The sequence below is a fragment of the Podarcis tiliguerta genome, assembly GCF_965153285.1.
Source record: "Podarcis tiliguerta genome assembly, chromosome: 6".
Lineage (NCBI taxonomy): Eukaryota > Metazoa > Chordata > Lepidosauria > Squamata > Lacertidae > Podarcis > Podarcis tiliguerta.
In genome coordinates, this window is record NC_139539.1 from 24353952 (window position 1) to 24426040 (window position 72089).

Consider the following 72089-nt stretch of genomic DNA (forward strand, 5'->3'; position numbering starts at 1 on the left):
GGCTGAAAGCGCATTGCTTGTACAAACTAGAAACTATTAGATTAGACCAGCAGAGACAGCCGGAGGCACTCTTTTTAAAAAATGAGTGGGATTCAAAGTGGGATTGGAAAGCAAATATTATTTCACTGGAAGTCTATTAGAGGTAGTTCCCTGGATAACAAATAAGTGCTTTGTTAGCTTTGCTGGGAGAAATGGACTGGCCAGATTGGCACCAGCTGGGTTTAATGGTAAACTGCTTGATGGAACATGATCATGCCTCTGATTGGTGGGACTCTTTAGAGGCAAGGTTGCTTCTCCTCCCCTCCGCCCTTTCCTTCGGTTTACTTATCTAGAGTGCATGTCAGAACTTAGCAGCTGAGGATGAGTCAGTTTGTTTTAGAACTCCTCACTGTAAACACACAGGCTCTGAAAACATGAGGCAAATCCAGCCAATTGGAAAACAAACATTATCTGTAGTGGGGGAGAGCTGAAAGGTTGTCCATATACAAGACTGTCTCAATATGTGATGGGGTGAGGAGAGAAAGGGAAAAGAAATGTGATCTGTGTGTTCTAAAAGTCAGAAGGAACAAATCATGTTGTCCTCTCAGGTAACTGCATGTGGGAGATGGCCCCAAGTGATGAGGCTGCCAGGTTGAATGAGACCCTGCCCCCCATCCAGTTATGGGTGTTTAACCTGCTTCAGTGCCATAAAATGCCAAGCCAATTGGATTATTGATACCCCATAAGTTCTGGTCCTTCTCTCCAACAGTGGAACCAATTGCCAGTTGAGACCCTTGGACAAGATGCTCTGGAGAACATCCAGTCCATAAGAATATTTTACTTCTCATTTACAGCTGCACTTCAGGTGACCCTGGGTCCAAAGCAGAGCCAGCCCTATCATCGGGAAGAGTGAAGCAGCTGTCTCAGGCAGCAGATGCTGGCGAGGCAGATAGCAGCAGCAGCAGCCATGCCTCTGAAGGAGAGCAGTGTGTACTATACAATCTGCTCGGCATCCCCAATATGAACCTGCTTCCCTTGGGGTGGGTAGCAGGATGGATGCTGTCCCATCACCAGCACTGAAGTGAGATTCATCTACTGATGTAGTCTAGCTTCTGACCCTGCAACAAACGAGCCTGCAAAAATGTGTTGTCGTGTGTGGATTTTTGGCCTTGTGTTACTTTTGAGGGAACACTAATCAGACCTTTGGCATCATAGCACCACAGGTTGCAAGGGTTATAAAGATTCCAGTTGATTTCTTCTCCCCTTAGGGTCACACGCCCACCATACATTTAAAGAACATTTAAAGTACAGTCCCCCCCCCCCCCGGTATCCTAGGCACTCAAGTTTGTTAAGAGTTCTGGGAACTGTAGTTCTGTGAGTGATAAACTACAGTTCCCATGATTCTCTTTGGGAATTAATAATAATAATAATAATAATAATAATAATAATTTGTACACCGCCCATCTGGCAGGGTTTCCCCAGCCACTCTGGGTGGCTTCCAACAAAGATTAAAAATACATTAAAATGTCAGACATTAAAAACTTCCCTAAACAGGGCTGCCTTCAGATGTTTTCTAAATGTCAGGTGTCTTCTAAAGCCATATGCTATAAATGAATGGAGTCAATGCAAACCATTTATGTTCAAGAGTTGGTGATAAATGCTTAATTCAAGCAGATCCCAGTAAAGGTTTAAGGATGGATGGCTGAGGGGACTCAAAATTTCGTTCCCTTCATCCTTAGCCCTTTGTCCTTTCCCCTAACTGCATGCTGACATCTCGAGCTGTGAAGGTACTAAACAAGCACTGATAGAATTCTGCTGCAAGAAGTGATATTCACCATCAACTCTCACTCAACCCTGAGAGGTGACTGCATTAAGTGATCCTGCTGGGCCAAATTCCATTGTGTAAACTTTCAGGCTGCAGCATTCGGATCACTCTTTGTAAAGCACCTCGGGGTACATTTCCTCTCAATGAAACATTCTTTGTGAATGGAAAGAATGATTATTACAATCCATTATTAATAAGGACTTGTCTGCCCGCTCAACGTTCGGTGCTTGGGACTTACCATTAGGCAAACCTGGTGAAATTGATCAGAGAGAGCAGCACTTAGCTAGATGGACGCAGCTCAGCTAGTTCCCTACAGTCTTCAAAACAGTGGCAAGCAAGCTATGAAACCTTCGCCACCTAAAGGCAGGGTTTCCTCTGACAATCGGTGCTGCAAAACAAACTCTTGCAGGTACTATTGATCCTTCCTCTTTTATCTGTACCCACTTAGCAACTTCTCCTAACTAAATGTAGCATTCCTGAAATAGCGGCTTTATTAAGAGACATAATTATATTGTAAACCACCCCGTGAATCTTAGAGGAGAGGTGGTATAGAAATTTAATAAATTTAATAAAGATTGCGCTCCTTTGGGCATTTGGTTTTCACGCTATTTGGGACTTTAGAGAGGTACGAAGCAGCACCTTGTAGTGATTGGGAAGCAAATGCTTTGTAGCGTGTTCAGAAGTGGTGCTATACTTTTGATGTCCTTGTTAATATTCTGGCAGCCGCATTCTGCACCAGCTGAAGCTTTTGAGTTGTCTCCAAGGGCAGCCCCATATACTTAACATTACAGTAACGATGAGTTGTGTGAAGAAGCCTTGAGCTGGAGCATTTCTCTCTTCCTAGAAAATAAGGACTCCCTTGACAGCATTCTGAGAATACGATGCATTTTCTGGAAACTTTTAAAGCGTACATTTTACGGCAATACTCCTATATCACCACTGTAGTTATGTGCCGCAGAAGGTCAGAATGTGAATGGCATGAGGCTGATTCCAATGTCTGAACATTTGTGGTGTGAAAAGGGGCTCTGGCGAGGGAGAAGGCTCCCCAAACCTCCCCCCTCCCCCAATGCTTACCTGTTCTCACTCTGAATTGGCATTTCTTTTGCCCTTAGTGACATCATAACATAGTCAAATACCATGGGCAATGTAATAATTTCAATATTTCCAGGAAGAGAATATTGATTTGCATGTGCTGTATGTGTGTGAGAGAGAGCTGGAATGGTGCCAATACTTGATCAGAGCTCTAAAGAGGCATTTTCTGTAGAATCTAGAAGCTCCGCCACCTGAGAGGATTGCTGCAGTGCTGCTATCCAAATGGGACTGGGGATAGGCTATCAAAGGTGGCTTTGGGGTAGGGTGCTGTGGAGAGATAGATTTCAGGGGAGAGCATGAGTTCCTAAATGTGCTGGGATATATGAACATTTTTTAACCCTTCCCTTCAAAGAGATGATTCCCCCACCCCCAATTTGTACCTTTGCTGGATCTCTATACTAGCGCTTTGTTGCTGTCTTTCTTGGAACAGTCTTTGATGGTTTCTGATGTTATAGGAAGCACCACCAAATAGATGCATCTGAAAGGCAGGGCCTTCTGTTACTTAGCTTACCACTTAAAAACTGGCCCCACACTAAACAGCTAATACAAAATGCTCTCATATCATTCTGAGGCTACAGGTGATGGGGACATTGGGCTGGGGTTCATGCATGTTGTCCTTCCAGTGAGCACTCAGGGCTAATTTCCTTAAGAATGGATGCGTTTGATCTTCTTGCAGTCCATGGGACTCTCAAGAGTCTCCTCCAGCACCATAATTCAAAAGTATCAATTCTTCGGTGATCAGCCTTCTTTATGGTTCTGCTCTCACTTCCATACATCACTACTGGGAAAACCATAGCTTTAAGTATATGGACCTTTGTCGGTCTACACATATAGAGCAGAAAAAAAGTATCTTGAATGGATCCCTATGCAAAAGAACAAAACAGAATGCCTCCCTGTCACTTAGAAGTTAGCACAGTACTTCTCTCCCTGTGATTACTACATGCAGGAAACTTCTTTGCTGATTCCCAGCCTCCCCTCAGCTGGAGCTGTATCCCTCTCATTCCACTGCAAGGCCAGCCCCAGTTCACAGACTTGGATAAAGAGAGAATAGGGCCCACCAAGGATAAACCAGGGCAGGGCCAGTTTAGCGAGAAATCCACTCTGTGAGTTAGCAGCAGCAAATACATTTCCCATCCTATGATGAAACTGACTGTGTGCTTCTCACACATTTCCAAGTTGATTGTGAAACTGAGAGGGTCTCAGGGATCCACCTGGCGTCGAGCTTGCCCCAGGAGGAGGAAGAGCCAGCGGAGCCTCCCAACTCGTCTCTCCTGCAAAGCGCCACAGCTCCACCTCTGCCGTCTGCAGGAAAACCCCAAATTTTGAGCCGTCCTGCTGCTTCCCACTCACACACTTCATCTCTAGCAGCGCCTCTCTTCAGTAATGATGGGTTTAGCTTTTCTCGGGTTTGGAAAGAGGCAGCAATTCAGCCGTTCCCTTTGATCTTCCCCTGTTCCCTTCCCTCCTCCTGCAGGGCCACATTTCCCTAAGGGGGGAAGAGACGAGGGAGGAGGCATGTCACCCGCTCTCCCTCGCCATGAGCCCCAACTGCGTCTTTTTATCTGCAGGGGAGGTTTCACTCCATTTAGGAGGATTAAGGCTTCTCAGGTCTGACTTGAAGCCTTTGCCTGCAATTTAAAAATAATAATAATAAAACACTTCAGGAGCTCAGCCCCCCTGGCTGAACGCACGCTAACAGGCTCCTTAAACTGAACAGTGTGTCAAAGGGAACCTGAATGGCAAGTGGAATCAGCCTCTCTCTTTCATTAGGTGCCAGCAGGCTTTCGTTCCTAATAAATGCCAGACAAACTTTGCCAAGCTCAGTATAATTTCTCGACAGTCTGTTTCCTTATTTACCATTAGCATCACAGGGCTGGCTGCACACAAGAATCATAACAACTGACGGAACAAGCCCACCGGGAAAGCAGGCCAGTTTGTAATTGGTCCATGCCATGGCCAGGTTGGCATACCTGTCTCCTCAAGCACACCTGCCCTATGTTCAAAAGGGCAGGGGCAGGAATGTTGGCAACAGGTCCGCAGTGGCTGGGTGTGGAAGGCTTAGAGCACTTGGGAGCAGGGAGGCTCAGCTGCAAATCTTCACACATGTTTCAGGTTGCACTCAGAGCTCTATGCACACAGTCCATGGAGTGTTGGGAACTGCTACAGGGCTTTTTTTTCAGTGGGAACTCACAGGAACACAGTTCCAGCAACTCTCAGGTGGGTACCATTGCCATTCTAAGAGAATGAGGGAGGTGTTCATGGTGAGTTCCGGCACCTCTTTTTCTAGAAAAATAGCACAGGGAACCAGTTCCACCTTTTCCAAGGTTCAAGTTTTAAGACTGAGGGGTGTCATTATTTTTTTTACAAGGTTTGCCAGATTGCAGCCATGAGAATTACATCTGAATTTATTGATTGATTGATTTCTTACTTGCCCATCGCCATTAAGTCCCAAGGTGGGTTACAACAGAACTTGCAATTTTAACAACAAATAAAATCATTTCTCTTGTGAAACACAAATGGAACAGAAGAGTGGGTTGTCTCCGATGGGGAGACAACCCACTCTTCTACCCAGAGTAGACCCATGGCTATTAATGGACCTAAAGTACAGCTCGTCCAAACATTTGCTTGCCCTGTGCCTCAAAAGCATGGGTCTGAGTGGTTTCCTGCTTGTCCCACTCTTTCTAGGTAAGGGTCCAAGCAGTTCCACAGCTTTCCCTTGGAAAATCCATTTTTTAGCAATAAATCAGAGTAAATGTCAGTCTAGAGAAACCCCAACTGACATTTGCTCCCATTCAGTGGTAAAGATCAGGTTTCCCTGGGGGAAAGTGTTGGGGCAAAAGCAAGACTGGATGAGTCCATAGTTGTGTTTATTAATTTCAGTGGGTTGACCCCTGGGAAGAATAAATAGCATTGGGTCCACTTCAATATGAATTTATCATAAGAAGTGGGTTCCACACAACAGAATGCCATAATTGTCAAAGCCAGGGTAAAGAACCACACTGGAGCAGTCCATGTGGCCCAGCACTTTGTTTCCCAAAGTAACACACCCAAGATGACTCTTTTGCCCCCACTCCCCAAGGAGAGGTGCTACTTTGAAGTTGATTTCTGTGAATTCTAGGGTAAGCTGGCCTGCTCTGCTCCTCTTTGACTAATGTGCAGATTAGAACATGATTATTCTGTGGATTTTGCACACACCCCAATTTTGTGATACAGCTTCTTCTTTAAAAATGAATCAAAATGTGTTACAAATGTGCATTTTCAACAGAAATGCACTGAATCAATCCTGTGATCATATTCAATATTTAACTTCCTTGCCACATGTTTCTTACTTCCATCTCCAGCTCCCATAGAAGTCTTACATATTGCTATGTATCTGACACTGTTGTCACTTTCTGGGATTTTCAAAGGCTTTCCCACATTATCTCTGCACACCCCACCTGAATACTGATTGACTGGCTGTAAACATGCCACCGTTTTATGAGGTTAGGCTGACCAGACATGTTGACTTTCTGTGCTTCTGCTGTTCTGTGCACACATTATGGCCATCACACATAGCTGTACATCATTCAATGTAGATTCATTTTAAAGTGGCCTCCAAATGATGCACAAATTCTGAACACCAGCTCTATAGGTGCCTTTTGACTGTCTGAATATATATTTCCATCGCTAATCCTTTAGGTTGCCTCCAGACTGTCAGCATTTAGCAGGATAGATTCAATCGCATTGCAGAAATTTGTTTCCACAATTAAAGTGGATTAAAGCACTGTTGCCTTGGTCCAACAAATCCACACACACACACACACACACACAAGCTTTTTACTGTTAGGAAAGTGGTGAGGGAAAGTGTAGGATGAATGAGTGATTGCGTGCCAAGGCCCCATGACCTGCAGTTCCCTAGTGGATAATAAAAACATGGACACAAGTATTTAAGTTTATAGGTTCAAATAGGCCACAACCTCATTGGTTACAGATATGAGCGATTTCGCTTAGACATTGGGTGAAGCCAGGCTATATGTCAACTCCTGCCCATCTGCAGTGAGTTCATCTAAGGGTAAACCACCAAGAGGGGGAGCCCTATGACTCAGATCAAATAGGGGTACTCCAAGGGGTCCCTGTTGGGGTCATGCCATGGCTCTATCCCACGTCTGGGCATCAGATAGAATCCACATCCCGGATCCCTTTAACAGGATACTCTTAATGAGGAGGGGCAGGAGGAGGCTACGACCTCCCCTCCATCCAAACAAAAGCTTACCCAATGCCTAGCCTCACAAAGTTGCGACAATTGCTACAAGGCAGGTGAAAACCAAATGGCTGGTGCCAATTTGCCCAGTGGAAAAAAATCCTACCTGGCCCCAACAATATGGTGGCTGACATTTGTCCATGGCAAAGTCATGCCATAGAAAAACATAAAAAAGAATATGGGTGGGTAGCAAGATCTGGCGAAAGGGCACAAGAGGAGGTCTCCTGGCCACACCCCAGTTTAAGTTTCCCGTGGCCATGCCTCCTGCCACCGCTGATTGGACAGCAGGGCAACCTGCACCAGCAACGTGGCCTGGACAGTGATGAGGGGAGTGTTAATCTCCGCCCCCTGCTGGGTCACTGCAGGGGCCCCAATGCCTGGCCGCAACACCACCCACCCGAAAAGCTGAGCGGACTTAATGGGAAGATACGTCGTGATTAAATGAAGATAGATGGAGAATGAATGCCCATTGTTGCATAACTTCCATGCAAGCCAATCAGAATGAATGTTCAATAAAGACCAGAAATAATCTAACCTCTGCAAAAGCATTGTGCAATGAAACCTGGGTGAAAGCTCAATAAAAGGGTAATCTGGGGGAGCCTTTACAGAAAGTTTAAAGGAAATAGTTTAGATCAGGCTAGAATCTGAGATGCATTGTATTGCATTGGTGGCTTTTTATTGTAGGATTTTTATTTTATTTTGTTGTATGCAATGTGTGTGTGTGTGTGTGTGTGTGTGTACATTTCTTTCATTATTAACAGGTCCTCTCTTTCTTCCAGCCAAGTCTGTTCACATCAGATTCAGGTAGGCTGTAATGTTTTTAATGCAGCTCTGATCTATACAGGCCAAAAGCCAAGCTTGAAGATATATTGCAAGCTTTATTGCCCTGTTACTCCCATTCTCTCAAGTGCTTCACCAGATCGATGGTGAAATTCTGCTAGTTTAGTGGCTGCACTTCTGCATGCCACTTGCTCCCCAGATGCCGCTGAGCAGAACTGTCACAAACAAGTCTTATTGATGCTGCGCCTGCAAAGGGACATGTCACACAGGCTGGACCACCATCCTATAAGCAAATTCAGAGTCATGAGAGCAGAGAGTCATAAAGGGCTGGAAGAGGCTAAAAATGTGTCTTATTTAACTCATTGCCCCAAAGGTAGAGTGTCATGCTTCTCTAAAAACACTATGGTATGACCTTACAGAGAAGGAGCAGTAAAATTCACTGTGTGGCATAGTTTCTCATATATGTCAATCACCAAGGCAGGCAAAGTGTCTGCTGATTGCACAGTGCAAATGTTGAAGGAATGTATTTGGATTAGGTTAACTCTTTCATTTGTTTGCATTTGTTATCCCTGAATAATACTGGGGGCAATCTCACTAGATAATAATGATTCTCCAGCCTCTCTCCAGTCACTAATTTGGTGATGCAATCAAAGAATTCATCCAAGGATGAAGTAAAATCCCTGAATTATTATTTTTTGGGGGGTGGGGGTGGCCTTAATTCATCCCTTTATATGGCGGCACACCACTGCATGGCTGGTTCACTGAATATGTTGATGTGGACGAACAGCATAATGCAGGTGAATTCAGGTATAACAAAATGTGACCTAAAGTATGAATCACAGAAACATATGGTTTGAGCTTCTGAATAGTCCTGCACATGTTCTTTCCTTTTGCTCTGACTTAGACTCCTTTCTTAGCTGTACAACATTCTTATCTCACACCTCCTCACTTCCTTGCTCTCTGTGGCCACAATCAATGTGACGACATGCTGTCAATTTGAACCCAAGTGTCATCTGAATGAATTTTGCAAATACGGTTTGTGAACATTGATGTCACAAATGGAGAATATATTTCCTTGGTGAGTTTCTCTTTCATGCAGTATTTTGGTTTCTTGTCCAGAATGCATCCAATCCTATCCCATCATGGTTGATCCATTGAAAAGCAAATTAGTTTATTCATTTATTATATCACATACATGCAGTGCTATTTTTCTGGAAAAAGAGTTGCTGGAACTCATCATGAACACCTCCTTTGTTCTCTTATAATGGCAACAGCGCCTACCTTAGAGGTGCCAGAATTGAGTTCCAGTGAGTTCCGGCTGGAACAAAGCCCTGGCTGTCAAAAGAATCTCAATATTGTAGTCCAAACCTAGATGCCTACTGAAATCAACAGGTAAGCAGCTGACTGCAATCAGCAGTAGAGATATAAACTGTTCTTTTCATCTCAGCCAGGTTTCTCTGTGGACTTTGATCTTATGGACAAGCAAGCTGAATTTTTCTCTCTCTGCTAACATATAGGACATCTTAGCATGTTAGCTGTATCCAGAGTAGCCATGGGTAGGTGTCATGGGATTGCTTGTTGGAAAGGAAGCAAAGTCTTGGAGGGTATATAAAAAATAAATCACGAGTGTTTCCTGATATGGACAGGCAAATCCTGATATGGGAAAAAGTTGTGCTCCCGTATGCCAGATAATAATAGCTACTTTGATATCCCTGGTGCATATGGATTAAGTAGATCAGATTTTTCCCATGTAGACAAGCCCAGAGGCCAAACAAAAGCGCAGGCATTAGGTCCAACCCCTTGAATATGATTACAACTTTTGATGCAACAATTGTTACTTGATATTCAACACCGTATGCGTTGCTAAGTACTGTCTCTGAAGTTGAGAAATAGAGAAATAGATGACTCCTTGGCATTCATGATGAAGATTAATTAAGTGTCAAAAGTGTTTTTCATAAAGTTAAAATGTATTCTATTAGACCTGTGTTGTAATCATGCAAGGGGCTCTATCACATGCATATTACATAGTTCTGTTGTGGTCAGTTGTGCAACCCTCCATTGCCAGTGTTCAAAGTAGGGTGGGATAAGGGTTCAGAAACAATAACAATCTTAGCACTGCTCCCTACCCTTTTATTATTTTCATGGCCCTTGTTCTCTCACATATAATTTAATCTTTGAGCTCTTCGGGAACAGAAATCCATTTTTATTTATGAATCATTGCTATAACAACCACGATCTCTCTCTAGTCTTAGAACAAGTCAGTCTATAAATAAATGTGGACAAATCATCATTAGAGAAGATTTTACGCCTTCAGATAGCCTGGGTTTCGGAATTCTGGAATGTGGGAATTGGTTATTTCTTGTGCTACGTTATCTGAATTGACTCCCCTTAGCTTGCAATAGCAATGATCAATGGCACGTCATTAGTAATTTGCCATTTTGTTAGCAGATGTTCAGTTCAGCTGGAGACGGCAGTTAGGTTGGCAAAGATGTGCAGGGAATGAAGGGGGATCTATTGCTGACTGCAAAGCCTGAAAGGGCTCCAGAGTCTTCCGATAAATGACTTCTTGAGGATTTTTATTGAAGTATCTAGTACTCCTAGGAGTACGTTCTTTTCTCAGGCCATATGCTGTGAGCTAAGACATCCCATCCAGAGCATCATTTGGCTAAGCGGAGTGAATGAGCTGTGATTCATATACAGAGACAATGGAAATGGCTGTGAATGTGGAGATGGACAAGAGCTGAAGCAGCTCAGTTTGACTGCTGCTGTCAATTTGCAAGACACTGGCGTGATGGTGTGCATATTGGGTTATTGGCAGGACTGGGGCAAGACGCAGAGGGCTTGGTGTTTGTGTTGGCCTGCTTGAATATCTTAACAAGCAATCACAAAACACAAAGACCATTTCAGATGCAGCATCCTTCAGGAGACAAACATGGTCCCTAGTCACAGCAGCTGCCAATCACTGTGCCAGCACAAATGACAGACATAGAAAGAAGGAAAGTCCTCCCTCCCTCTTCTCTTCTCCTCTTCCCATATGCCACTTTTGCTTTTACTTCTTTCACCACTGGGAAGGTAGATAAAGAGAAGAGAGAGTGTGTTCTGGAGATTGAAGGAGGCAGAGTTAGGCAGGGGGAAGCCCATTGTCAGATGTCATAGAAGTGTTGTCATAGAAGCAAAGCCCATTGTCAGGTGACACAGTGCAGAGCCTTCTTGGTGGTGGCACCCCACTCATGTAATGTCCTCCCTTCAAGCCACTAGATGTGCTTTATATGGTTTAAGGTTGCAATTCAGCTGTTGCAACATTAGGCTTTTATTGTTTTCATGCATATATATAGGCTGTATCCAATGCTAGTCCTACTCAGAATAGACCAACTGAAATTAATGGGCATGACTAACCGAGTCCATTAATTTCAGCGGGTCTATTCTGTGTAAAACTTATTTGACTATAACCCTCTGTGACTTTACTGTATTCATTGCTTTAGCTGTTGTATGCCACCCTGGGATCCTAGCTGATGAAGGGCAGCTAAGAAATTGAAATGCATACAGAAATAAACCACAGAGGGAAATTTGGTGACCATCTAATCCAACCACCATCTGAATGCAGGAAACCCAGAGGTAGAGCATTCCCAACAGATCCCCATCATAGCTGTCAACGTTTCCCGTTTTTTTAAGGGAAACTCCCTTATTCCGAATAGGATTCCTCACAAGAAAAGGGAAAAGTTGACAGCTATGATCCCCATATATATATATATATATATATATATATATATATATATATATATTCCCTTTGTCATACTGCTCTTTCCATCAATAGTTGTTGGCCATCACTACAATGTATGGGAGCAAAATCCGTAGTTTAACTGTGCACTGTGTGAAGAAATACTGAATCTTTCAATTTGCATCTACATTGGATGACTCCAGTTTCCAGAATTCTGAGAGAATATTCCTTCCATCCATTGTAGCATTCATTCAGTGGTGCTGCCTATGAATTCTTTGTTTTATCTTGGACCAGTGCAACTAGGGTGAAAGCAGAGATATAAATGGCATTGCAAGACTGCTTATCATAGGAATCTTGCTTTTTAATTACCCAGTCCCAATGTTTCTTATTCTCAAGTTTCCTAAGGTACTCCGGGGCATAACAGCCTTCAGAAGATGACAGCTTTTGTTTGATTGGTGCAACATATTTCAGCAGCCAAAAATGAAGACTTGGAAGAAGGCAGTTCAAACTCTTCCAAACAGCCACTCTATAAAATAGGTGTGCTTGAGTCAATTACTAACTAACAATAATATCCTCCTGAGTGCCCTCTGCTCTCTCTCTTTTTTTCTTTTTAAGGTGGTTTTGGTAGCATTATAAGATTCTGCTTTCTTGGCAATTCTTGAAGGGATTCCAGTCTTGGTGTTAATCTGCAGCAAGCAGAGAAGAGCTTCAGTGTTAATAAAAAATTGTGACTAGTTGCTCCTGGCTGCAAAACAGCCCTTTGCTGAAGCGCAAAGCCCCTTGAGGATGTGAAAGAGCACATAAAGTCTTTAATTTAATAGACTGTGAGTAAAAGGCGCCAGAGTATAAGAACTTTGTCTTGGGGAGGTTTCTCTCCTAGGCTGGTCACTGGGAATGGGATTTTCTTATCCGGACAAACCTAGAAGTTTGCAGCTTAAGATTTCAGCGTTTCCAAGGACCAGGCCACAAAATCAATTTTGCTTTTAGAGAGGGGAGTGATAGGCAGCAATGTTAGAGGCATAAGCTTATTACTGGCAATTAAATGATAACCATAACCATATCCATACATGCCATACCAATGCAGATCCCCCCATTTTGTTATGTACACAAGGAAGAATGTTAAATTTTGTCAGCCCAACAAAGATCAGAACACATGCTTTGAAAAAATCAAAAAAGTTTTGACTGAGTCTTAATATCATACACCAGTGTGTGTGTTCACATGTTTGCTTTTTTTCTGAGCCTGAAGGGTTCACATTTTCACATTGGCTGGGCCCCGTGGGGATTTAGAAAATTGCTTTCTTTCAATAAATAAATAAGGAAAAAATGGGATAATCTCACTTAATTGCATGGTTACAGATGTTAGAGCTTCAGCAGAGGCTCAAAGTTACAAGCCCCAGAGGTAAGAATGGACCAATCAACTAGCAATTTCTCCAAGCTTAACTTAAGGAGCTGCTAGCGTTGTATTGCCAGATTCACTACAAATAGGGTTCTTCCCAAACTGTTAACATCAGCAGGTGCTACTTCTTCAGACACAGCCTGTTGACTCCCCCCCCCTTACCCAGTTGTAGACCTTGCCCAGGCGCAACATGTGTCCCACATCCAAAGCATCCATAGCCAGTTTTGCAGTGGCAGACAGGGAAAGCCTCTGTAAGCATATAGGTAGCCCCGGTGCCACACTGACAACCACAGTTGTACAGAATCATGGTATATACACATTAGCCTATTCTGTTAGATGAGGATTCGAAGAGCTTCCCAGTTCTTAAGAAAGGAGGGCAGAGGCCTTGAAGTTGCCCATCAACAATTTGCACTTGGAAAGCAGACTGAACAGGCACACAGGTCACTTTGCCACAGCCTTTCCTACTATGGTGAGACGATGATGTATTACGATTATTTGTTGCTTGCTACTAAAATGTCTCAAAAGCAACTTACCATGATAAAAGCATACATAATACAAAAATTTTCCCAGTAGTGATGTATGGAAGTGAGAGCTGGACCATAAACAAGGCTGATCGCCGAAGAATTGATGCTTTTGAATTAAGGTGCTGGAGGAGACTCTCGAGAGTCCCATGGACTGCAAGAAGATCAAACCTATCCAGTCTTAAGGAAATCAGCCCTGAGTGCTCACTGGAAGGACAGATCGTGAAGCTGAGGCTCCAGTACTTTGGCCACCTCATGAGAAGAGAAGACTCCCTGGAAAAGACTCTGATGTTGGGAAAGATGGAGGGCACAAGCAGAAGGGGACGACAGAGGATGAGATAGTTGGATAATGTTCTCAAAACTACAAACATGAGTTTAACCAAACTGTGAGAGGCAGTGGATGACAGGAGTGTCTGGCGTGCTCTGGTCCATGGGGTCGGACATGACTAAATGACTAAACAACAACAATAACAGCAATACAAAAATGCATTTAAAAAGGACACCCACTGCCTAAAAGTGCTCATTTTGCAATAACATAAAAAGGAGAAATGCTTTCCTGCCCTACCAAAGATAAAGGCAGGGTTATAATTGGGCCCTGTGACTCCTGTTAAGACCTTAATATGTGGGTGAACAGGAACATCTTCGTTTGACACCTAAAAGTTGGTAATGGTGACACCGGGGGAATCTCTCAGAGGAGACAATTCCACAGTTGGGAAGCCACCAGTGAGAAGGCCCATGCTCATGTTGTCACTCTCGACACCTCTCTCAGAGGGGGTGCATGATGTATTCTTGTTCTATGCCATTTTTTGTTTCGTTCCATTTCTCGTTCTTCCAATCTGAAATTCAGTTCTTTTCACAATTCCACAACAACCTGTGAATTTTTGAAATTGGGGGGGGGGGGGAATCATCATGAGAATTCATCAGCATTTTTGTGGGAATTACCCCAATAGTCACACTTTGGCATTCAGTTTTGTATGGTTTTCATCATTGTATGCATTTCCACGTACACTTTCCCCAGATATATACACTTTTGTACACATTAGTTGGCCAGAGAACTGCATTGCAAAATTCAGAAAGGTGCAGAGGATACATGTGTTTTGGTTCACATATTGGTTCAAGAATTGCAAATTAGGTAATTTCTCCAAAAAAAAAAAAAAGGAAAAAAATATGCCTCATGACACTTCTAACTGTTAACCCAGCCTGTGGATGGGTAGAGGTCAGTCAAGATCAGATGATATTGTGGTCACTAGAGGAAAAGGATAGACAACTCTCACTTTTAAGGTATTTAATGTCAAAACTTTCATTCTTTTTCACTAAAAAGTGGAGACAATCAATGCTAGTTATTTTTATTTATTCAAAATGTGCTATAAGCCATCTTCCTAGCCAAAAGGATTTGGTAAATTAAGTGTTAAGGAACTGAATTAAATATTTTCCCAGCCGCTTTCCAAAATCACTAAATCAAGCAAGACAGCCACAACTTGGGATAGTGGGAGGGGAGGTTTGAATGAGGGAAGTACACACACACACACACACACACACACACACACACTTTTGCTTGAAAATTCAAGGAAGGGTGTGGGTGGGTGTGTTTAGCGGGGGGGGGGGAGTTAATTTCCAACCTCATTTTGGCTGTAGCTCAAAAGAAAAGAAAAACCATTAGCTCTTTGTCAGATACATGTTTTCATTGGATTTAGTACGAGAGTCATTTCCACCCAAAGCAGAGAGGCTCCTGTTTTTCTTAATGGCTCCAGGGCAGGGAGATGTTCCACAGGTATGGCATCTCCCACTTTGGTGGCTCAGCTGTATCATTTTGCTATTCATGAGAGCCCCAGAACTGCTCAGCTCAGTGGCATGTGTACATTGCATGTATGCATGTGCATGTAAGTAGGTGGCTGAAGTGAGTTGGTATAATCTTACCTGGAGAACATCTGTCTGCCCTGGAGTCATTCACCAACAAGCAAGATCTTTCTTTAAGTCAGAAGGTGGCAATCCTTTGCCTTGTGCCAAGAAATTCATAGCTGAGTGATGCATCTAGTACTTTATACTAGATGCTGTTCTGAATCTTGTTGCATTACTTGAAAAACAACAACACTGTGACAAATAAATTTTACATATGCAGCAGATAGGTCAATGAAGGCAGCAGAAAGATTACATTTGTATCGTCCAACACGGACACTGAGATCCAGCACTGAGGGCTTTCTGATGGTTCCCTCATTGTGAGAAGTGAGGTTACAGGGAACCAGACAAAGGGACTTCTCGGTAGTGGTGCCCGCCCTGTGGAACGCCCTCCCATCAGATGTCAAGGAAATAAGTAGCTATCTTATTTTTAAAAGACTTCTGAAGGCAGCCCTGTTTAGGGAAGCTTTTAATATTTAATGCTGGATTGTTTTTAACACTCTATTGGGAGCCACCCAGAGTGGCTGGGGAAACTCAGCCAGAGAGGCGGGGTATAAATAAATTGTTGTTGTTGTTGTTGCTGTTAAAGATGTTATTTTCATTTACCCAGACTGTTAATTTGGTGAGCAGATGGTGAGCACAGAGTTCAAAGGGGATATCTAGCAGGCTAATGGGGCACTAGTTTGGGGGGAGGGTTTTATCACCTTTTTTGTAGATTGGCACAATGATGTTCAATTTCCAACCAGCTAATTTTACATATGATCTAATACATTTTGCTGTGTGAAGCAAATCACAATCAGGAAGAGGGCCTTCTCTATACCCTGGATGCCCCCCTCCTGCCCCAGAAGTAAGGTATTTATTACCACTGCTACACTTCTGCTGTATGCTTTTACTTCATTGCAGACCCCCTCTCAGCGCCCCCCTTCCCAGACAATAACAATGGTGGGTGGAACAAACTTGACAAGACAGCCTTCTGGGATTGGAAATTGGCCATAACTTTATTGATTACATATGTAGGTTGGATTTGACTCTGGCACTGGGTGTATATCCATTATCAGCCCCCCAATAAAAGGTTTACTACTACTGCATGGGGTGCATCTGGGGGGCGGGGTGAGCATCCCAGGGGGGCACCGCCCACGTGAGCGTGCCAGGGGGTGCAGTGATGTCACCCCCCCCCAGGGATGACATCGGGGCAGACCGCACCCACCACACAACCCTTCCTTCACCAGTGCCGCCCCCCAAGGGTAAGCTGAAACTTGAACAGGGTCATGTCTGGAATATGGACCACTTTGAGACACAGGTCAACTGAGGTGGTCCACCCTTGGCCACTGTTGGAAGCTCTATGGCTTGTCTGCTCCTGCTTGGCTTCTGGACAGAGACTTCCACTTAGACCTCTCTAACGGGATACCCTGGGATCACATCTGCTTGAGGAATAGAGGAGGCTCACAACAGGCCACAGCTGCTGCCCACCCCAGAGCTGGGTAAATAGCCATTTTGGCCACTACTGATTGATTGCCACTGCAAGTTTTAATTGATCATACTTGAATTTTAATATTTATTGTATACTGTAATTCTGCTGTAATACTGTCTATTGCTATTGTATGCCACCTGGAGATTCTTGTGTGATAGGTGGCATACCAACATTTCAATACCTAAATAAATAGGAAAATAAATAAAAGGCAAGCTGGTGCCTCCTTATGCTACAGATGACTCTGGTTTCAACACTGCTCATGGGACAGCATCCTCCACCAAACCTGAGGGCAGCACGCTAATTCAGGGAACATAAGGCAAGCTGTGTGGCATTTGTGACTCTTTCTTCCAACACATTGCTGCTACTATGTGTGGTGACTGCTCAAAACCTACTGAAACAAATGCTTCAATATATATTAAACACACACATGCACATGCCTGATGCCAGTTGGAGCATGTGGCTATATGCACAGAGGGCTCTCCACATGCACTCAGGAACCTTGTTTTCCCACATGGAGAGAGCACGTTGCTTATACATGGCTTCTTTGGCGATCACTCGTAGCCGAGTAAGATTGTCTTCCATCAATACGGTTTTAACAGTGAGTCCATAAGTGACTGTAGAGGCCAATTCTGGATCCACACGTCCTTTCACAGTGGGGACATTGGTTTCTGGGTGGGAGTTGATCACGATTTCAAACATTGCATGAATGGGTGGCTCTTAGAGTCCTGCAGTTTCCCTTAGAGTTTCCACACTCTTTCCATGCATCCATATATTATGGAACACACAGAGAAATTGCCTTTACTCTGCAGTGTTTTCAGATTGGAACCGTGGTGTCTTCAGTTCAAGCTGGCTATAGACTCACTTGGGTTAAATTTGTCTCTGCTTTTTGTTTCTCCAGCATCACTGAGGAACTCCACCCAGATGATAATACATGGATAAAAAGGTTTATTATGCAACCCAGTGCATCTTTAGGTTAATTTACTGTGGTTTGGTTGCTTGTTACGTCTTCCAGTAAAACACCAAGAGCTGAACAATGAAGGTTTTGTGAGCAGAGAAAGAAAGAGAAGGAGACTTCCCCCCCTTTTAATTTTTAAAAATGCTCTAATAAACTAATGGCATAGAGGAACTCCAGGCACATTCCAGTGTCAGATTTGATGTGCGTACTGTTAGAATTTCTATGCAGAAAAAGAGAATCTGGCCTTTTGTGTGACTAAAGTAAGAGATTGGGACGCCATCCCACAAGAACAAGCTGAATAACACATTTGTTATTTCTTCCCTATAGGCCAGGGAGATTATATAAAAGTAGTTTTAGGATTGTTTTAGGAAGCTCTGTCTGTGTGTTTGTGTGTCAATCTCTCTCTGTGTGTGCCGGTTTGAGGGAAAACACATCAAATAGCAGTTTTCACCCCTCACTGAACTATAATTCCTAGCACCTTTAACAAACTACAGTTCCTATATGTGGTTTACATACAACTCTAGGGCACTTCCACATTGTCCCTTTCTTGCAAGTGAGATTCAATTGCATTTTAGCAAATTAAAGCTATGAAATGCAATGAACCCATGTCTCTTCCCCAAAATGGACTTTGCAATAAGAGAAGGATAGGAAAATACATTAGAAAGTGTAAAGAATTAATGGCATTAAGAAAGGAAAGACAGAAATAATGCAATTTGAAAATGCACACTTCTTCCATTTCCCAGTTATATTAAGCAAAAGTTTAACAGTGGAACCTCGGGTTAAGAACTTAATTCATTCTGGAGGTCCGTTCTTTACCTGAAACTGTTCTTAACCTGAGGTACCACTTTAGCTAATGGGGCCTACCGCTGCTGCCATGCCACCGCCACGCGATTTCTGTTCTCATCTTGAAGCAAAGTTCTTAACCCAAGGTACTACTTCTTGGTTAGCAGAGTCTGTAACCTGAAGCGTTTGTAACCCAAGGTACCACTGTATTTGGAATTATTTGACACCCCTTTGCTGCTGAAATAATCAATTTGCATAAATTATATTTTTCGCTCTATAAGACGCACCAGACCACAAGACGCACCTAGTTTTTGGAGGAGGAAAACAAGAAAAAAATATATTCTGAATCTTAGAAGCCAGAACAGCAAGAGGGATCGCTGCGCAGTGAAAGCAGCAATCCCTCTTGCTGTTCTGGCTTCTGGGATAGCTGCGCAGCCTGCGTTCGCTCCATAAGACGCACACACATTTCCCCTTACTTTTTAGGAGGGGAAAAGTGAGTCTTATAGAGCAAAAAATACGGTATATTGATTTTACCTTAGAAATGTTAATTTGTTTATCCATTGTGCAAAACTTGGTCATCACATCTTGAGAGGTGTCCAAATGCTTAGTGAACAAAAAACAAAACAAAAAACAACTCTTTCCAAAATATTTACTAGATGTGCAGCTCCATTAATGGCATTTAAAAGGGGGAAATAAGCATTAATTCATACTGTGAAGAAAATCTATTTGGTTTCATTTCTACCCCAGATGAAAACTTTTTCTCCTTGTGGAGTTTCACTGTTCATTAATCTCCAGTTTTGACAGTGGATGTTATTACTACTGGGTACTACTAATTTGAGATACAAATTAGAAATAATCTGCTTGTGCCTTTAAAAGGACCGTAAGCAGCGCTTTTTGGCACCAGGATCTCTGTAGCTGAGGGAGGGATATGCACAGTTCACTTCGGATGGTTAGCAGGGTGCTGACAGCAACATGTTGGTACAAGACTTCTCTGTTCAGTTTTGTTTTTAATTAAAGCAGCACTGAGGTTTCCCGATCAGTCATAAAGCTCCCCTTCTCTAACAATGCAGCAGCTCATATAAAACCATATTGTATCATACTTGTAAAACTGCTAAAAGTGGTGGGAATTTATTTAAGGTAATAAATTGCTTATTGATGGTGAAATTTAAATTCATCATTGAATGGTGTATTATTATCACCACTATTAACATATTTATGTTTTCATTGCCTTATACCAAAAGAACTCTTATGTCAAGAAGGCAACTTACATCAAGAAGTAATATAATTCAAAAATGTAAGTGAAAAATTAAAACACAATTGACAATAGACATACACCCATTCTAAATGCTGCTGCCAAAAAGCGGGGGTGTGGGGCAGAGATTAATATTGTCATTTAAGATAAAAGCCAGGTTCAAGATGCTTTTATTAATTTGCAAGGCCCAGAACAACATAGGACAGGGGTGACTACCTGAATCCTCCGGGACCACGTGAACCCTTATATCCCAGCTTGATCACTGACTGAGATCATCTGTAGGAGCAGTGCTGGTACTCCCCCAGTTCGGTGAGGCTCATCTGACATTGGCATGAAACCAAGCCTTCAGTGTCATCAGCCTTGACCTCTGGGGTGCTCTCCCAATGGAGGTTCAGCAGACATCTTCTGCTGTAATTGTTAAATGTTTGCTGAACACTTTCTATGCTTCGAGGCTTATGCAGACAATTAAGAATAAGAATTTCTGTAACCAGTTAGCTGGTGGTTTGTGATTTTAATTTGTGTGTGTGTGCTTTAATTTTGTGTGCATGTTGTAAACCACTTTGGGTTTTTTAATTAAAAAAACTGCAATATCTAAGTATTTTTTTAATATGTATTAAAAATGTGCAGAGCAATTGAAAGGCAATGAGAGTGGGAGAATACAAGAGGGGATAACTACCCAATCCCAGGCCCTGCTGTCCTCATGCTGGTCATGATATACAGTTGTGGGTGGGGAAGAGGTAGCCAGCTAGAGAGAAAATAAGTTCACCAGCTACAATGCAGTCATTCTCCACCTCCACTTGCCCCTATACTGGGAGTTATGTTGAGAGAACAAGAAACTTTGCTATCTTCTGCCATCTAGCACACCCTTTTCTACCACTGTCACCATCAAGGCACCAAGGAGGTGGCAGACCCCACTGTGCCCTAAAATTATATTCTTATTCTTAGCACATATTCTTAAAGTATTCCAAATACAGGGTCTATATATTGCTACATAGCACCACACTCTCCAAACGGCGGTGTAAGATTTCAGAGATTCCAGCTGCTTACCCAGGGCTTGTGAGGAGCAGTAGAGACTGTATTGTCATTATGATATACGGTTTATTTACACACACACGCACGCATAACCTGAGCCTACGATGGAGGAGATGGGAGTCTTGCTTCTCCCATAGCCACATTCTTGGATTCAAGCCAGCATGGCTCTCTCTGCTTGCTGCTTTCCTTCTAGGTCACATCACCACCAATTTCAATTCTAAACTCTGGCTTTGTCTTCCAGACTATCTCTATCTTGAGGGATGAGCCCCACCCATTTGTTGTCACAGACAGAGCCCCCCTCCCTTTGTTTTCTTCATGGCCCATCACCCAGGCGATCACCTCAGATGGATGCAACAAGTGTTAAAATATAAGACAGACTAGGTGAGAGAAAGGCAGGGGTAATCTCAGAAATTTTCTGAGAAAAATGTCTTCTGAGAATTTTCAGCTCATATCTACTCTTAAGCAGTGCTCACTTAAGGCAGTCGTGATTTGGCCTACTCAGAAAGAAGTAGGCCACATTGAATTCAATGTGGCTTGCTCTGAGGTAAATGAGATGGGGGTTGCAGATTTAGGAAAACAAGGCTCAATCAGGAATGTGGCATTAGTACTAACTGAGTCGACCATTGAATTCATCGGCTAAAGGTATTGCTCTCATGTACTCCTTTTGTTGCCTTATTGTTCATAACTTGCAACAGTCTTTTTGTTATAATTTTGTTTCTATTGTTATTAGTCAATTTGGGGATACTTGATGGACAGAAACATGGGATATAAATATTTAAAAGCAGGGAATGAATAACAAATGAACTTGCCTTCCTCTGCTAGTCATGTTAGGCCATCTGAAAAAGCCAATGTTGGTTAGCTGATCTTCAAAGCATTGTGGCCATCTATCTTATTTACTCAGGCTTTTCCTGTAAATGTTGCCAAGGGGAATTGAGTTACAGACAGGAGAAGCTTATTTATCTATTCTTTACATCTCTTAAAATGTGTGATATTCTTTAAACATTTGTAACTCCCCTTGGTGCACAGGAGAAAATGGAGTGTGTGAGGAGAACAAATGACAATATAAAGCAAATAATTTTCAGGTCATTCAAACATAGCGGTTTCCTTTTGTACTCTTATCATGCTCTTCTTTGAGTATGTGATTTGTTTGTGATTCGGGAAAGAAAGTGGTCTATTATTTTTCCAGTGGTAATGGTACCATCATTGTTATGGTTTAATTAATTCATTTATGAATAGTTTTGTAAAAGGTGTCTTGGAATGTTTTATAGTATAATAAAGAATATATTAAACAAATTTCACCAGCTGATGTCCCCACCCCCACCCCTCTGCACCCAACCAGTCCATGACATCAGGCTATGATAGTCTAAAAATGGCTGTAGCTGACTTACTGACTGAAGGTCATAAAAGTTACTCCTAGCTACTGAGGTCACCTGGCCTCTAATAATGCAGCTGGACATGTGGTTTGTCACATCACTACAGGCACTTTCCCCCACATCCTCAGGCCACATTAACTCAAACTTGCTATCATGCAAATGTTCTAGTTCTTTAAAAAAAAATTCTTAGGATTTAGCTGTTTCCTATGGGTATATGTGAGAGGAGGGATGTATGGGGTGTTAGGGGAAGGGAAGTACTTCTGGTGTAAAAGGTAAAGGTAAGGGGACCCCTGACAATTATGTCCAGTCATGAATGACTCTGGGGCTATGGCACACATCTCGTTTTAAAGGCTGACATCTCGTTTGCCAGCGTTTGTCCGCTTCCGCAGACAGTTTTTCTGGGTCATGACTAAGCCGCTTCTGGCAAAACCAGGGCAGTGCATGGAAACAGTTTATCTTCCCGCTGGAGTAGTACCTATTTATCTACTTGCACTGTACTTTCGAACTGCTAGGCTGGCAGGAGCTGGGACCAAGCAATGGGAGTTCACCCCGTCACAAGGATTCGAAGCACCGTCCTTCTGATTGGCAGGCCCAAGCAGTACAGTGGTTTAACCCACAGCACCACCTGACTTTGGTCCCTACCCTTCACTCAGCTCTCATCTGCAGCTCCTATGTATCCCTTAGATCATGACCTCTAGTAGCTATTCGGCTTATATGACTACTCATATTTACTGGTAACTTTTGCTTTATTATACAACCAGCTTGCTAGCCTTGGATATTAATTCATTATTATGACAGTGAGATTTGAGCTTAGAGCATTTTAACACATACAATTAGGAAATCTGTATAGTGCATTATCATGCTGAGTGTGAGAGACTGGTAGCACCTGGTGTTGGCCTTGGAATGCCAGCAGGCCTGGCCTAACCAGGAGCAAACTGGGGCAAACTGGAAGTGACTTTGGTGAGGGCAGAGGACTTTGGATGCTATTGCCTTCCTTGCCAGTGAATAAAGAAGTCCTAATCTGGGGTTTAGGATGTGGATTCGACTCCTGTTTCCAAGTATAGCCTTCAAGGGAAGAAATAGAACACTAAAGGAGACAAGGAGGAAGAAATGCCTGGGTCATTTTACCCTACGGTAAGTCAGGAGTAGGAGGTAGTGGTGGGTGATCATGTAAACGGACTTCAGAGTGGAGGAGGGTGTGCATGGTGATTCATACTAAAGATGCATATTGTGTGCTGAGCTCCCAATGTTCCTCCTATGCAAACAAGGTGCTCACCAATCCTCTTGTGGAGTTAAAGATGGGATTGGTGCTGTAATATCCAGCTTGCAATAAGAATATAGGCCAGATATCAATGCTCTGAACCATGCACACCAAATTTCCCTTTTGAATTATAATGCAAAATGCAATTGTTTGCAGTCCATTATTGGATTGTGTTCTACTTTTTGGGACTGAATTAATTAGTTGTGGCCTTATGCAACATGGTGCATGCTTTGATGTGGTACAGTTGCCTTATCCCCAACCCCTTCCTGGGCTATGCTGAGGGAGATGTTTCCTGGCTTCCTGATGGACTAAACAGTATTTATTACACCACATTACCATCCTCACTTAGAACATGTTAATGATTTGCCTCATCCAAATTCTGTTATCTCTCGAAGTTGCCTTTCCTGTGCAGACTTCCTAGTTTTAAGATAAAAGAGCTACTGATTATCAGGACTACAAAAACATGACTAGGCTTTCTCCTCCTGAATGAATTTGGCTTGCACAAATGACCATAGTTCAGTGGGAGAGAGGCAATAGTGAGCTAGATGGACCAACAGACTGACTCAGCGCAAGGCAGGTTCATATGTTTCCATGACTCATTTTCATGTGCTGATTAATTCAGCCCCACTCACCCACTTTTGCTGCAAATACGAAGATTGAGATAGTTGAGGGTTAAGTAGCCATTTTAGTAGCAACAAAAATATTTTGACAGGACATTAAATAGACTTCAGAGAGGGATAATTTATTCCCTTTTAACAGCCTTTGTGGATGAAGACCTTCATTATGCTTTCAGGTTTTGTTCAAAAGAGTCTCCTCTTCCTAGGGTATAAGCGGGCAACAAGAACCAGCAAGCCTGGCCTGACAGTGACGTTAACCACAGCTGGGGAGACATGAACTGCAGCTAAGAGAGTTGCCTTCCAGATGCACGAAAGCACAGAAGTTGTGTCTTTCTGCAGACACCTGACAAGCATGATTATGTCCTCCCCCTACCACCCCACTTTAACCTCCCTCCAGGTGAAACTCTGATTCAGCATCTTAAGCAAAGTCAGAGAGAACCTTGCCCGCCAGTCTGGGAGTCTTGTTGTCTCTTTTTTCTCAAGACTCTACATGCAGAACTTAGACGGCCCCAGAGGGTAGGTTCTTCAGCTAAAGAACAGTGCAGTGGCTCACTTGAGAAAAAGGGAGCCGAAGTTGCTGGAGCTGTTTAGACTTGTAGGGAATCCAAGGAGGGTGTCGGAGTCATTCTTTGCTTTGTCACCCAGACAGGACTCCCCTGTCAAGGTTGCTGAGACAGTTGATTTATATTAATTCCCATCATTGTTATATATCCTTTAAGGAGACTGCAATTTAAGGAAGGCGGAGGGGCAGTTGTTGTCCCCCCCCCCCACATCCTCCTATGTTTCAAGGCAGATGTTTTGGGACTACCTCCAGATGTTTTGGGACTACAACTCCCACCATCCCTCGCTAACAGGACCAGTGGTCAGGGATGATGGGAGGTGTAGTCCCAAAACATCTGGAGGGCTGAGTTTGCCTATGCCTGTTTCAAGGCATATGTGATCATAAGTACTTACATTCTACACTCACTGATCCTACATACCAAGGACCTAGCTAGATGTGACATTAATTATATGATTAGTAATCATGCTGTCTGTTTATAAAATGTAAGTACCCGTAGCGTGTGGAAGCTATGCAGGTAGCAGCAAGCAGAGGAGGGAACTAAAGTACTTGGTAACAGAAATGCATCTGATTGGCTTCAGAGGTCCTGCCTCCATACATCCATGCATCAGATCAGGTGTTCAGGGACAAGAGAGGGCCCTTTGAACAGTGGCACCATGCCTCAGCTCACTCACAGCCCAGGTACCCCAGGCTCCCTCTCTTCCCATCTTTTGATGGATGGTAAAAGTGGGTGGTGCTGTGGGTTAAACCACAGAGCCTAGGGCTTGCCGATCAGAAGGTTGGCGGTTCGAATCCCTGCGACGGGGTGAGCTCCCGTTGCTCGGTCCCTGCTCCTGCCAACCTAGCACTTCGAAAGCACAAAGTGCAAATAGATAAATAGGTACCGCTCCGGCAGGAAAGTAAACGGCGCTTCCGTGCACTGCTCTGGTTCACCAGAAGCGGCTTAGTCATGCTGGCCACATGACCCGGAAGCTGTACACCGGCTCCCTTGGCCAGTAAAGCCAGATGAGTGCTGCAACCCCAGAGTCGCCCGCAACTGGACCTAATGGTCAGGGGTCCCTTTACCCATTACCTTTAAAGGCACTTAAAGAATGGACTAGCTTTCAGTCAGTAAAAAAATGCTTTATTGTGTTGTTGAAGTCTTTGTTAATAATGCAGCCTTTTGAGTTATTGATAGCTCAGCTGGTAGAGCATGATACTCTTAATCTCAGGGTTGTGGGTTTGAGTCCCCCATTGGAGAAAAGGTTCCTGCACTGCAGGGGGTTGGGCTAGATGACCCTCATGGTACCTTCCAACTCTATGATTCCTGTTCTTTTGCCCTATTTTTGTTGCTTTTATATTTCATTTCAATTTTTTTGTATGTCTTAGTGGCAAAAGAGAGAGTTTAATGATAAAATCAAATAAACTAAATTAAACACTGCTTTTGTCCTGGGATGGAACCTCCTGGTTAAAGGACAGCCTTTCCTAGCCTTTCTGCAGGTCAGCTTTGGATCAAGCTGCTAGCAACATGAATCAAACACCTCCTGATAACTGATTGGTTTATTAGAACAGAATCTATGAGCCTGTAATTTTATACTGTACAGCATCATGAGAAAGCACCATGCCTTGCCTTCAAGGTATTTTGATCATTGTAGATGATAAGCAAACATATTTGGGGAGAGCATAAGGAAACAATAGTGAGAAGATGCCGATTCACAGACCTGATGTCTGAAGATTATCAGTTTTATGAGAGTCCTTGAAACAGATGAAAGTAGCTTTTGTCCCCTAGACTGGTGCTAGAGTCCTGTCTAGTCAAGTTGTGTGGGATCAGTTCCAATCTGTTACCTCCGAGGATGTGGACAGGCTGCTTGGATGAGTGAAGCCAACCACCTGTCTCCTGGATCCTTGCCCATCCTGGCTTATAAAAGCTAGCCGGGAAGGACTGGGCGATGGGCTTCGTGGGGTGGTGAAGGCTTCCCTCCGTGAGGGAGCCTTCCCAGACCCGCTGAAAGAGGCGGTTATTAAACCGCTTCTTAAAAAACCATATTTAGATGCGGCCACGATGGCCAATTATCTCCCAGTCTCAAATCTTCCATTCTTGGGCAAGGTGATTGAGCGAGTGGTTGCTGAACAACTCCAGGCACACCTGGAAGAAGCGGACCATTTGGATCCCTTCCAGTCGGGATTCAGGCCTCATCATGGGACTGAAACTGCCTTGGTCGCACTGGTTGATGATCTCCGGTGGGCTAGGGACAAAGGTGAGAGCTGTTTCCTAGTTCTGCTGGATCTCTCAGCGGCGTTTGATACCATCGACCATAACATCCTTCTGGACCGTCTTGAGGGGCTGGGAGCTGGGGGCACTGTCATACAGTGGTTCCGCTCCTTCCTCCTGGGCCGTGTTCAGAAAGTGGTGGTGGGGGATGAGTGTTCAGACCCCTGGGCTCTCACTTGTGGGGTGCCTCAGGGTCCTCTCCCCCATGCTTTTCAACATTTACATGCAGCCACTGGGAGAGATCATCAGGAGGTTTGGGCTGAGTGTTCATCAGTATGCGGATGATACCCAGCTCTACCTCTCTTTTAAATCAGAACCAGTGAAGGCGGTGAAGGTCCTGTGTGAGTGTCTGGAGGCGGTTGGAGGATGGATGGCAGCTAACAGATTGAGGTTGAATCCTGACAAGACAGAAGTACTGTTTTGGGGGGACAGGAGGCGGGCATGTGTGGAGGATTCCCTGGTCCTGAATGGGGTAACTGTGCCCCTGAAGGACCAGGTGCACAGCCTGGGAGTCATTTTGGACTCACAGCTGTCCATGGAGGCACAGGTCAAATCTGTATCCAGGGCAGCTGTTTACCAGCTCCATCTGGTACGTAGGCTGAGACCCTATCTGCCTGCAGACTGTCTCACCAGAGTGGTGCATGCTCTGGTTATCTTCCGCTTGGACTACTGCAATGCACTCTACGTGGGGCTACCTTTGAAGGTGACCCAGAAACTACAACTAATCCAGAATGCGGCAGCTAGACTGGTGACTGGGAGCGGCCGCGAGACCATATAACACCGGTCTTGAAAGACCTATATTGGCTCCCAGTATGTTTCCGAGCACAATTCAAAGTGTTGGTGCTGACCTTTAAAGCCCTAAACGGCCTCAGTCCAGTATATCTGAAGGAGCGTCTCCTCCCCCATTGTTCTGCCCGGACACTGAGGTCCAACTCCGAGGGCCTTCTGGCGGTTCCCTCACTACGAGAGGCCAAGTTACAGGGAACCAGGCAGAGGGCCTTCTCGGTAGTGACGCCCGCCCTGTGGAATGCCCTCCCATCTGATGTCAAAGCGATAAACAACTACCTGACATTCAGAAGACATCTGAAGGCAGCCCTGTTCAGGGAAGTTTTAGTGTATTTTTCATCTTTGTTGGAAGCCGCCCAGAGTGGCTGGGGAAACCCAGCCAGATGGGCAGGGTACAAATAATAAATTATTATTATTATATTATTATTATTATTTTCTTATTGCTTTCCTACAGTTTTGGACCTTACAGGTGATGCAAGGCAGGATTGGTCTGTGCTCAGACAATCATTTTCCTCCATGAATGTCTGGTACCGCCTTCTGGAACCTTTGCAAAGCGATGGCTGTCATAAGCCTCCAGGTCCTTTCACACATGTCCTGCCCTTCTTAAATATCAACATTACACCTGTTGTTCATCCCGAGTTCAACAGATTAATCCAAGAGCCATTAAAGGACTTACGTCCTCATCCAAGTCCATTTCTATGTGCTTCCAGCCATACTTTGCTTTCACTTTTATAAATATATCATCATAATCCAAATACAAAAAAAATACAGCAAATGAAAACACAAATGTACAATCAATAAATGCAATAACCCAGCAAATAAATGCAATACAATAGGAAAACCAGGTGCACCACCAATCAGACAGTATGCATTTATGCTTGTTAAAATTAAATCCTCCTAATGTTCAACCCAAATCTACCCTCCTGTAACTTAAGTCCTCCATAGCATCATTTGTTTTGTGCATATCTGGCTCACATCTTTATAGATTATTTCAGCTTCATTTGGAGTCAGACGCTATACAAAGATCCATAACTGACTGAGGGTTCCATTGGGTTTTCTGTTACTGTCAGTCAGGAGCGTCTCTTCAAACAAACCCTGTCAACCAATTTACATATGTATGCATCTAATATTCAAGCACACACAATCAATATTCCAGACAATGTACTTTCTCACTCCACCCTTATTCCCTCCCTGCCTTCCTTTTGTTGCATGTCTTAATACATCTTGTTTCAGCATGCTCACTTCATGCTTTCACTGTCTGATTCCTTGCTGTGTAGCCTATCCAACTAATTATTTTCAATTTATTGGCTAACTCTCTACAGGGAGATTAATGGGTTAGTCAACTCTGGCAGCCGGTATACAGTGTGAACAGCTGTAGAGCTTCAGCAAAGGTATGTGTGTGAAAGGGAGGATGTTGGGATCACATTTCAGGTGCTACCTTTGCAAAAAACCAAAGGTTTCCTCTCTTCTCTGTGGTTGTGCACAGATTTAGCCTGTAATGTAAAAAGCTTTGCTGTTAGCCCTATAGTGTTATGAGGCCAAATTCAGCATGAGAAGTCTGATAACTATGCAGAAGTAAGGGAAGAGGAGAGCAACACTGGCACATGGGGTGGCACTTGTTTTTTCCTGCTCTCCTACTTCTAAATTATAGCCAGCTATCCTATAAAAGTTCCATACAAGCAACGAGAGTAATAAAATCGACTAGCCCTTATTCTGATAGGATCTATACTAGTTAACGTCACTCCTAAAGCAAACTCTCTCTCTCTCTTTGTGTGTGTGTTTAGGACTGCAGGAATCTCTACTGTATGTGGATGTGCTCATCATTTCATGTAGTAGTAGAAGAAGAGGAGGAGGAGGAGGAGGAGGAGGAGTTTGGATTTGATATCACACTTTATCACTACCTGAAGGAGTCTCAAAGCGGCTAACATTCTCCTTTTCCCTTCCTACCCCACAACAAACACTGTGAGGTGAGTGAGGCTGAGAGACTTCAGAGAAGTGTGACTAGCCCAAGGTCACCCAGCAGCTGCATGTGGAGGAGTGGAGACGTGAACCCAGTTCACCAGATTACGAGTCTACCACTCTTAACCCCCACCCACCCAAAAATTGCACAGCACCAGAGAGAGGGGAGGTGCATTACTCAGAGTGGCTATTATGGAGAAGATCCTCGTGGAAATCATACTGAAATGTTTGCACGACTGTTTCACTGTTGCACTGCTGATCACACATCTGGCAACGCAAGCCTACAATGTGTCTCAAGGGCACTTTCTCCATACATTTTAAAAGAGAACACTTATCTCTGCAAAGCTTATACAAATCCATGGGGCGTCAAACTCTGTCAACATATAATTATATTTCATAGTGGGAAACAAACCCATAATGCTTTTGTTAAAATGTGTCCCTGGAATTTCTCTTTAAAGAAAGAGGTGCAGTTGCATTTGTTAATTGGTTTTGTACAACTGTTAGGGACATAAACCCAGAAAGTCACAACAGTTGCAGTCACCAGCTGTGGCCATCTAATGATGATGATTTAGGACTCAGCTAGACTGGTAAAGAAAAAGTGAATTATATGCTTTGTATGTGCAATATAACATTGTGCCACCAGACAGCGCTGTGGAGTCCCGTTTTTCTCTACCTGTTTTCCCTGTTTAAATTTACAACATGTTTAACTGAAACGTTCTTTGGTGTGTCTATATCCAGCCTCACAAGCAGGGCATCCTGGAGTAATTCCTTCCATCCCAGGGGTATGCAACCTAAGGCCTGGAGGCCGGATGTGGCCCAATCGCCTTCTCAATCCGGCCCACGGACAGTCCGGGAATCAGCGTGTTTTTACATGAGTAGAATGTGTCCTTTTATTTAAAATGCATCTCTGGGTTATTTGTGTGGCCTGTGTGGTGTTTTAATATGAGTAGAATGTGTGCTTTTATTTAAAATGCATCTCTGGGTTATTTGTGGGGCATAGGAATTTGTTCATTCCCCCCCCCCAAAAAAAAAAATTGTCCTGCCCACCACATGGTTTGAGGAATGGTGGACCGGCCCACAGCTGAAAAAGGTTGCTGACCCTTGTTCCATCCTCTGTAAAAAGATAACAAGCAGAGAAGTGAGTAGAAGTTGGAACAAGCTACAGGTGCTGTCTGGTGGTGATTGTAGTTAGCACTCAGCGCTCATTGTCCTTTGTTTAAAATGGTTCGTGGCAATAAAACTGAAACATCCTGTTAGGATGTTAATGGGTAAGCACGGGCTAAGGCAGTGTGGGCAGGAAGGCATGCAAGCATCTGGTTTGAATAGCCAGACTTTATGCAATAGCAGCTGGCTTTGGGCACTTCCCTTTTCCCCTTTTCTTCCTCCACCCCTTCTTCACTTTTGCAAATTGAATGCCCTTGAGCACTTTGCAGACTGCACCCTATTTGAATTTCCAAGGAAGACTCGAACGGAGACTACTGAAAAGGACCGGCTCACTGCGGTTCCAGTAGCCACTATTTCGAGTTGAAATGGCTCTGAATTGCAGAAGACATTGCTGCAGTAAAAGGTCAAATATCTCCTGGAACGTTTGAGAGGCAAGAGATCTGGGGCCCTGCCACGCTTCAAATGTGAAAGCAACATGAGAAAAGACATTCAGCTGAGTGCCTTTGGAGGATGCAAATTCCTGTGTGCCATTTAGCCATACAACCTGCGAGGGAGGAGAAATGGGCAGATGAAGAAATAATATTTTCTCTGAAAATTCCCTGCCTCTAAGCTATTTCCTGATGGCTTCCTAATGAGAAGGGGTGGAGGAGGCTGTGGCACTGGATGCAAGCTTGTGTGTGTTCCTTGGGGTACTCCATTCCGAGAGCCTGGAAGTTAACACCGTGGTTTCTTTTAAAAATGAGATGAGGATCATTTTTAAGTGTTACTTGAACTGGAAGACAGCTCAGGGAGTGAAATAAACACCTGACTGTTAAATGTTAAAGGTTTGCTCAACTAAAAATAAAAGTAGTTCTGGTTTCCTCTGTGAAGCTGTAGAATTACTTGAGGCAGTATGAATTGAGATGGAGGCTTGAAAGTTTAAAGCATTCTTCAAGTGAATCTTGAAGAAGTTCAGCTTGCATCCTATGAGAGTCCACTGAATAGTTAAAAGACACCAGAAGGACTACCAGACCACGGTCACTTGTTCATTATATCCCAGTATTTTATTTATTATTGCATTTCTATCCCACCTTTTTCTCTAAGGAACTCAAGGTGGCAGGATGCCCACTTGCTCCCACTTATATCCCCCAAAGATTGCCCTCCACATGTCCCGCCCTGCGCATGCCAGGTGGCATCATGTGACACATGCGACTGGGCCCCTCAATGTGGGGAGCAAGTTAACACCCCAGCCACCTTGAGTTACCTAGAGAAAAAGGTGGGCTAGAAATGCAATAACAAATAAAATACTGGGATATAATGAACAAGTGGCCATGGTCTGAACAGCAGCAACTAATTTCTCAAGTGACTCATGTTCCATGCAAGAGTTCTTTAGGATGTTCAGAACCTAGCATGGTGCAAAAACTTCTGGTAGCAATCGCAACTCTCTCACCACATTCAATGAAAACTGATAGTGTCCCTGCATGGGTTAAAGTAGAGGCCCTTGGGCCAAGGAGTGAGACTCCTGGAGGAGAAGGGAAGAGGCTGCTGCCAAGTGAGCTAATGCCCAAAGCCACTGTGAATTGAAAGAGGAGTGCTGCAAGCTGCAGCCCAAGCAGGAGCATGCTAAGGCAAAGTATGACTTGGGAGTGGAGGAAATCTGGGGCATGGTTGTGCAAGGACTACAGGGATGTTGGCATTCAGAGCTCTGAGTAGCAAGGACTTGTAGGGAATAGGCTGCAGAATGAGATAACCAGTAAACTGGAAACTCTCAACACTCCCCTTAATAAATGCAACTATTGTACCCGAGCCAAGAGTGTGCGTGTCTTTCTTCCTGTTGAGTGAGCCCAGTCTTAGCACTGAAATAAGTGCACATTTCCTCTCCTGTTTATCTCTGCATCCATTGCCTTCCCTTTCATTTGTTGTCTCCTCTCTACAATTTAAATCAGGGGCAGGGAACCTGTGGTTCTCCAAGTTCCTTCATTCCTGAGCACTTGCTGCAGCTGGGGATGTATGAAAGTGCCTCAATTTGTTCCAACAATCATTTGCAGTTTAAACTGATATTTTCCATTCCACTGCAATGATGCTGCTGTTTTGGCTGCCAACAATATTTTTAAAACAAACATTTAGAGGATGGCTAGATGGTAAAAACAAAGGGAGAGTTTTGTCCAGATGGTTCTCCCACTTTGACAAAGAGGCTTGGCCTTTAACTGGGGAGTACAGATGAAGTCCACAGGTAACAAAAATGACCACTTTCCATGATAAAAAAACATCAGTGAACAATGCATACATCAATGAACTGCTTGTGTCAACTGAATATGTAAATGCAACTATTTATGTATAATGCACACATTAAATAATCAAAAAACACCTTTGTGGTAGAGAACTGAGAGAAAAATCATCTTCAATAGGAGTCTGTGCCAAGATGTGAGCCAAATGGACAGATGAAGAAAACCATCCTGATATTTTCCAAAGATTCCTACAGCATCCTTAGCTGGGACTAAGAGAACTCAAGAGTCTGGTAATTATCTGGAGGGCCATTTCTAATCTCAGTTTTGGCAAACTCCTGCTTATATCTTCTAAAACACCATGCACTTTGATGTGCTACAAAAATAATTAAGGTTTGTAAGAAAATGCAGAGCTATGGCAGTGGCATCATTGAAAAGCCTGAGTCTACAAGCACAAGAATGTTTGTGTGTGAAGGAGGGAGAGAAAGAGAGAAAAAGCCCTTCCTTTTTATTTAAAACTTAATAGACTCTAGGCTGGCAGAGGTCCATAGTATGTCCAGGAGCATGTTATAGCTGCTAGCTATGTCATCTAGGTACTGGGAAACATCAGCCTGTTAATCAATGCTAAGAGCCCAGTTCTGCAATTCACAGCAAGAAAAGAACATGACTATGCTGATATCTGCACCTCCTGTCAGTAGGCTATTAACTCGTGTAACCTTTGCAATGTAGTCTGCAGACTGGAAAAAGGTGGAACTAATGGAAGGCCTAGCCATCTGTCTCTGCTCAGGTCAGTTGCTTGTTCTGATTGCTTAGCATCTTGTGGCAAAGTCCGTGCACACATTTTATCAACTGGAGCACACTCAACAGGCTGAAAATCATGCACCCTTATCAGGATGACATTACTACAGATGAATTAGCACCTTATGGTAAAGCCTTAAAAAAACCTCCCTCTTGCAGATGGGGATAAAAGCTCCGAAGAGAGGCTCTTGCTGCTGATCATCGCTGGTGATAAGCACAACATCAATGAATTTGATAGACTAAGCTAGATTAGAGCAAAACTGTTCTTGTTAGCATTTGAAGCTGACCTGTTGTTAACCAGATAGGGGCTAAGAAAGCCTGGTCCCATTGAGGAAAGTTAAATGAGGGCCACCTGTGCTCAGTGAGATTTCAACCTACTCCTGTCTCTCAAGTACTCCTATTGTCTCTGTTTTCTGTGAAAGCAAATCTTCCCCAGGGAAAGCCAATTCTGTAGGCAATTTTCCAAGACTATTTGGCATAATTGGCGGCAAGCATGAAAGACGGTTATCTGGATAACTCAAACGGAGTTTGGAAAAAGACATGGCTGAACTTGCTTTAGGGATATACTTTGGCTACATCAGTTTTATTGCTCCTTGTATAAATGTCACATGCAATTTGCCTCAAAGCAAGAAAACAAAAACACAAAAGCGGCCGAAATATTGCTCATGTGCATAAGGTAAAGGTAAAGGTACCCTTGCCCGTACGGGCCAGTCTTGCCAGACTCTAGGGTTGTGCGCTCATCTCACTCTAGAGGCCGGGAGCCAGCACTGTCCGCAGACACTTCCGGGTCACGTGGCCAGCGTGACAAGCTGCATCCGGCGAGCCAGCGCAGCACACGGAACACCGTTTACCTTCCCACTGCCAAGCGGTCCCTATTTATCTACTTGCACCCGGGAGTGCTTTCGAACTGCTAGGTTGGCAGGCACTGGGACTGAACGACAGGAGCGCACCCCGTCGCAGGGATTCAAACCGCCGACCATGCGATCGGCAAGTCCTAGGCGCTGAGGTTTTACCCACAGCGCCACCCGCGTGCATATTGGGCCACAAATACAAGCATCAACACAGATTAGGTGACATATCAAGAGAAGGCACATCCCATTCATAAAAAGTTATCTGTGTGACGCCAACATTACAATAGCATGGTCAGAGATGCTCCTGCACCTCTAATAGTTCTACTGAAATTCCCTCTTTTCCACAACTACTAAATATGTGGGAGACTTCTCCTCCTTTGCTTCTGTCCACTCTACATTGCAGACAATTAATGGGGGATGAACGTTTCTAGCTTTATGGTAAAAAAAGAAAGTCTCATGGATGGACAGATTTCTGCTCAACAGGGTTGCCAAATTTTCAACAGTACCTATGAATTTAACAGTTGCTATTAGAGGAGTTGCTCTCACAGCTGAAGCAGGGGAGGAAAGGGTTAAATCCCCCTAATTCCTGCCAATCAGCTGATTCTATTTGCATAAAACCTGCAAATTAAATGCAAATATGCATTTCATGTAACATCTAGTGTGGCCCTTAGTGCTGAAGAGAAACAGAAAAGTTTATAAGTCTAGGGAAGCATACTTTTCTCCCCTCTCATTTGAAAACCGTTGGAGGAATTGCAATACTATGTGAGAGAAATTGGCCAGTCCTGTAAAGTAGTGACTCTTGGATCAATACATTTAATTTAAAGCCTCTTTTTATAGAGCACTTCCTTTTTGATTGTAGCACACTGTGATCAAGATCGTGTAGGTCAATGGAGCAGGAATAGGGAGTCTGGGATTATCCAAATGTTGTTGGACGATGACTTCCCTCCTTCCTAACTGTAGGGCTGATGAGAGCTGGAGTCTATGCATAAGTGGATACAGTGGTACCTTGGTTTAAGTATTTAATTCGTTCTGGAGGTCCGTTCTTAACCTGAAACTGTTCTTAACCTGAAGCACCACTTTAGCTAATGGGGCCTCCTGCTGCCGCTGCACACGATTTCTGTTCTCATCCTGAAGCAAAGTTCTTAACCCGAGGTAATATTTCTGGGTTAGCGGAGTCTGTAACCTGAAGCGTATGTAACCTGAAGCATATGTAACCCGAGGTACCACTGTATGCTGATTTTGATTTCTCAGATTCTCATTTCCCCAAACTTATGTTAACTTCTTCACATTCTTACATCAGTTTGCAATTTTTTTAAAAAAGTTCTTCTGAAAATTCACCAGCATTTTTGTGTGAATTTATCCTAATATAAATTCAACATATGAATTTTTCTTAATATAGACATTTTTGTAAAGCAATTTTCTCAAATATAATATGGTGTTATATGCTGTTTTACAGTACCTAATGTATGCATTTAAATCCACATTTTGCCTTAGTATGTGCATTTTCATACATATTACAAAAATGGAGAACTGGAGAACTACATTGCAAAATTCAGAGGCAGGCAAATTTTGAAGGGTGGCTGTGTTTTGGTTGTCATATTTTTTTGGAAAGTGTGAAGTAGGTAACTTTCCCTGAATCAACTTCTCTCCCATCCCCGTTGGAGTCCAACAACATGGGTGGCTGCATGGTCTCCAAGTCAAAGGTAAAGGGAGCTTGAGTCTTTTTGTAACACAGATGATACAATTTGGCATGCATGGATGAAAGAAGCTGTTCTTGCTGACCTCTCGCATAAAGATGGAGCCATGTCTCCCTTTGCATTTGTCCATTCAGCTAGGTATCCCTAGGCCTAGGACTTCTGACAGCATTTTCAGAGGTTTGAACTATCTACACTCCCAATTAATCCCTTCCCCTTTTCTTTGCTCCGGACCATTTCATTCATTACACAGTAGCCAATCCAGATTGGCTATGGAGTAACAACCAACGGGAAGCTCTAGCCAATCACAGTTCATTAGGTAGCGAACACCTACATGATTGCAGGTTTCTTTCAGGCACATGTCGGATGTACGCTATTTTAGGTGTATGCTTAAAAAGCACATTTGTTGGTTATTTGTTATGAATTTTATTATTTTGTGATTTTATTGAGTTTTAACCATTTTATTCCCCACTACCATATTTTTTAATGTGTTGGTGATTAAAACATGCACCAACTTTATAAATATCTGGGTATTATTATTATTATCTTTAAAAAAGTGGTTTTAGTAGTTTCTGAAAAGAATATAGTGAATGTCCCTGCAGGGCAGGGAATTCCCAAGTGTAGGTGCTGCCACAGTAAAAGACTGAGTTCTTACAAATGCATAACATGTATTATGTGGGACCCATAGCAGTGTCAATTTTGCCTATTTAAATGGTTTTAAATAGCAGTGTCAATTTTGCCTATTTAAATGGTTTAGTGGGTGCATATGGGGTAATTCTCTAAACCGGGGTCAGCAAACTTTTTCAGCAGGGGGCCGGTCCACTGTCCCTCAGACCTTGTGGGGGGCCGGACTGTTTTTTTGGTGGGGGGATGAATGAATTCCTATGCCCCACAAATAACCCAGAGATGCATTTTAAATAAAAGGGCACATTCTACTCATGTAAAAACACGCTGATTCCTAGACCGTCCGCAGGTCGGATTGAGAAGGTGGTTAGGCCGGATCCGGCCTTAGTTTGCCTACCCATGCTCTAAACCAGTGGTGGCCAAACTGCAATTCCCACCATCCCTAGCTAACAGGACTGTGGTCAAGGATGATGGGAAATGTAGTTCCAAAACAGCTGGAGGGCCGAATTTGGCCACCACCGCTCTAAACAATAGAGGTGTTTAGTCTGAAACCACAACCATTTTCCTTGACTGTAAGGTGACTCACAAAACCTTTCTTCAATTGCTTCTAAATTTTTAAGAATGTAGATGTTGGTATTTTGGTCAGACGGTCATAGCATTTGCCAGCTTCATTCTTTCTTCGTCCTTCTCATCCTCTGCAGACCTGTTTGTAGTTTCACCTTGTCCTGCACTTATAAAGTTGTCTGCTTCTCAATGGCAGTGAGGGCGGGGGAGAGAGAATCTTATTTCCTCACCCAATCAAACCTGGTTCCTATTGACAGATGGATCCTGGGGATTCATCCCTGAACAACTATCTTTGAACTGAGGACTTCTTTGTGAAGCTAGGGGTTTCCTGGGGTTTTAAGGTTTTTTTTCCATATTGATTATGGAATTTTTAAACAAGGTTGGTGCCTCTGATCTTTTTCTCAGTAGCCACGAAATCGTTTTCTCCCCCTGTATGTTTTACAGAAACAATGTATTGTAAAAATTAAAGGGAAAAGGGAAGCTGTAACCTTTGGAAAGCAAATCTAGATACCAGAAAAGTACAAGCAGGGAAGAATAAGGCAGAGGAGGTGGAAATGGCATAATTGAGATTGGTGTTTCCTTCCTCTTTGGACAAAAGAGTTGGTCACCCAAAGCCTTAGCTGAGTCTGCTGTAAGCGGAGGGGAGATATTGAGATAAACATTGATTAAATTGGTGCTTGGAAAATTTTGAAAGCAAAATTGTTTTTTTAGAATAGAACAAGAATACAGAACCCGATAGCTTGCCACCTTAATGTAATTAAAACCCTCCATGTGCAGCATTAGCAAGAATAGTTTATATATCATTTCTTATTTTTCATTTCATATTTTTATGTCAGTCAACTTTCCTTCTGAGAAGAGGCTCAAAGCAACTGACCATAGCAGCAAAGCAATCCACACAAAAATATCAAATTTACAGTCAATATAGATACATAAATAATGAAACGGATTACCTAAATGGGTAGTAGATTCTTCCTTTCTGTATGTTTTCAAGCAGAGCTTGGACAGCCTGTTCGGGATGCATTGAGACTGGGGTAGGGGATATATTAATGTGGCTTGCATTTTAATGAGAACCTATCAAATTTGCAGTTCCCAAAACAATATGCAAACAGAAACACATCTCTCTTTCTAAATTCTCGACTACTTTGACACTTTGTAATGCAGTTCTCCAATCAAAGGAAGTGGGCAAAAGTGATAATAGATGCACATATTGGTGAAAATAATGGACAACCATGCATTGTATGGCCCTTCCCTGACTGTAGCTGGTTTCAGTGGACCTACACCATTACAACACCAACTGTGCTGGAAATTTGCATGGGAATTCAAGCATTAGGTATAGATTGGGATACAACAACATTATTTGCAAGAAATGATTGAATTAAAATGGCATTCACCAAACAAAAAGCTTGGGTGATCTGGTCACGTGGTTCCCTGCAATCAGTGAGAGTTTTATAGGAAATAAGGAAATTCTGTGCATCAACCTACAGTGGTACCTCTGGTTACGTACTTAACCTGGTTACGGTTCTTAACCTGAAACTGTTCTTAACCTGAAGCACCACTTTAGCTAATGGGGCCTCCTGCTGCTGCCCCGTCACTGGAGCACAATTTCTGTTCTCATCCTGAAGCAAAGTTCTTAACCCAAGGTACTATTTCGGGGTTAGCGGAGTCTGTAAACTGTGGAGTCTGTAACCTGAAGCGTATGTAACCCAAGGTACCACTGTATAAAATAGCTGGGCACATTTGTATAGTACAAAACCAGGCAATCGTGAATGTTGCTGCTATTACTACATATGTGAGGTACAAGATGTAAGCAAGCAGTAAGAAATAGTCATGCTGAAGTCCTTTGACTCTCTAGGTATTCCATCCTAGGCAAGAACTGCAAAGGGTGATAAATTGGTTTTACTGTAGCACAATTGGCAAAGTGCATGGCGTTTATGGAGAGGATTCAATCCCTGATATCTCCAGTCCAGGGATAAAAGAACTAGTGAAGACTTCTCTGACATTTAGAAGACATCTTAAGGCAGCCCTGTTCAGGGAAGTTTTTAATCTGTGATATTTTACTGTATTTTTTGTTTCTATGGAAGGCGCCCAGAGTGGCTGGGGAAACCCAGCCAGATGGGCGGGGTACAAATAATAAATTATTATTATTACTATGGAGACTTAGAAAACCACTTCCATACACCATCCATCAGCAGTTTTTTATATTGAAATTATATGCTGTGAACCACCCTGAGATCTTATGGCTATAGGGCAGTATACTGTACAAATTTAATAAATAATAATGTTAATGTTAAAGTAAATATTCTCCCAATATACACATTTTTTTAACAAAGCAAATTTCCCTAATAAAACCCATTTTGTATGTCCTTGCTACTAATATATGCATTTTTATGCACATTTTGCCCAGGTTTATGCATTTCTGTGCACATGACTAGATTGGAGAACTGCAGTGCAAAATTCAAAGAAGAGTGAATTTTAAAAGAGTGGTGGCATTTCTGGTTTGTTTATTGTTTCAGCAAGTGTGAATTGGGTAGATTTGCCTTTACATGAAAACTGAATCAGATTCACTAGCCCCTACTCACTAATTCAATATTAAGCAGCACATATGTTCATATTCTATTCCTTCCACATCCAGATCCATCTTTCACAGTTCCCTGTCTATCCTTGAACCAGGATCCTAAATCAGGACACTTGATCTTCTTGCAATGTGGGAAATCAAAGGCGGTGATATGTAAAACCTCCACTGCTTCCTGTGCTGCATTTCTGCCCATAGCTGCCTTTTCACGTAGAGCTTACAGGCCCTTGCAAAATGAAGTCTTGTAATGGAAACATTAACACAACCTTGACTAAATTGGCTCTGCTCTAATATCGCTGAACTTCCTTCGAGGGGGCGAAGCTTTGCCTCAGGTATCTTAATTATCTGATGTGGTCAATTACTCCAAGATAATGATGGCTTTATCAAGTATTACCACTCAAGATTTTTTTTAAACGATAGGCAGGCATTTTAATTGCCTTCTTGACCTACCAAAACACTTACAGATGACTCAGTTAAATGTGGAAAAAAGGGAGAGAGATGCTTCTGCAAGGGAATTTCTCCCGTTTGAGTTTTCTGCCAGCGTTTTAAACAATGCCAGTGAACAATGCCAGGCAGATGAAAATGCCTCAAGGGTGGCAGAGATGTTGCATTTCATTCAGACAGTGCATAGTGAGAGGGTGCAATGTTTTCTTACAGGAATAGCTACCAAAATTAGAAACCATTACTAGAAATGACTAGGCCCCCACATTTGCAGGGATATGTAATTCCCACCCAAAACAGACATTTCGCAGGTAAGAGAGAACAACCAAGAGAGACTTTGGCTGCCAACATTTGATTTGTCTTCTCCTTGAGCTGTTTTGCATTTCAGCCGGTCATTTTAATAACTCTGTAATGAAACAAAGTGAGTTTGTTTTTCTCCTCCTGCCAGCTCCTTTTCCTTTTGTGTCATGGTTTTTTTAGATGATACACACGTCAATATATTGTAAGCCTAAGGGTCTCTTATTATTGATATTTATAAACCTCTCTGAGAGCCGTTTTGGCTGAAAAGCAGGGTAAAATATTTTAAAGAAATAATATAAAGAAATAGATCTATCTATCTTTGACTTGGTGACTGTTTCCATATGATAACAATGTTGTCTACTTTACAAGGTTTTTCATAAAGATGTTTCAATCACATACACTGAACATGTTGAAAACATACCATAGCAATACTCCTATACATTATTGCACTATTGCTCTCCCTTGTTGGTTAATTCCTCTTCCCACAAAGGCTTGGCTTCTTCTTGCTTTTAAATACAGAGTTAGTACGTCCAGTTCAACAGAGGACTTGCCTCTTACTAACCTAATAGAATCTGCTATTAGTACTACAATTTGACTTTAAAGGGAACCCTCCTGATATTCTCCCAACCTGCAATATGACACATGCCCTTTCTCAGGTCCTGATTTCCAACAGGTGTTCTTTGCCTCAATTCCAAAGTTTTTGCCTCTATTGTTCTGCTACCATCAGCTCTGGGGTCAGCAGAAATCTTAGGCTCATCTCCAGTCCATATTTTTAGGAGAAAGTGTGCATAACAAATGCATCTGATGGTGAAAAAAGCACCCCAAAATGCATTCCGTTCGGGGAAATTGCTTGCAAAAATGCGTGCATTTGACAAAACTACATTCAAATTGTGCATAGTTATACCTCGAGTTGCGTTTGCTTGACGTTGCGTTTTTTCAGGTTACGAACCCGGCAAACCCGGAAGTGTTTACTTCTGGGTTCGCTGCTTTGCGCATGCGCAGGAGTGATCTGCGCACTTCGCTCATGTGCAGCGCTCTATTGCATCACGCGCACGCATAGAAGCAGCGCTCTGCTTATGGACTTTTTGGGGCATGAACGGCACCCTGGAACGGATCGCATCCGTAAGTAGAGGTACCACTGTACTTTGCGGAATGTATACTAAAATGCTGGTGGATTTTATGGAAACTTTTAGGAAATCAAAGTAATGCAGAAATATGGCAACCTGAATTTAAGATGAAAAATTGAAATAAACCAATATTGGCAGACAGCTGTTTTATGAATTTTATTTGTTGTAAATTGGCAACCAATTTTAGCTGAAAAGCAGAATATAAATATAAGGAAAAAATTGTCTTGCTTTTATACCAGTTTCTGCATACTGCCTTTCAGAGGCATGAAATAATAGTCTGAAGAGGCAGAATAACTGTACTGATAGAATAACCTAAGTCTCCCACTGGATTTTATTGTGACATCAAAAAACAGTCATTCCTTCCACATCCTGCAAGCTTCCCTCTCTTAAAGTCTTAGTTTCTGAACTGGGCAGATACATATTTCAGAGTTACCTCTTAATACAATTATAGTTCATTTAGCCAGCAATTACAGTAATAGGAAGATTGGCAACCATTGTCATTTAGACAGAGGAAAATCAATGCTAGCAGTTTCGTTTTCCATCATGCAAAAGGCTTTCTCAATAAAGAGACCTAGCAGTGATGCTAAGAGTTTAAGCCAATCCTGCTTTTCTTGAAATGATTTTATAATACATGGAAAAGTTATCTCTCTCTCTCTCTCTCTCATTTCAGAGGGCATAGACAAGCATCCAGAGATTTCATGTATTCTTTCATTGTGTTTGTTATTTTATTTTACTAATGACAATGCAGGTTAAGACCTCCAGATCTCAGTTTCATGATGCACTTTCTATTTCAGATAAAGTAGAGTAGAACTTTGTACCACACCACTGTCTGCAAGATATGGCCTTCTTGGTGATGGTGCCTGGACAATGCAAAGGTCTACACCAGAAATTACATTTAGCTTAGTTCCTGTTTTTGTCCTAGGGAAAACCATTCTAGTCCAGAGGAACAATTTCTCTCTCTCTCTCTATGCAGTGGTTAAGCTATTTCATTTGTTGTTCTGCATTCTAAATTAGTTTATTGGTTGTTGCTTTACTATTTATAAATGGTATGTTTCTGTTTTTGTATTAACCCTTAGATGCCTTTGCCCCACATGTTAGGTGGGAAAGTGGGCTAATATTTTTAATAAATAAACAGATAGGTGTTATTTATTTATTTCATAAAATTTATACACTGCTTGATTGTTAAAAAAGTACTCAAAGCAGTTTACAAAAAGATAAAACAAGAAAATCAAGAAAAAAAATCAATACTTTAAAACATGCAAAATTCAAGATGATAAAACAGATTAAAATTACGTCAACAGCTGCTGGATAGGCTTGCCTTAACAAAAATGTGCAGTGAATCATACAGTGAAGGTGCCTGCTTGATATCAGCAGACAAGGAGTTCCAAAATGTAGGCGCTGCCATACTAAATGATCATGTTTCTGCAGATGTTACACATCTGTAAGGGGGAAATGTAGACCTTATTTACCAAAGGCCTGGATAAGTATCTTGAAATATTAGCTGAACTTACATGCATGCTTAGCTATTTGATCTGGCTAGTTACAGTGCAATGCAGTACAGGTCTATTTATAAATAAGCATAGCTGATTTATGTGTGGTTTATTCACAAGTAAGTAGGTATAGAACTGCTGCATCAGTTAGCAGATTCGGTGCAAACTGCAAACTTGCAACCTGATTCTATACTGCACTTTGAAATCCCTTTAGAGTAAAATATGTCATTCCCAAATTGCGTATTCTGTTGAAAGATTGGGGTCACAGAAGGAACACTTGGCACTGGGAGCACTTGGCACTGGGATCTACGAGAAAAGGTGCCCCTGGATTTTTTATTTTATTTTAAGAGAGGGGTTTTTTAAAATTCATTCCACACGTCTGCTAGGAAGTGGGAGCTTCCCTTATGCTGTTTAAAGGAAATGTTTAAAACACTCCTGATGCTGAAAAGAGTCACATCAGTGTGGAGATAAATGATGTTTTTGCTGGTTGCCAAACTTCTGCTGCAGAACAGTCTCCTGGCACTGAATATTCTTAGTTCGATTAATATTACTGAATTTCCTCTTTGAACCACTTGTCTCTTGATGGTGCTATCTTTGGACACTGCACTGCCTTGTTCTCTTGATGAATTATTTGAATCCATCATCCAGGAGTCTGATTCCTCCAAGGATGGGTTAGAGTTATGTACCATCAAGAGGATAGGTATTGATAATGTAGCCTTGGATTCTCTGTTGCTAATGGGAAAACCTATCAGAAGGACTCACATTCCTTTCTATAATGAAAAACAATGGGTGGGTTCAGATTACCTATGGTCACACATTGTGCTTCATGGCTAACTGGTCCCTGGTCTCCCAAGGCCAAGTTTGACTCTTGTATCAGTAACTTTTAATCCCATTAATTCACACAAACACCAGAAGCAGTGCTGTTTTTCTAGAGAAAGAGGTGCTGTAACTTACCATGAACACCTCCCTCATTCCCTTAGAATGGCAATGGTGCCTACCTGAGAGGTGCCAGAACTGAGTTCCAGTGAGTTGCAGTGGATAAAAAGCCCTGGCCTGAAGATTATTGTGGTTGTTCATGAACCTTTTCTTCAACACTGTAGATTTTTTTGTGACTCATAGCAAACTTCCAACAATATTTTTGTGACTTATAGCAAAATTCCAACCATGCCTACTTGGAAGTAAGTCCTATTGAATTTTAGGGGGGGTTTCCCAGGCGAGTGGGGTTAGGATTGCAGCCTTAATCATCAACTGAAGGTGTTGCAGTTAAGTTTAGCTAATCAGAAACTTTAGCTGAATAAGGAGTAGTAGATTCTAGCATATCTCTGGCTTTGTGTGTACAAACAAGATGATGTCTAATGGCAGAAATAAAGTAGTATTTATTATGTATACTGCTGTAAAGGAAATTCCACTCCATGCATTTTAACTTGATGAGAGAGCTGACTCTACTAAATCATACATATTGCAGTGATGGCCAAAGCGGACATCGAACAATAAAACAAATGCCTGAAGAATTTAAAATAGAGCTGGAGACAAAAGTAATATCAAGCACTTCCTGCTCTGGAAGTTGAACTTGGGGATGGATCGAATAGATGGAAGAGTCTCCTGTGTGGCTCAGGAAGGGTTCCCAGTTTTGGTATGACTCAACAAGAGTGCAGATGGTGACAGCAGCCACGAAATTAAAAGACGCCTGCTTCTTGGGAGAAAAGCAATGACAAACCTAGACAGCATCTTAGAAAGTAGAGACATCACCTTGCCAACAAAGGTCCGTATAGTAAAAGCTATGGTTTTCCCAGTAGTGATGTATGGAAGTGAAAGCTGGATCATAAAGATGGCTGATCGCCGAAGAATTGATGCTTTTGAATTATGGTGCTGGAGGAGACTCTTGAGAGTCCCATGGACTGCAAGAAGATCAAACCTCTCCATTCTGAAGGAAATCAGCCCTGGGTGCTCACTGGAAGGACAGATCCTGAAGCTGAGGCTGCAATACTTTGGCCACCTCATGAGAAGAGAAGACTCCCTGGAAAAGACCCTGATGTTGGGAAAGATGGAGGGCACAAGGAGAAGGGGACGACAGAGGACGAGATGGTTGGATAGTGTTCTTGAAGTTACCAACATGAGTTTGACCAAACTGCGGGAGGCAGCGGAAGACAGAAGTGCCTGGCGTGCTTTGGGCCATGGCGTCACGAAGAGTTGGACACGACTAAACGACTAAACAACAACAATAAGAGTGGAGGTCCATTGAGACTGGTAGGGTGGAAGTCAATGAGACTAACCATAGATAGAGGCAGAGCCAACAGCAGGCAGAACCAGGGCCACTAACAGGTTCCACCCCCCTCCATACTGAATCTTACAACAGTAAGACTAAGGAGGAAGAAGCTGGCCAACAGAGCTATCCCCTGGACTGGTTGTAAGGAAGGAAAGTAAGCAGGGGGTGGGGCTGTTTGAGGGCAGTGCCCCACTTACCTGAATGGACCAACCTCCACTGCTCAGCAACATATCAATACTACAAACAAGGCATCCTCAACATGGCACCCTCCAGATGTTTTGGACTACAACTCCCATCAGCCCCAGGCACCAAAAAGAGTACAGCAAAGGGGCCCGCCTGATGTCAATAGGCAGGGCGTTCCAAAGTGTGGATGCTGCCACATTAAAAAATTGATTTCTTCCAAGAGCAGAACAAGTAGTAGGTGGCACCTGAATGAACGAATCAATTTATTGTGTTCACAGAACAGATAAAGTGGCACCTGTAAAAGTGCCAGTTCTGCAAACCAAAATGCTTGAGTGGGGATATATGGAGTAAGGTGACGTTTCAAGTAAATTGATCCCAAGCTATTATGGCCTTGATGTACTAATAGCAACATCGGCAGCTAAGCAGGTAATAACCAGTGCTGGTTATCTGAGCAGAAGTGGTATATATCCTGTAAGAGTCTCACTCCTGCCAGAAATTGTGTCACAGCTTTCTGGGCTAACTGCAGCTTGTAGATGAAGTGCAAGGGAAGACTCACATAGCGTGCATTGCAGTAATCCAATCTTGAAGCAATCTTGAAGCAGTGGCCAAGCTCTCCCGGTCCAGGAAGGACGAAAGCTATTGCACCAGTCACACTGGACCAAAGGCTCTTCTAGCCACAGAGGCTATCTGGGTCTCCAGTGACAAATGTGGATGCAGAAACACCCACAGAGTATGAGCCTGCTGCTTCAGAGGTAGTGTAATCCCACGCAGAGTAGGCAATTGACCAATTTCTTGCACACTTCCTTGTTTCTTGGTCCCTCCAAATTAGCTATCAGAAATCCACACTTGAATTTGCTGTTTATTATACAGTACGACGTGGGTGGCGCTGTGGGTTAAACCACAGAGCCTAGGACTTGCCGATCAGAAGGTCGGCAGTACGAATCCCTACGACAGGGTGAGCTCCCGTTGCTCGGTCCCAGCTCCTGCCCACCTAGCAGTTTGAAAGCACGTCAAAGTGCAAGTAGATAAATAGGTACCGCTCCAGCGGGAAGGTAAACGGTGTTTCCGTGCGCTGCTCTGGTTCGCCAGAAGCGGCTTAGTCATGCTGGCCACATGACCCGGAAGCTGTACGCCGGCTCCCTCGGCCAATAAAGCGAAATGAGCACCGCAACCCTAGAGTCAGTCACGACTGGACCTAATGGTCAAGGGTCCCTTTACCTTTACCTTTATACAGTATGATATGAATAACTGTGATGAGAGAAGAGCATGGATCTAGTTAAAAATTAGATATTGGCTACTACTGACAAGTAACTAAAATTTACTTTGAACATCTCTATTGGCTGATTAATTCTAAAAGTGCTTTTACTGTCAAAGCCATGATAAAATGAACATTCTTCTAGACAGTGTGGCGCAGTATATATGATTTAGGATATAGACGTTAGGTTCATATCCTTACTCAGCCTTAGACTGATTGTACTCTGCAGTGACAGACTTAGGTCCCTAACTGTAAAATGGGAATAACAATAGGCTACTTCAAAGGATTGTGAGGGCAGATCAGACGGAGATTCTAAAGCATTTTGAACCTTGAACATACTGCACATATTCTGTATCCACCAGTTCATTCTATCACTAGTAGCCAATGTGGAGCCTTCTAGAGGTTACTGGACTCCAAATCCCATCAGCCCCACCCAACATGGCCAATGGTCATAGTTGACTGGAGTTGTAGTCCAGTATCATTTAGAGGGTGCCATATTGACTACCCCTGCTCTAGTGGCATCCCTTAGCAGGACCAAGAAATTGAACCCAGAAGGAAGGCTATGCAAGTGAAGTCCCTCAGTTACATAACAGGAGTCAATTTGATTCATATGGGGTGGGGGGAGGACAAATTTGAGGGTTGGGTAAAACCCTAGAGTCAGCAGGAGTGGGTAGAACCATATTTTTTGCTCTCAATAACATATATATATGCTTTATTATAAATAAACAAACTATTATAAAAATATTCCACAAATAATAAATAAATAAATAAATAAATAAATATCACAAACACTCTTGCTGGTTAATATTACCACTTAGTTTTGTGTTGTTGTAAACCACCGCATACAGAAATCTTCTATGCAAACTTTATAGGACACTTCCAAAGGGACTTGTTCCCTTGGTCAGTATCTACCTGGATTGTAGTGAGCTGTGATGATGAGGCTGTATCATATGACACGTATTCCATCATTGGAGAGGGAGAGGGAGAAAAGACAGGGGTTCAGATGGGGCTGAGAGTGTAACATGGTACTTACAGGTTCGGTCTTGACTTCTGACTGAAACCTCTTTGCCATCCGTCCAGGGAATATACTGTAAAGGCTGTGATTTATTGCTGTGTTATCATGCCTGTCTGCCTCATTACAGACTCTGAATTTTATCAGGCAGCTTGTCCTGCAGTGTCTGGTGAGCAATTACTAAGGCCTGGAAGGAAGCTTGAAATATTTCGCTGAGCATCACCAATACGACTGTTTCGGAGCCACTGTTAAAAAATAGCAGTTTCATATGGACAAAACAACTTGCCTGGCAGCTTTACATACGACCTTTTGGGGGCTAGTTTGCATGTCATGTGTATTTAGGGAGTACTCAACAAACATATGGCAATCAGCGTGCAAAGTGGTGTGGGCAACCACTCTGCAGAAATCTTAGCCACAGTCTGATTGCTACCCTATCAAGCGATTGCTCTGCGGTTGACAACAGTAAATGTATATGACATGAAGCTGGGCCAAGACTGGTCCCATGATAGGTGGACTGGAACTGATTCAATGCGAAAGCAGCAAAAGGCTTAACTTGGACGTGAACAGGATGCTTGCTCTTTTCATAAAGTGGAGGAGCAGGCACACATATAAGATAACACTAAAAGGTGGGAACTGCACAAACTGATTTGCACAGCAGTAGTGGGGATGTAGGATTCCTACCCCACTCAGATTCTGAAGCGGACTTACCTGATGCGATCCACGCTCGGTTTCTCATTTTCCCTGTCTTAAGTTCATTCTTCCATATTTGTGCATCAGTTTGTGGGCCCGTGGGCCTCCCTGGGGTGCTTGGGAGCTGCGTGATGTTTGTGCGATCTGGAATGGTGTGTGTGTGTGTGTGTGTGTGTGTGTGTGTATTATCTCCACCAGCATACATTTACTTGGCTGTGCTGCGTCGTGCTGTTGGTGCGTGTGGCTGTGCAATTGGCAGGGAGTTTGGTGACTGTGCCTACCGCATGTGAGGTGCCTGCAGCATTCCTGATTGCCTGCATTCCTGTGCTGGCATTTTGGTTATGCTTCCCATGAGCTATCTCTGTGCAATCTTGCAGTTTGTACACACCTGGTATGGGTGCCTGGGACTTCAATCCTGAGCGTCTACAGGTGTGTGCTACATCCATAGCAATGCTGGCTGTGGTATCTCTCTGTGTTGGAGGCTCACTCCCACTCCACTAAGCTGGGGCTGGCTCAGCTGGCATCTGTCACTCCCTGGGCCTCTTGAATGGGCCCCACAACCAGTGGACCTTTTGGCCAGTTTAACGTAGGCTGGTGTAAGTTAAACCAGCTTTCTGTGCTCAGGATGGTCCAGCAAAATGTAAAGGCTACTTCATTCTGTGGGTGGTAGCCCATAATTGAATTCTCCTCTGTACAAAATATCCCCCAAGATAGAAAATTAGATTACAGGGTGATATGTAATCACTAACAGGCTAGTTTTCTAGGAGCAGGGTTTTTAAATGGAGGAGCAATCAATCATATGGCTCCTCAACTGCACTCTCGGTTGTACAGCCAAGACACAGTTTTGACACCTACCTCCCCCCCCCCGCCATCCCTGCACCTCCCTCCCTCTCTCTCTCACACACACACACACAGACATTTCCTATGAGACGAGATTCTTGAAAGTTTCTCCACATCTTGGAAGACTTCTTTTCATTAAGGAGCAGCTTGGTGCTCCAGTGACATGATTTGTAGCTCCCAGGTTCGAAAGGCTATAATTTCTCATGACAATTAGCAGCAGCCCTATATTTCTGACATATTCTGTGTTGTGAACAACAACTTACACCACAAGGTGCTTTTAAGAATTGTGCTTTTGTGGATTACAAAGGTTTCACCACCCTCTTTCTTCTTTCTTTTTAATTCCCCCCCCCTCCCCGCTTATTTGACAATTTCTTTCCACAGTCAATGGAAATTAATGTCAGAGGTTAGAGAGGCGATACACAATAATCCACCCAGCTAAGGAAACGCTCTATGAAAAGGAACATGTATGAAGTCCTACAGGAATGTTCAATGCTACAAAGGAAAAGCTTCAGTGTTTGCCTTTTGGTGAAGTGATTTCACCTTCCACTTCTCATATAATCCTCTGGCAGTACTGTAGGGAAGTAGTTGTTGCTCACCATTCAATTAATAAGAGTGAATAATATTTGTTTGTACATTGGCTTGCCCAGAAAAGCATAGCAGACCTCTAGTATATTTAAGGTGAATTTAGGAGAATTTCACTTAGTCTGCATTTTAAAGCAAATGAACCTAATTCATGGTTCCAGGACTTACATGTGGATTCGAATGTATCTAACAATCAAACTGCACACACCTCCAAATTTTATGATACCGTTTCGCTTGTATTTTATGGAGGAAATGTTACATAAATCCATATTTGGGGGCAAAATCAATATTTTAAAAAGTGCATACAATGCATATTTTGGGGAGGAAATGTACAGCATGCATATTTTAGGGGGAAATGCATAAAACATGAACAATATAAATGTAATTTTTGCCTTTGTTTTTTTTAAAAAAAAAAAAATCATGTGGAATGGATCTAAGACTAAATGCATGTGAAACTGACACGCAACAGCAATATACAGAAAATGTAAACAGAAATATATCCACCCCAGTATATAATAAAGTAGATCAATTTGTGGAAGGGCTTTATAAAACAGGCCAGAGTCTGTTCGCAGCAGCAGGGTTGTGGCCAAGTCAAGTTCACTCCTGGGGGGGGGGGCAGGGGAGGGATACCATTATTTATATTTAACAGACCCCTGTGGTATACCTTAGGGTCTTAAATTTCAGCAGCACCCTGTGAGACACCACAATCCCTTCCCCCCAGTCCCTTGTCTTCCAATCTACTTCATAGTTGTGGCACCCCCTGCGGCAGCACCAGGGCCGAGCACCCAGTGCAACCACACCAGACACACTCCCCTAAACCTGCCTCTGAACCATCCTTAAAAAAAGGTTAAATAACACGTTTTTTCCCCCATCGCAAAACTAGAAGCTGCTTGTAGATTTGGGGGGAAATTGCTCATTCTCATTCACACTGATCCAGCATATTGTCTTTGTGAGAAACCTCCAACTGATAACTCAAAACTTCATTGTACACTGGTTGCAGTTTCCAAACACCTTTTAAGGCATCTCTATGCACAATGTGGACGCGGGTGGCGCTGTGGGTTAAAGCCTCAGTGCCTAGGGCTTGCCGATCGAAAGGTCAGCGGTTCGAATCCCCGCGGCGGGGTGCGCTCCCACTGTTCGGTCCCAGCGCCTGCCAACCTAGCAGTTCGAAAGCACCCCCGGGGGCGGGGGCAAGTAGATAAATAGGGACCACTTACTAGCGGGAAGGTAAACGGCGTTTCCGTGTGCGGCTCTGGCTCGCCAGAGCAGCGATGTCACGCTGGCCACGTGACCCGGAAGTGTCTTCGGACAGCGCTGGCCCTTGGCCTCTTGAGTGAGATGGGCGCACAACCCTAGAGTCTGTCAAGACTGGCCCGTATGGGCAGGGGTACCTTTACCTTTACCTTATGCACAATGTGGACACAGGTGGCGCTGTGGGTTAAACCACAGAGCCTAGGACTTGCCAATCGGAAGGTCGGCGGTTCAAATCCCCACGACAGGGTGAGCTCCCACTGCTCGGTCCCTGCTCCTGCCAACCTAGCAGTCTGAAAGCACATCAAAGTGCAAGTAGATAAATAGGTACTGCTCTGGCAGGAAGGTAAATGGTGTTTCCGTGCGCTGCTCTGGTTCACCAGAAGTGGCTTAGTCATGCTGGCCACATGACCTGGAAGCTGTATACCGGCTCCCTCAGCCAATAAAGCGAGATGAGCACCGCAACCCCAGAGTCGGTCATGACTGGACCTAATGGTCAGAAGTCCCTTTACCTTTACCTTTATGCACAGTGTATTACAGGAGTCTAAACTAAAGGCTTGAGTATTATCATTACCCACAATAGCCAGATATTTGTCTTCCAGAAAATGGGGACAGCTTACCATATAAGACAAGGGCAAGGCTTTTTATTTCTTCTTCCTTGCTCCCACCCACCCGTTCCATTTGTGCCCATTGCTTTCAGCCATTTCTGATTTCAAATCAAGTGTGTGAGTCTGAAACTGTTGCCTTCTGCCTTATTAGAACTGGGGTGTGTGGGAATTACACCAACCAAGCTATTTGTAGGTCACGGTTCTCCAGTGTCAGTGGAACCCATCAAGACCGAGTGGTTTTTCTTTTGCCCAGTAGGATCCATATATCTCATTAATGTAAAGGAAAGTCAGAAGTACTAATCAAAGGAAGAAATGACCCATAGAAATAGTTAGCTTGATCCTGTGGCAGCAGAGAACCTCATTTTTTCCATATAAAATGATGGGTCTGGGAAGGAATGTTCATCCACCAGCCTCTTGCTCTGATTGGCGTGTGTGTGTCTGAAGACTTTATAATGGGCAGTTATAAATAAAAAAAGCTTTAAATAATCAATTGGTATTTAAATAGTATATATCAACCATCTTATTAAAGCTAACTGTTGAGAAAGAACATGCTGTTTGACATTAAAGATAGGGGCACCACCAAACAGCCACAAAATTCCAGCTCATTATATGTCATGACTTTTATTATGGGATTTAACAGGTTAGGCAACAGTCTGGGAGAAGTTAGGCACAAACCCAGCTTTCTCGATGGCCTCTTTATGTAGTCCTGCATTTCAAGTTTGAAGTGCCTTTTTAAACAACAGCCACACTTTGTTTTCTTTGGCTTCTGAACATGTTTTACAAGGGATCCCCAGCTTTCAAACGAGTTCTTCGGACCATACTCCGAAAAGGAAAGAGCATCAAAACTAAATCAAGAGCAGCTTTTATGGTCTCATTGTTGGACTATTACGGCGTTTTCAGTGGTTCAGGACAAGCTGCCTGGAAAAATATACCATCCAAGTCTATGTCTACATGAAATTAAATGGAAAAAACTATTACAAATGTGTTGCTCTTTCCTTGTTTCACCCTCCCTCCATTTAACTCCAGGCTGAAGGTCTCTCAAAATTTCATCATGGGAAGTTGCCTTATACGGAGTAAGAATGAAGGATAAATAACAATGAGGATTCCTAGATAGCAGTACATAAGTCGGGTCCTCCATCATGGAGGGCACGTGTTGCAGTGAGATCACCAGACACTACCTCCCTGTTGTGGGGCGGGACCATTTGGATGGCCACAGCACCCCATTGGTTGCCCCTCTGTTGCTGGGGCAGAAATTTGGTCAGTTCGATTGGCTATTGGCTGCTGAGGGGCTACTTAAGCTGCTGCACATTGCTGGAGCGTTTCGCTCTCTTGCAACATGCAGCGGATCACCCACCCTCCTCTCCCTATATTTAGGGTTGCTCTTATGGTCCTGCTATGCCTGTCTAGGAGTCGTCTGTTTTGGAGCAGGGGCCTGGTAGGAATTTTGCCATTTGGCTGATTGGCTGGTGCCACTTGGTTTTTGCCTACCATGTAGCAAATCGTCACAAATTTGTGCCAGAGCCACTGGGAACATCTGGGGTGAGCTGTAAGATCGAAGGAGTTCTTGCTCCCCCAGGATGTTTTCCCTTACTAACACATGCTAGTGCCCAGTGTCAGTCCTGTTCCTGCCACCATGCAGGCTCAGGTAGTCTGGAACCAATGCCTAAGCATCGGCTCACATGCTGTAATCAATAAAGTTGTGCCCAAAATTGAATGCCAAAAATCTTAAACTAAAATCTGTGCCTATTGTGTCCTTCAATTGGAGGGTGGCTTTGGGGGTCTTCACACACAAACAACAAGACCCAAAAGGTGAAAATGGTATTGTATTAAACCCTGAGAACATAGATATCACAAAATTGCAGCTAGTATAAATTACAGTTCATGGAAGTGGTGTTTATTGTTAGCAGCTTACAACTAACAATCTACAAACAGAAAAAGCAGTTGAACAAGCAAAATAACGTTTATTGACTAGTATTACACACGGAGGACTTGGATTCATTTCCTCAGGTGTGTGGTGCTAGCACTCTTCCCAAGAATGCTGCATTAAATGTATGGGACTGAACGAAAAACTAATTAGTCAAAATGGACTTTTAACCAGTGTTCCATATTCTGATATATAGCACACTCTCTTGTTTAAGGAACATTATATTTCATATATATTTATGTTTATACAATTTATACACCACTTGATTGTAACAACAACAACAACAACAACAACAGCCCATTTTACCAGTCATTATTTATGGTTGTTGCTCTTTTCAATCTGCAAACGATACGTAATTTATTACTCTCCTCCCTCCACAATTTAAAAGGTGTTTGCTTTGCAATGAAATGAATTGCCTTTGCCCTGAAATGGTAAGGAAATAATTACATCATTAATTATTTTAATTTCATAACTTATGTTAATTACATAAATAATTATGGACATTATGTTAACAGCAAAGAGTGAGATGAAGAATGTAGTATTGGGTGGGAAATGGACTGCATAGAAACAGAAACAGCACTAATTGTGACAAAGGCAAGTTAGAATCGAAGTCACGGCCTCCCACATCCTTAGCAACAGCTAACAAGAGTCATAAAGTCATAGAATTGTAGGGTTGGAAGGGACAACGAGGGTCATCTAGTCCAACCACCTGCAATGCAGGAATCTTATGCCCAATGTGGGGCTCAAGCAGTATTGTTGTTGTTGTTGTTTAGTTGTTTAGTCGTGTCCAACTCTTCCTGACCCCATGGACCAGAGCACACCAGGTACTCCTGTCTTCCACTGCCTCCCACAGTTTGGTCAAACTCATGTTAGTAGCTCCGAGAACACTGTCCAACCATCTTGTCCTCTGTCATTCCCTTCTCCTTGAGCCCTCAATCTCTCCCAATATCAGGGTCTTTTCCTGGGAGTCTTCTCTTCTCATGAGGTGGCCAAAATATTGGAGCCTCAGCTTCAGGATCTGTCCTTCCAGTGAGCACTCAGAGCTGATTTCCTTCAGAATGGATAGGTTTGATCTTCTTGCAGTCTCCTCCAGCACCATAATTCAAAAGCATCAATTCTTCGGCGATCAGCCTTCTTTATGGTCCAGGTCTCACTTCCATACATCATACATTGAGAGCCAGTGTGGTATAGTGGTTAAGAGCGGTAGTCTTGTAATCTGGGGCACCGGGTTCGCGTCTCCGCTCCTCCACATGCAGCTGCTGGGTGACCTTGGGCTAGTCACACTTCTTTGAAGTCTCTCAGCCTCACTCACCTCACAGAGTGTTTGTTTTGGGGGAGGAAGGGAAAGGAGAATGTTAGCCGCTTTGAGACTCCTGAAGGGGAGTGAAAGGCGGGATATCAAATCCAAACTCTTCTTCTTCTTCTTCTACTGGGAAAACCATAGCTTTAACTATACGGACTTCTGATGGCAAGGTGATGTCTCTGCTTTTTAAGAGCAGTATTAAAAAGTTCAAATCCTAATTCATAGCAGCAAGGAACAAGTAGGTTTTGGGGGCTGTTTAAAATCCAGCACTGAGAAGGCCACATGTAGCTTCTTTGGCAGGAATTCCACAGCTATGGGGTCACCAGCGAAGAGGCCCTGCCAGTCTTACAGATCTTAAAGGCAGGTCTTTGAAGCCCTGGTCTTTTGATTATCTTGAAGGCGGGGAAAGATCGTATGGCCAAACAATGTTAAGAAGAGAGCCTAGAGCACTTCTGTTGATTTTTAAAACCTCAGATTAAGAGTGACATTGTAGAAACCCATGCCTTACAGTCGGCCTCAGTAGAGCTCAACAACCTGCAGAAAGTCCCCTTTCTTTGAAAAGCCACCTCAAATTATGACTGCCAGTGATTTTCTGAACATCTGGTTCTTTGCCCTAAGTCATGCATGACAGGGCCTTACAAAGCCACATATTGGTTCCGACTGGGGGCCAGCCTTGGCAAAGAGTTAATCCATTGCTCCTGGCTTGCAGCACGGAGACCTGCCTTCGCTCTTAACTCCCTATCAACACAACGGAGATTTACGCTCTGGTGTAGAGGCACCTAGAATTTATTGCAGTTTGGCCTGTGCAGTAAATCTGCACGTCAGCGCACTGGAACGCCAGGTCTTGCCCGCCACACAATTTATGCGGTGCAATGATCCTCGCCTTGGTGTCTTCTGTGCCAAAGGGCATTAAGCACCAGCTTAGCATGAGTAAACCGACCAGAGTTCAGAGTGACAAACTGTCCTTCTCCCTCACCAGTTTGGGGGGCGCTGGGGTAGAAGAGAGAGAGAGAGAGAGAGAGAGAGAGAGAGAGAGGATTGCAAGTAACAGATAAAGTTTACCATCCTGCTTGCCCCGATAAATATTCGCATTGCACTTTAGCTCGGTAGTTATTGTTATTCCCGCCCGCCCCCCTCTTTTATGTATATATTTCCCTCCCGTTCCTTATTTTATTTTAAGCGCCTTGGAGAGTTCAACTGTCGCCCAAGGCTTCAAACTAATTTTCTCTTCAGAAATGATTGCGGAGAGCGCATGCATAATAAATCCCGTTATTGCTCTTGTTATTAAAATGGGTTGTTAGGGAAGTGGACTTAGAGGCCTTTCTGTCTGATGACAGCAGTTCTTCTTAGCTTGGCACTTATGGCTTATTGACAGACACTGCCAGGTTTTCAAGTGAGAAGCAAAAAGAGAAGGACCTGAAGCCGCTGATTGAATAAGGGGAGGATGTTGGAGGTAGCCGGTCCAGAATACATTCAAGTTTTGGGGGGGAAATGACACAACCCTGCTGTCATTTATGTGGTGGTAGAAACAGGGAGTTGATTGAATCTTGAAGTTACTTAAGACATTTTTGTTTGTTTGTTTATTTATTTGTTTTAAAAAGTAGGTTCAACAGAACATAGGGAGCCAGGGGGCATTGTGATTTGTTTAATGCAATATTTGAACCCATAATTCTTTCCACTAAAACCTTCCAAATCTTCCAATTCTATCCCATGATGAAACATGCATTTTTCATCATGTTTAGAGAAGTTTTAAAGGACTGATGTTTTAATGTATTTTTAATCTCTGTTGGAAGCCACCCAGAGTGGCTGGGGAAACCCAGCCAGATGGGCAGGGTACAAATAAATTATTATTATTATTATTATTATTATTATTATTATTATTATTATTACATTTTCTTAAAGCACCCTGTAAACATTAATTAGCATCACTAGAGTCCCCTCCTGCCCATGGCTGCTTGAGGGCAAGAACTTGTTTTGCTTCTAGAACGGAAGTGGGGAACCTAACATATATACACATTTAGGTATAACTACTATAAAAGCCAGTGTAGTTCAGTGGTTAGAGTGTCAGAGTAGGACCTGTGAAGCCAGGGTTCAAATCCCCGCTCAGCTGTGAAGCTCACTGGGTGACCTTGGGCCTGCCCCTTCCTCTCAGCTTAACCTACCTCACAGGGTTCTTCTTATAGGGATTAAGTCCTATTGAATTCAATGGAGCTTAGTTCCAGGTACAGTGGTACCTCTGGTTAAGTACTTAATTCGTTCCGGAGGTCCGTTCTTAACCTGAAACTGTTCTTAACCTGAAGCACCACTTTAGCTAATGGGGCCTCCTGCTGCCGCAATGTCGCCGGAGCACGATTTCTGTTCTCATCCTGAAGCAAAGTTCTTAACCTGAGCTACTATTTCTGGGTTAGTGGAGTCTGTAACCTGAAGCATATGTAACCTGAAGCGTCTGTAACCTGAGGTACCACTGTACTTGGGATGGGGACTGCAGTTTATATTGCTCAAAGGGATTACCTGTTTTCAAAATATTTCTGCCTTCCAATTCAAAACATACACTCTGCCACTTTAAAGAATCTTCATCTTCAACCAAACGTGGAAGACAACTATTCACATCTAAGTAAATATAAAAGCAATTGCAGAATATTCAGGTATTCATAGAAAATGGCACCTCCTGAATATTGAATTGACCAAGTGCTGGCTTTCAATAAATAAATAAATAAATAATCACTGAAACATTTTGCTAACATTAGAGAGTTGGAAAAGATGGAAGAAAAATGCTATTTATCAGCTACATTAGTGTCCATCGCTAATGCACCATGCAAGCACGGGAATTACTTTTAAAATGGCCATGGCTGGGGAAAACCAGGACACTGCACCACACCGAGATTGCCAGGGCATTTCTGAGAAAACATCAGTGTACATCAGGAAGGGGCTTCTTCTCCATCTGAGCTTGAACACCTCCACCCTCCCATGCACAGCTTTATTACAAACACTACCATAATCCAGGTCAAATTATTAAAACCAGGAGTCAAGCTGATGATGGTTGTAAAAGTCCAGTGGGACCTGCAGCAACATTATTTACTGGGCCTTCTCAGTAGTGGCACCCTCCTTCAGATGTCAAGGAGATAAAGAATTACACAACTTTTAGAAGACATTTGAAGGCAGCCCTGTATTGGGAGGTTTTTAATGCCTGGTGTTTTCATTATGTTTTTAGATATGCTGTAAGCCATTCAGAGTGGGGTATTAATTATAAAATAAAAATAAAAATAAAAACAATAACAATAATAAACATTTCTGACCCACTCTTCATTGCAAGTGCAATTTCAGAACAAGTTGCCATGAAGGCAAGTTTCAAACAGATATAATACAATCACTAATAAAAATGCAGATTAAATAACCACCAGCCAAATAACAAACACCACCCTATTGTAGTGTGGACAGCTCCTGGTCAGTGTACCAGCAGGCTAACCATGTTAATTTCTCCCCTGAAGCAGTTCCTTTTTATACTTCTGTAGACCCAGCCTGCTAATCTCCTGCATGGATAGTGCCTTTGGTGCTATATGGATTGGCACTGAGCGAATGAGTTTGCTGTCAGTATGATGCAGGGATTGCCAGTCTGGGCTAAGGCAACGCATAACTTCATGTCTTTGGGACAACCTCCCAAGTCTCTTCCTGGTAGAGCTTTCTATAATGCCGCCACACTCGGAGTTTTGGAGAATAAAAGCAAAAGGAAATTTCAGCAAGAAAGCAGATCATCATCATTACAAGCATAAAAAGCCACAAATCTGTCACCCTGCAGAAACGCTCCCTTCATTGTTAGTGTGATTTATTGGGGGAGCTAATTTTAAACAAGTTTTTCTCCCTTCCTTCAAACCACAATAGAAAAGCTGAAAACAAAAACAAGCCAGAGGACAGAAGCTGATGGCTATGGGACAATTTAAGCAATAATCTCATTTGCTTTGTAGTATTAAAAAAAAAAAAAAAGGCAATAAGGGGCTATTTACTGAGTGAATGAACACAGAATGAATCACAAAAGAGCTCTTTATTGCACACATACTGCAATGATAAGGAAGTTGGCTTTTGCAAGATGCAACGAGAAAATCTTCCTTGATGTGCCAGATTTGGAGACCACTGAAATGCTGGGATGCATTTATGAATCCTTGACTATGCTTTGTGTGTGCATAATATTAGCATAGGACCAGGCTGGTTGTGAATGCAGATTAGAGAGTCACGTGCAAATAATTGTAATTTAATGCAGTCAGTTTTCAAAGGCTTTCATTGATGGACACTTGTTTCAGAACTGCAGTTTCATACAGCAATATGAAATCTCAGTTAAAGGGTTTCTAAGAAAAAGGTGCTTGAGAGAAGGACAGTACACATTCATCATAGGCGGCTTTTATTGCCTGCAGCTGTTCATAGGACAAGATCTGAAAACAGGATTAGCAGCAAAATCGTAGGTATGTCTCAAGTTGAGTGAATGGGGAATACCCCAGTCCAATTGTGCACAGGCATAATTCACTAGGACCAGTGCTCAGCATCCAAGAAGTTTGCAACAAGGGCACCAATGAAGATGTAGTCAAGGCCAAGCTCAACCACCATAGATTCAATTCAGATGGTAGAAATGGGACGAGGACCAAGAAAAAACCAGCACTGGTAGGTGAAGAGTCAATTCAGTAATGAGAGAATGAGAAGCACATTTGAAGCAGGATTAACTGGAGCAAATGCAGGCCAAGTGAAAGCACACATTATTAAGGAAGTAGCATCAGTAAAGCCAAGCATCACAGACCCTCCAAGTGTCCCTATTTTCCAGTATTAAAAGTACTTATATATTGCGGTTTTATTTTTATTTTTATTAAAAAAACAAACACCAAAGTGGTTTACAACATGCACACAAAATTAAAGCACACACACACACAAATTAAAATCACAAACCACCAGCTAACTGGTTACAGAAATTATTATTCTTAACTGTCTGCATAGGCCTCAAAGCATAAAAAAATGTTCAGCAAACATTTAACAATTACAGCAGAAGGTGTCTGCGGAATCTCGATTGGGAGAGCATCTCAGAGGTCAAGGCTGATGACACTGAAGGCTTGGTTTCATGCCAATGTCAGATGAGCCTCACCAGACTGGGGGAGCACCAGCAATGTTCCTACAGATGATCTCAGTGATTAAGCTGGGATATAGGTATTTAAGCAGTCCCTAAGGATTTAGGCCTATGTTGTTTGGGGCCTTGCAAATTAATACGAGGATCTTGGCTTTTATCTTAAAAGACAATATCAATCAGTTTCTGGGCTCAATTCAAAGTGCTGGTTTAGACCTATACAGCACTAAACAGCTCAGGACCACAATACCTCAAGGGCTGCCTCTCTTCATATGAATTGACCCAGACCCCATGATCATCCTCTGAGTCCCTTCTTCATATGCCTCCTCCATGAGTAGTCCATGGGGCAACAACACAAGAATGAGCCCTTTCTGCGGTGGCTCCCTGCTTGTGGAATGCTCTTCCCAGGGAGACTCACCTAACACATTCATTACATATCTTTAGGCATTTTTCTTCAACCAAGCATTTGGTTATGACTTTTTAAATGTGTTTGTGGGAGGTGGGTTATTGGTTATTATTATTATTATTCCAGTAGTGATGTATGGAAGTGAGAGCTGGACCATAAAGAAAGCTGATCACCGAAGAATTGATGCTTTTGAATTATGGTGCTGGAGGAGACTCTTGAGTGTCCCATGGGCTGCAAGAAGATCAAACCTATCCATTCTTAAGGAAATCAGCCCTGAGTGCTCACTGGAAGGACAGATCCTGAAGCTGAGACTCCAATACTTTGGCCACCTCATGAGTAGAGAAGACCCTGGAAAAGACCCTGATGTTGGGAAAGATTGAGGGCACAAGGAGAAGAGGACGACAGAGGATGAGATGGTTGGAAAGTGTTCTTGAAGCTACCAGCATGAGTTTGACCAAACTGCAGGAGGCAGTGGAAGACAGAAGTGCCTGGCATGCTCTGATCCATGGGGTCACAAAGAGTCGGACACGACTAAATGACTAAACAACTATTATTATTATTATTATTATTATTATTATTATTATTATTATTAATTTTTCAGTTGTGAACCATCCTGGGATCTTCAGATGAAGGGCGGTATGTAAGATATAGATACACACATATATTCACATCACCTGAGGTCAATGGCATGTCTTTCTTTGCTTGCTTTAAAATGGATAAGTAAACATGAAATGGTGATTGAGGAGGAATGACTGCCATGGCTGAGAATAGATTATGTTGGTTGATGGTTTTGACCCAGCTTTGATGGTTTATGTTGTGAAAGAGGCTTTCAAGATTTGGAATCCAACCTTTCTGGGCTGTCGGCCTTTGTCAACATTCCCAGCAACAACATGGGTGGGGGAGGGGTATGCTGGCTACTGAGAACTGAGCCTTCATGTCAAAGACAGTTTCTCTCAGTAAGATGTGGTTTTGGCTCAGCCATCAAAACCACTTACACCTGGTTTACTTCAGCCGTCCAGGGCAGGATATGGTTTAAGACCTGGGGAGTGAGTGCCTACCAAAATAGCAGATGTTCCATAACAGCACACTGCTCTCAGGCCTAGTTGCAGTGAAAGCCAAGCCAATGCCTTGCTCCCTTTCATGTCCTTGTGACCGATGTAAGACAAAGATATTGAGACATGGATTTTAATGTGAACCAACCGAATTCACACTTTCTGGAACAATATGCAAACCAAAACACAGCCATCTTTTGAAATCGGCAGTTCTCCAGATTTCACAGTGCAGGTCTCCAGCCAAGTAATGTGTACACAAATGAATATAAAAGGGTAAAGTGTGCACCATAAGGCATAATATCTGTGGAAATAACATACACAACTGCATTATATTAGAAGAAACTTCTTTGCCAAAGTGAGTACATTAGGCAAAATTGCATATAAAAGTAGGAGAAATTTGCACTAGAATGCTGATGAATTTTCATGAAGCTTTTTTTTAAAATTCAGACTAATGTGGAGAACTGAACTTAAGAGAGGGATGAAACAGATCTGCATCAATAAGTGTTGCAGTGTAATCATATATATGTATGCTCCAAGTATTTTTTTGTAGTTCATGAAAGCTTATTCTATAAGAAATGTGCTAGTCTTGAAGACAGAACAAGACTTACTTTGTGATACCTTATTTCCTATATTCCTTTCTAGGAGAAGGGGGCTATATTCTTGAAATTGCACCAGGGTCCCCAACCACCTTAATCTGGTTTGGTATGGGTGCAGACGGGGGGAGGGGTGGGAATTAAGTCAGATGAAAATGCAAAGCAAAAAATACACTCTGGAACAATTAACAACAACAACAAATGTCTAATACAGCTACACCTCTGGGAATTCCCCTTAGAAAATTACCTACAATATTCATGCAATGTTGTAAATATTTCAAAAACTACTTGGCAAGTCACCAGATCTCATGAAAGCGGTTTGCTTCTTACCAGACCTTCATTATGCATCAAACAAGTATACTTTTTTCCTCTTCATCAAATGTTGGAGGATCTGTGTACCATACATAATAAACATACATTCTTGAAGTCTTCTAGATTCTGCAAGCCTATTAAACTTGAAAACATTCCATAATAAACTGGGGAAAATATACCACCCAATCTGTATGACACAATTAGTTAGATGTTTACCTCCTGCAGCTCCTTTTTGTTTAACTCCTCTCTTCGTATGGCCCAGGGTGAAAGGTTGTGCATGGGTTGTTGTTGTTTGGGAGAGCGCCTTGAACTCTAAACAATTTTTAAAGTGTGTTGCGAGCCTGCAAAGTTAACATTTGTGTGATGATGTTTGTTATTATTCCATTACACAGATATTTAGAAAAGCCAAAAATCCTTGTGAGGTTTCTTCTGATTGTCCCAAAAGGAAAACATTTGCATTGTGCAGACCATGATTGGGAACACATGTATTTTCCGCACCCCATTTAGCTCTGCTCTCTGTTGCTAATAACAGAGAAAGCAGATCCTTTGATTTCGTTCTTTCAACTGGTAAGCTTCGTTTTAGGAGTGAGGGCTTTCTGTATTCTCTTAGATTCAATCCAATTCATCATGGAGTGCTGGGCCTAGGCAAGGGGAGTGAGGAGAGACATAGATGATTTGCTCTGACAACATTAGGCTTACACTCAACAGGGGGAGGAGTGATAAATATATCTTAATTAATTGCATGAGGAGTGATTTGTGGTGTAGTGGTTAGAGTGTCAGATTGGGACCTGGGAGACCAGGGTTTAAATGCCCACTCAGCCATGAAGCTCACTAGGTGACATTGGGCTGGTCACTGTCTTTCAGCCTAACCTACCTCACAGGGTTCTTGTGAGGATTAAATGAGGAGAGGGAGAACCACGTACAATCAATCAATCAATCAATCAAGTAGAGACATTTACAAAGAATGATGTTTCTCTTTCAAACCATGTAAGGCAGGATTGGGGAACCTGTGAACTGCTAGTTCCCATCAGCCCTGACCAATGTGCCTGATGGTCAGCTATGACGTCTAGAGGGACATGGGCTCCCCACTCCTGATTAGAGATTTGGAAAATTCCAACAGAAACGGGAAATGAAACGGCCAATGATTGCTTACATGTCCCATGTCCAGAACGGAAATCGATCCAGTGAATATGATCAGAAATCACTCTTGTTGCTTTCAGTTCACAAACAATATGTAATTTATGAAGCCTCTCCCCTAATTCTATTGTATTTCCTTGCATGAAAATGAATGAGGTGGAATATTTCATTTCACTTTCCTTTTAATTTGTATACCGCCTTTCTGTATTACTATACAGAAGGCAGTTTACAAGCTGAAGAAACAACAAAGATTGCACACCTTATAACAATCTGATCCAATACAAAAATGGCATAATAAAAACATAACTTTAAAATAAACAATGTATATCAAATAAAGTAATATTCAATCATCCAATAATGGATTGACAATGTAATTCAGGTAAGTTATGTAAATTTCCCCACAGCTGACAGCAAGATGATCAAGGTAGTCTTTGAGTAAATATGAACTGCAGAAGAAGAGAAATAGTGCTGCATGGGATGGATATGAGACAGGGCTAAAAATGATGCCCTTTTTGTCGCTTCGCCTGATATAAAATGTAGGTGGTTTGTAGGATGTGAAAAGGTAATAATGAATCCTCTGTCTGTACTGTTTGATTTGTGATGGCCCATTCATGGGAGTCATTGTCTGATGCTTTAGTAAATGTGCAAACTGACCCCCCAAATCCACAGAATGAAAATGTTTCACTGGTCCTCTTAGACACCGTCTTTAAAGTATAAAGGAAGTGGAGTATTTGGATATGGTTGGTATTTGGATATGGTTGGTTCCCCCAGATGAATGGCCAGGTTGACAACAGAATTTGGATCATTAAGGATAAGAAGCTGCCTATTTTCTTCTGGACTATCTTCTGTTGTGACCTGTGTACACTTTTTATTTATACTGAACTCTATTCAGCCCAAATGAGTTGAAACAAACACAATTACACACAGAGGTAGGTTGATTCTTTAAATGTTAACAGCATCCATTCAGTGCTTTAGATTTGTTGTTGTTGTTTAGTCGTTTAGTCGTGTCCGACTCTTCGTGACCCCATGGCCAGGCACTCCTGTCTTCCACTGCCTCCCGCAGTTTGGTCAGACTCATGTTGGTAGCTTCGAGAACACTGTCCAACCATCTCATCCTCTGTCGTCCCCTTCTCCTTGTGCCTTCCATTTTTCCCAACATCAGGGTCTTTTCCAGGGAGTCTTCTCTTCTCATGAGGTGGCCAAAGTATTGGAGCCTCAGCTTCACGATCTGTCCTTCTAGTGAGCACTCAGGGCTGACTTCCTTAAGAATGGATACGTTTGATCTTCTTGCAGTCCATGGGACTCTCAAGAGTCTCCTCCAGCACCATAATTCAAAAGCATCAATTCTTCGGCGATCAGCCTTCTTTATGGTCCAGCTCTCACTTCCATACATTACTACTGGGAAAACCATGGCTTTAACTATACGGACCTTTGTTGGTAAGGTGATGTCCCTGCTTTTTAAGATGCTGTCTAGGTTTGCCATCGCCTTTCTCCCAAGGAGCAGGCATCTTTTAATTTTGTGACTACTGTCACCATCTGCAGTGATCAAGAGCCCAAGAAAGTAAAATCTCTCACTGCCTCCATTTCTTCCCCTTCTATTTGCCAGGAGGTGATGGGACCAGTGGCCATGATCTTCGTTTTTTTGATGTTGAGCTTCAGACCATATTTTGCGCTCTCCTCTTTCACCCTCATTAAAAGGTTTTTTAATTCCTCCTCACTTTCTGCCATCAAGGTTGTGTCATCTGCATATCTGAGGTTGTTATTTCTTCCGGCGATCTTAATTCCAGCTTGGGATTCCAGCCCAGCCTTTCGCATGATGAATTCTGCATATAAGTTAAATAAGCAGGGGGACAATATACAGCCTTGTCGTACTCCTTTCCAAATTTTGAACCAATCAGTTGTTACATATCCAGTTCTAACTGTAGCTTCTTGTCCCACATAGAGATTTCTCAGAAGACAGATAAGGTGATCAGGCACTCCCATTTCTTTAAGAACTTGCCATAGTTTGCTGTGGTCGACACAGTCAAAGGCTTTTGCATAGTCAATGAAGCAGAAGTAGATGTCTTTCTGGAACTCTCTAGCTTTCTCCATAATCCAGCGCATGTTTGCAATTTGGTCTCTGGTTCCTCTGCCTCTTCTAAATCCAGCTTGCACTTCTGGGAGTTCTCGGTCCACATACTGCTTAAGCCTGCCTTGTAGAATTTTAAGCATAACCTTGCTAGCCTGTGAAATGAGTACAATTGTGTGGTAGTTGGAGCATTCTTTGGCACTTCCCTTCTTTGGGATTGGGATGTAGATGTAGTGCTTTAGATAGATAACTTTAATCCCTGTAAATAATGGTGTGTGTGTGTGTGTGTGTGAGAGAGAGAGAGAGAGAGAGAGTCTTAGATGGCCAAGTGCATTTTGTTGATTTTGAACCAATGCACCTGTCACAATTCTTGTTTGCTTGAATGGTTTTATACATATATGGTTGGGGAAGAGCCTAAGTTCTCTATTCATATTAACAAGGTTATGAACATATTAACCTAAACTTTTAAATACATACAGGTTTCTTTCTGGAAGGAATAAGAGATTAGAGATCTGACAGTGCTTGGTAGTGGAATAAGGCAGCTTTGGGATGTGAATGTTTTAAAGCTGCTCTTTAGTTTTTTGGCTATATTAAGTAACAAAGAGTACCCAGGTTCAGGAAGAGGGGAAATAAACCCCAATTTCCATACTCTCTCCGGTGATGACAATACAAATTGTGAGAAATATGAAGTGAGGTCTGATGAGGCACATTCAAAAGCTGCCTTTTAAAAAAAAGAAGAAGTAGAAGTAATTATCTGAAACACTTTAACTGAAAAACTACCCTGGAAAGCTGAGAACCAGTGGTGTGGTTTGACCCAAGGGACAAATATGGGTCAGTAGCAAAGGTCATATCCAGAGACAAATCTTCCCCAAGTTGGAGGGTGTTTTGAACTGGGAATTTGATCTTGGTCTGTCTCCAAATAAGGAAGGTAATAGCTTCCTTGCATGTGACCTTCTCCAGCATGGAGAGTTACTTGCATAGCCCCCTGAGTGCTTTCCATTCAGCACATATTTTCCCCTAGATTCAAATTAGGGTTGAGGAGATTTCTACTTGAGAATGTCTGATGCACTGAATCTCATCTGTCATTCCATTAAGTGTAAGAGAAAAGTGGTACCACAGGGGGACCAAGGAATCTTAGAGAGCAATCCCATGTGTGTCTCTTCAGAAGTCACACTGAATTCATTGAGGCTTACTCCTATGTGGCTCGGCATTCAGAAAAGAGTTATTGGTTTCACAGAGCAGGGATGGGGAACCCGTGGCCTCCCAGATGTTGCTGGACCACAGCTTTCATAATTCCTGGCCATTACCCATCTTGCTGAGACTGATGGGAGTTGTAGTCCTACAATATATGAAGGACTGCAGAGGAAAGCTCGCTGACAATGTCTGAATGAATCAGTGCATAACAGGAACATTCATATACATAGATACTACAGCCATATTGTCTCAGGAAATCATACAATCATATACAGTAATCGCAGAGTTGGAAGGGACCCAAGAGTCATCCAGTCCAATTTCTGCAATGCAGAAATATCAGTGTTACTTTTAGAGGGAGGTGACAGAGGTTTTAAAACCATTCCTTTGCCTTCTCCAACATCCAGGTTCCTTTTTTAAACTATGTTGTAACAAATCAAAACTTGACTTCTCAAGTTTCAGCAGCTACATACTCCAAGCTAATTGGTCCCTTGGCCAAACCCTAATACAGTGTTAATTGTTGCTCTTTCAAACTTACAATTTCCCACCCCAATGATTTAATTGCTGACAATTATTTTTTTTCAGTTATGCCATTTGTTTTGATACTTATGTTCATTTCATTTCATTATTCCTTCATTTGTTCCTTAGTGATTCCACAGCTTATTCAGGAATACAGGTAGCTCACATCTTACACAAGGGTTCAGTTCTGGGGGTCCATGTGTAAATGCAAAAACGTGTAAAGCCAGGAACTCCTGGAACTGCACCCCACCCCACCCCCCAAGGTGGAGAGCTGCTTACCTCGCTTTGGGAAGGTAGCACAAGGCCTCTAGGATGCTTTCAGATGTTATGTGGGGCAACCCCAAGTTAAAATACACCTTCCAATAACTGAAGCATCGCCAAAGAATACTTCTGGTTAGAGTTAGACTGTGTGTGTCTGACAACCATCTCTCCACTACCAAAGAAATGAGACAAGAACAACAAAAAGTACAGTCTGTATAAATTGTATCCTCTGAAAGAGAGTGGAGCCTTGTTCCAATCATCCCTCCTTGTAATAAAAATATATATATTTTTTTTTCTGAGAACAATTTAGTGTGGCCAATAAAAGGCCAGCTAATTTCTAAATCAGCATGTAGCCAAGTCAGCCACCCAGTAGCTCAGTCCTTGGGCAATATTACCAGTGTGCAAACAATCTATACTAAAGCGATCAGCTTCCCTCTGGCCTGCCAAGGGGATGCGTTAACTGAGCCCAAAATATGACAGGAGGAAATTTATGTGCAACTTTTACACATAATATCTCATTATGACTCTCCCCAATCTTTCAATTTTAAAAATAAACGGTCTTTGTAATGATTTTACCAGGAGCATGTTGGAAGCAAGATTGAAAACAAAGAGAGAGAAACAGTATTTGGCTGCTGATCATTTTCTCTCTCTCTCTCTCTCTTTCTTTCCCCCCACCTTCTGTTTCTCTTGGTTTTTGCTTTAATTTTCCTGAAGATGTTTCCACTCAATTTAAGAAGAAATGGAATTTTTCCTCTCCTCATTTCTTTCATTTCACTTTCTTTTCTGTTTTGGTCAGGGGTTTCAACTGACAGAGTAGCTGACTTAATGAAACCCCTGTCAATAGCAAAATCATTTTGACTCATCAGTAAATAATGAAAGTTTCCAGTTAAAGCGCAGCTCAGTTCACCCAGGAGACCAGCATTTGGTTACATTCCAGACCAACAAATTGTCATCCATCCCACTCCACACACACACACACACACACACACACAACTGACCTGAGCATATTGCCTTCTAGTAATGTGAAAAAAGAAGGGAAGCAGAGTTAGTTATTGCTTTGCCAGGCAGAAAATGAACTTTTCATGCTCTAGTTTGTTGGGTCTAAGGTAGGAATGGCCAACTGGCAGGCCAAAAGCTAGATTTAGCTCCTAAAGTAATTTGACCTGGTCCCTACCAAACCTTAACAGAGTGGAATTAAAATGTTTACCCAGAACTTCATTGATAAGGAATAAGAAAACTGCTTCCAAGTTGCTTAAAATAGATATTCCACACTTTATTGGTTTTGGATTGAGTATGTAATAGGAAGCAGGAAACGGCCTTATACTGTGACAGATTATTGGTCCATCTAGCTCAATATTGTCTTCAGGGACTGGCAGTGGCTCTCCAGGGCTTCAGACATGATACATATACAGGCCTACCTGTTAGATGCCAGGAATTGAACTGGAAGCCCTGTTGCCCCAGGATCCTGGATGCAACCCTATGGCCACCCAATAACATATGTGTTTGGGGAACTCATAAAAATTAAAATAATAAAATATGCTATTAACGTCTGTGTTCTTGCACTCTGTAATTGTCAATCCATCCCTGGTTAGTAATGCTGATTATGTTATGGAGCTGTGCTGCTCATAAGGGGAACAATTAATGGGAATTCTCCCTGCAGTGGAAGAATTGCAGTACCATCGTGCCAGTGGCCAAGGGGCTTGTCTATTCATTTCTAAGGCTTGCAACTTGCAAATGTGACTATAAGAAAGCATGGTGCCAAACCACAGTACCTTCTCTTTCTTCCCACACCTTCTCTTTCTTGTAGCAATGGCTGTGCGCTCACACCATGTAGAGGCAAGCTTAACATGCTCCTCTGCATTAGAGGGCAGAAGCTATGGAAGCTTTGAAATCTTTCTTTGCAACACTCCCACTACACACAGTTGCTGTAAAGTGCACATCCTAAGACTTGCCACAGCTGTTGGGGTGGAGCTTCCAGAAAAGCAGTGCACCTATAATCTGTCACATCAAAATGGACCACTATGAATAACAAGATGTGAAAGGGACAGAGATGAAATTATATAGGCTCTTTCCAATGGTAAAGCATTGTTACTTAAGACAGACGTTTTGCACAGACTTAATAGAAGTGGAAGACTTGCTTTTAGGATTTCAGTGTTTATCTCTTTAGGTTCTGGAATCAAGAAATTTATTGGCAACAGAGGACAAATCCAAAAGAAAGGACATTTTAATTATTATTATTTTCTGTTTCTGTCCTTTATCTTAGCCAGCAGCCTCCCACAGTGTTCAAAAGGGTAAGGTGTGGCCCTCATGCAGCTGTATCATTTAGGAATGCACATAGGAAAACTACTGGGGAGGGGGAGTATCCACAGGTAGGGAAAAATCACCCCACACAAAGAAAGCACACATTGTCTCAAATTGATTGGAATTGACATGTATGATAAATTCTACAATTTGTAAACAGAGACACTGAATGTACTTTTGTTACTTATGAAAAATCTTTTATTGAAAATGTATTTTTAAAAGAAAAGAAAAGAAAGTGTCAGTAAGAAACCTACCGGAAGCTTTGAAATCTCTGTGAGTTCTGATTTGTTCTGATCTGTTGGAAAGGGAAGGGCCCTAGAAAGTCACAGGTTCATTCCCTGGAAATCCCGCATAGGTTTGGGAGAGACTCCTCCTTGAAATCCAGAAAAATAACCAGAAAAAAGAGGGCAAGTTCCCACCCGCAGGCAGTTTAAATGATACGTGCCATGCCCCCTGGCTGAAAAGATTTGTCGGTCTAGGGCATGGTGTGAAGGGGACTCAGTAAGACGCGGGGGCTAGCCACATCCCTGTGCACGGGATGGGATCGTGTCCAGCCCGCAACTCCATTTCCCCAGAGAAGGGAAATGGCTTTGCGAGAAGTGCAAATTACCAGGTGCCAGCAACTGATGCTACATTGCTGCCTGACAGATTACCTCCCGCCAAACCTGCGCTCAGTGAAGGATGTTATCCCCTTGCCAGTCAATTTTTGTACATGGACCAAGATGGATGCCACAATGCCCTTTGCCCCAGGCAGCAAAATATCTTGGGTCACATTCAGCCTAGAAGAAGCAGCATAGCCAGCCCAAACAAGAGGAAGACAAAGCAATCAAACAATAGCAGAGCATCTTCTAAGAATCCTGCTTGGAAGGCTAGAGATTTGCAGTCATGTGCAATGGGTCATCACTTCAGTCCTTCATGGGCCTTTTGTGTTTTCCATGCATATCAAAGTCAGGGAGCAATGGAACATAGCCAAGAACTGGTGATGGCTAGATGGCCCTCAAGGTTGAAGGCTTTTGAATTGTAGAGGAGAAACAATTTCCTTGTGAAACCTCTCCTTGTGTCTCTTGTTCTCAAATAAAGTACTGAGGGGACCACCAGGAAGGAGTTGGTGGGCAAGCAAGCCAAGTTCTCAGACCACACTCTGAGAACAGTTACCTGATTTGAAAATCCACAGCAAGCATTTGGTGGAATAACCCCCCCCCCCCATACTTATGAAAATATGTTTTTCCCTTGAGAATGTAGCAGTGGTGGTAATGTGGGAAGCTGCTCTCTCAGAAAGTAGGAAATGCTTCATCTGCCAGCGTATACTGACTGAGCTTCCCATTATAGCCCTCTCGGGAAAGAAAGAATGTAATCAAGCAAGAAATAATTGGGCAAATGTGTTAATGTATGTGCTCCCTGTCTTACTCTGTCCTGAAGCAGTTTGCAAAAAAGGGAGGCAGGGATTGAGTAATTTTGATATGTTGCATGCTAAATCTTTTTTTAAAAATGGTATCAAACAATGCCATGTACTTCTCACCAACTCTAGCTTTCATTCAGTGCTAACCTACATTGGTAAGGTCAAATATTATTCTTGCTTATGGAAGATGCTTGGGCCCAGATTTCTGGGAATCTCCAGAAAAAGAAAATGTCTTAATGGGAGGAAAGCATTAAAAATGA

At 42.7% G+C, this 72089-nt stretch overlaps 2 long non-coding RNA genes across 2 annotated transcripts; both read left to right on the plus strand.

The window, feature by feature from the left end:
- Positions 1 to 4956: 4956 nt before the first annotated feature.
- On the plus strand, positions 4957 to 53172 carry LOC310680474. The gene is made up of 3 exons (XR_014512802.1): positions 4957 to 5113; positions 50203 to 50408; positions 53057 to 53172. It is a non-coding gene; the product is annotated as an uncharacterized lncRNA (long non-coding RNA).
- LOC310680475 lies at positions 26180 to 29604 on the plus strand. The gene is made up of 3 exons (XR_014512803.1): positions 26180 to 26229; positions 29110 to 29178; positions 29572 to 29604. It is a non-coding gene; the product is annotated as an uncharacterized lncRNA (long non-coding RNA).
- Positions 53173 to 72089: the final 18917 nt, after the last annotated feature.